We start from the raw sequence: 72,089 nt of genomic DNA, 5'->3' as shown, positions 1-72,089 counted from the left end.
CCCTGAGACACTCCCTGGGTGTGGCACGCCCAGTTAATTGTTAGTTTGGAGGTCAAGAGGAAAATTAAGCCTTTATGGAGGTGTCAGAGGAGAAGCAATGAAGAGCTGAGCACGGGAAAAGGCAGAGGCCGTTATTTTCCATGGCTGACTTGCCTGCCATGGGTGGGCATTAAAATCAGGAGGTGGTGCAGATAGAGGAGAGGCTAAAGAGCCAGCAAGGGCAGGATTAAATCAGGTTCCTAATGCCAATTGTGTGACCTCAGTTGACTCATTCCTAAGCCTCTCAGTGCTCATCATTGTTGATAAATCTTTATGTTAGAAAATATTTGTAAAATGCTTAGCAATAATAGTGCCTAGGCAGTTAGCAAGCATTTAATCATACCAGCCTAGGAAGTAATTTCTACCTATCAGGTTGTGAAGTATAAAAGTAAATACGTTTTCTCAGCATTTATCTTTCTAATGCAAATATTTATTGTGAACTTTCTATGCACCAAACACAGCACTAGTCATCAAAACCTCAGCAGGGAATAAACCAAAGTTCCTATCTCCTAGGAGAAGCCAATAGTCAATGTAGAAACTAGAACTAAAGAAAAAAAGAATGATCTATTTCATTATGTAATGATAGGGTCTAGCTATGAAAAATAAATTAGCCTAAAGGCATAGACTGAGGAGGGGGCTCATTTTATTTATTCATTTGTTGTGGTTTTAAAGAATTTTAAGTAGTGTGGAAAGTGAAATTCACTTAAAAGTATAAAATTCCATATAGCATAGAACCACAGGAACAAAATATTAAAACCGAGGGGGAATAAAATGATGCAGAGTAATAAGAAAAGCTTCAAAATACTGTCACTAAAGGATTTGGTCAAACCTTGAGAAGATTTGCAGTTTTCACAGTTTCTGTAATAATCTTGCATGCCTTTGAATATGCCTCCACATAGCTTTTTAATAAATACAGTTTTAAATTCACAACATAGAAAGCCTCAACATTCTGTAAGGTAGGCTGTGGAACATGCGTCTCCTGCCTGTCGGACATCAGTCCTCTTTTCACAGACATTTGCGATTCCAGTGTGCCCTCCCAGATGTGTCCTACATATGTATCACCAATTGTTTTATTTTAAACTGCACAAAGTTACAGAAAAGATGTAAGTATAGAACATTTTATTGGGCCTCCCCTGGTGGCGCAGTGGTTGAGCACTGGGCTGCAAAGCTACCTGCAGCCTCTGCAGCGCCGGTTCGATCCCTGGCTGCCGGAGAGGGTCCCACATGGCAGGCAGGCCTCTCCTGCTGCCCACTGCTCCCCTCAGCAGTGTATTTCATCGGTCTGCCTGTCCTATTCCCCTCTCTGGCTCTGGTAAATTCTTGCACCTTCCTGTGCTTCTGACTGTACCCAGTGCTTGTATAAATAAATAAATAAAATCTTAAAAAAAAATTAAAATAATAAAAAAAAGAACATTTTCTTTTCCTAAACCATTTGGGAATTGCCAAAAGGATGGCCATCACCCTTGGATTTTGTAATGCACATTTCCTATGCACAGGATGTGCCTCTGCCAAGTCAACCATCAAAATCAAGAGTTAATAGTGGTACATTGCTCCCAGCTAATTCTGAGCACTCATGTAAATAACTCCCAATGATGTCTTCATAGTCAAAGGATCCATTGACTTTCCAGAATCGTGTGTTACATTTCATTGTGACACCTGCTTAGTTTCCTTGGGTCTGAAGAGTTCTTCAGCCTTTCCTTGGCTTCCATTGTGCTAACAATATTGGTCATTACAGCCAGTGTCTTTGTAGAGTGTCCTCACTTTTGGTTTATCTGATCTTTCCTCACGTTTAGATACAGGTTATGTGTCTTTGGCAGGAATAATGCAGAGATGATGCAGTGTTTTTTCTCATTGCATCATATCAAGACACATGAGGTATTGATTTGTTCCGTCACTAGGTATGCTAACTTTGATCACTGGATTAATCTGGGATTTGCCAAGCTGCTCACTGTAAAGTAACTATTCTTCTTTGTGGTTAATAATTTGTGAGGAGGTGCTTGAAACTAGATACATCCCACTGCTCATCAAACTTTCTTTAATTTATATATGTATTTATTTATGCTATATATTTTTTATAGATGCTTATAACTATGGATTGCTATTTCATTCAGTGGGCAATAATCAATTTTCTGAAGAAATCAGTTATATTTCCTTCCTTCCCCCCCAGTTCTTCCCTTCTATCTTTCCCTCCTGCTTATTGAAGTAACACTGCATTAACATTATAATTTTTATAAAAATACACAGTTGACATCTGTATATACTACATTAAGTTCACCACTAAAAGTCCAACTTTATACTTTATTTTTTTAATTTATTTTTTCATGCATACAAGAACCAGGGTATAGGCCAGATGTGCGGGAGGGTGAGAGGATTTACCAGAGACAGAGCGGGGAGCAGGACAGGCAGACTGATGAAATACACTGCTGAGGGGAGCAGCAGCCAAGACAGGAGAGGTCTGCCGCGCCATGTGGGTAGCTCCCTGGCCGGCCTGGATCGAATTGGCTCCGTAGAGGCTGTGGACAGCTTCACAGCGCTGCACTCAACCAACTGAGCCACCAGGGGAGGCCCTATCCTTTATTTTGATGTACAAATTACATCTCATTTTGCCAGTGGAAACTCCTGTCAAACCAGCTTCCTCTTGGCATGCTCATCATTCTCTGACTACATCCATACTTTCCAATACAAGATATATCAGACTTCTACTTTACCTAGCCTCTTCCCACCATCCTGAAACATCCATTTTGCTAAGAAACCTAGTCCATTTTAGGGGAGAATGATATTTAACAAGACAATCCTGGGTGTGATCAATTACTATTGGGGTATTGCTGCTCTCAGATCCACTCAGTGGACAGATATTTTAAATCCTTATTCCTAAAATCAGTGATAGATTCTGTTTCTGCTGAAATTGACAGCAGGCCAGTCCTTCCTCTGAGGACACTAGGGTACAACTGTCAGGTGAAGGGGACTGTATGCTGGACAGCATTAATAGCAAATGTTTGTGAGAGCTGGAGAGCTGGTATTAGAAACTGGATACAAAGAACAATGGCCTCTCCATTGTTCTGGGCTGGTAGTAACCAGCCAGACTGGCTGGTAGTAACCAACCCTTAAGACTGGCAATCCATTGTAGTGTTGAGCAGCCCTGTGGTTATTTCACCTTTTGTAGCATAGGAAACACACCAAGTCACCTAGACAAGGTGATAAAACTTCTCTGAGAAAACTCAGGTCAGCAACTCTGTGTGGTGGAGCACAGAGGCATGAGCTTATCAGCCTTGGTAGAGAATTAATTATTCATACTTCCTCTCAACAGTTAACAATTAACTTAGCAACATCCCAAATCACATGGTGTGTCCCTCTCTGTCCTTCAAGGTTCCATGCCTTAAAAGTATGCATAAGAGGAAAAGAAACTTATTATGCAAAGGTGTATACAAGTGTTGGGGAGAGTATGGAAAAAAGGGAACCCTTTTACACTATTGGCGGGAAAGTAGACTGTCCAGCCCCTATGGAAAACAGTATGAAAGTTTCTCAAAATATTAAAAATAGATCTGCCATATCATCCAATAATTATATTCCTAGGTATCTACCCAAAGACTCCAATAACACTAATTGAAAGGGATTATAAATTGTTATGTTCATTGCAATACTATTTACAATAGCCTGTGTTTGGTTGTTTTCGCTAACAAATGAACTTAATTTTCTTAAAATGCAAGGAGAATGTGACTTTAGAATCTAATAGGTCCAATTTCACATTCTTATTGGCATATTCCAGGCATATGACCTTGGGTAGGTGATCTCACCTGTTTATGTCTCAATTTGCTTGTCTATTTAACACCTACTCACTTATACTATCTTCATTCATTGATTCATTCGCTTGCTCTGTTGCAGGTACTGCATTAGATCATAAGAATATAAAAGTGAGTAAAACTGACATGATCATTTCAATCAGAGAGTTAACAGTCTTTGGAAATAGGTAAGCACCATTTCATAGCTATAAACTCAAATACAAACCCTGATAAGTATTGTGAATGAAAAGTACAGAGGTCTGTATAGAGTGCAGCAGGGATTTGGGAAGGAGTTTTGGATGTGAAGTTTTGGGAGGTGAAGGATGAGTTATGAATTAAGCACAGGGAGAGGGATGAATATAGAAAATGTTTTAGTAAAAGAAAAGGGTGTGAGTGTGTGTGTGTGTGTGTGTATTAATAATTAACTTTGTACGGAAGCAATAGCCCGATGTGAAAGGAGTTAAAATAACATGTGACTCAGTAAAAGAGGTTAGTTTCTTATTTGTTGTATACACATGGATAGTAAAGATTGATTAAGGCAAAAAAAAAGAAATTTTCTTGTGTCAGAGCACAGGATGAGGAAGAAGTGTTTGTTCCTATAGAGGAACAAACATATTTCTATATGATAGAAAGAATATTAGAGGGAGTAGTCTGTGATGGAAATGCCTCTGGAGAAGTAGACAAGGGCCAGTTCTGGTAAGAAAATTTAACATTTTCCCTAAAGCAATGGGAGACCGTCCAAGAGTTTTAAGCAGGTGTGTGACACACTGAGTTTGGTTTCAAAATAACAGTCTGGTTTGTAGTGTGGAGAGCAGATTGGAGCAGGGCAAAAGGGAACTTTAGGGGGTCCTTTAAGGAACTAACAGTAGTTTACGCCAAAAAAAGTGGCAGTAAGATGAAATAAAGTTGATAGATTGAAGAAAAATTAGGAAGCTAAATTAACTCGACTTGGTGATGAATGAATGATGAGAGATGAAGGAGACTCATCAACATGGGTTTTCAAGATTCTGACAAGCAGCTATTGTATAGGCTTAAAGCTATAGACCTTAATTGTTTCTGGCACCTCCTGATACTTTAACTCTGGGGTAATGTGGTACATAAACAGGATTTGGATGGAAACTAGAGATTCATGTTCTACTGGCCATTCTCCTACTTAGGTTGCTGTCCCACCCTAATGTACACAATTTCCCTCTCATATATAATTTCAATTCAACTCACATAAAATTAATTCCTAAAGGCAACTGCAGCCACTGCTGGGAAGAGCCAAGCCTCGGAGTCTGCCCATAGACAATAAAGCAGCATATCAGAGGGGGCTCACCCACAGTCAGGAGGCAGTAGATTCAAGATTTTTAAGGCAATACTTTCACATATCCAATTCAAAAGATAATTAGGAAAATGTGGCGGATGGAAAAATGATCTTATTTAGTCAAGTTCTTCAATCAGAACAAAGTCAGAGAAGATAATGAGACTCAAATTCAAATTGTGATACCAGTCAGTATCAGCAATAAGTTTGCTAACTCTCCAGCTAGATAAATGTCAGTGTGAATCTAGACCTTGGGCTCATTAACATCTCTATACCTCAGTTTCCTCGATTGTAAGGAAGGATGCAGAGAAATGCAAAACAAGACATGCATAAGAATTTGCAATCATCTGAGTAATGTAGGTAGCAAGTATGCCCACATCTGTGTAGCTAATGCTCTCTCTCTTTCCCTTTTTCTCTTTTTCTTTCTCTCTCTCTTTCTGTGTGTGTGTGTGTGTGTGTGTGTGTGTGTGTGTGATATGCAGCTGAAAGAATTGGGGAAACAAGGTTGTGGAGTGTAGGTAAGGATGTGATCTTGAAGATGTATTTAATGCTAAGGAGTTGTAAATCATCCACCAGGTCAAAGCACCTTACAGTACCATGACCAAGTTTTAGTTGCATCAGGAGAACCATCCTTTTAGACTTCAGCGTGACTGGGTAGGGACTAGAATAACCATAACTCACTGCAGATCACTTCCAGCTGCAAACATCTTTGTCTTTTGACCCCAGGGAACCATATGAATATCAATGCTTTCTGTTAGTGCTTCCATGGAAAGTCTGTGAAGCACTGCTCTAGGTAGTAAGGATCCATGGAAGACAGCTAAAGAGGGTCACGTTCAGGGAAGCTTATGTGGCATAGACACATCGAGCTCAGTGTCTGGCTTATTGTAAATGCTCGGTTGAGGTATGTATCTAGCTATCAATCTGCTAATTGAGAGCATATATATTGAAAACCATTTTCATGGATTCAGTAATAAAGTTAAAATGAAATTGCATTTTGGTAATCACAATAGATTAGCAAACACAGCAGATTACAATATTTTATAGCATTTTATGTATGAAGCAGATTAATGATTCACTTCTTTATACAATGTTTAGTGTTCATATAGATTTGAGGAACTCTCAACAAATCCTTGATTGTTCAGCAGTCTAGGTCTTTAGTTTGGGATCCATTGCTACTAAACCCAAGAGTCCGTCAATAAATTCTTCCAGCACTACACCAGTTCTTGATGCTTTTTAAGGATTATGGAAAATGTGAAATTTAGAAAGGAATCAGAAATCATTATTTTCATTAAGAAGGTTAACCTCCGGTAAGGGAGATTGGATATGTGCCTGTGATACATGAACGAAGTGGTGAGTTCCACAGAACAGGTACAGAAACACATGTGTTAAGAATATAGAGGATGGGGCCTCCCCTGGTGGCGCAGCGTTTGAGCGCTGGCCTGCGAGGCTTCCCGCAGCCTCTGCAGCACCGGTTCGTTTCCCGGCCACCAGTGAGGGTCCCACAAAAAAAAAAAAAAAGAATATAGAGGATGGGAGGCTAGAAAAGGAGAGAAAAATCAGCTTTTTGGGAGCATTAGGAAAGCTTCATGGGTCATGTGCCATGAGGGCTCTGCTAGCAGTTAGCAACAGAGAACACAAATGAAGAAGCACTTACTTGAGAAAGGGAAGCTACAGATGATGTGAATTTCTGTAGCTCATAGTTCAGAACCACAGAGTTTCAAGAAAACCTTGACCCAGGTTTCACCCACTGGTGGTGTTTCTCTGCTTTTTCAGTTTGCTTCCTCTGACATGACCATATTCTCAGTCAAGTTGTCCCTCACTCCAGTACCTTCCAGGTACAAGTCCAGCAGAACAGAATTTTTTTTTTTCTGTGTTCCACATATGTCTTAGGAAATGCTTAAATTTGAACTCTTTGATTAAATATCTACCCCTTGGGCAGTCACTGTGGTTGGAGGGTTGATTGCCCCTCCTTGCCTTAGACCTAGCCATGGACTTTGCTCTGTGAGCTCAGGAAGGGTCATTTTCCAACAGAAAACTAAGACTCTGTTTACGGGGTGGGGGATTGGGGGTTGGGGGGTGGGGTGGGGAGGTGTTATGGGAGAGTATTTGTCTTGTCTTTCTCTCTTTCTCCTTCTGACTTATTTTTCTTAGCATAATCCTCTCTGATTCCACCAGATGTCTTCACTCAAATACAAAATATAAAGAAACAAAACAAAGTAACAGACAAAACTAACCAAACAAACTCTAGGAATCTGATTGCAGAATTGGGAGCACTGTCAGGTGGGAGGAGAGCAGTGGAGAGTCAAGCAGGGAGAGGTAGAAGATTATGGGTGCCTTCTGGCTAGTGTGGTGTGGTAACATACACCTCAAGAGGTGGGAACCTTGAGTTGAATCATATATCCTGTGGTAAACCAATGTTACCTCAATAAAAGGTAATACAACTGAAAAAAAATTTAGAAATATTTAAAAAATTATGATTTTTAAAATTTTTTAATTTTTTTAAACATTTATTTATTTATTTATACTAGCACTGGATACAGTCAGAAGTGCAGGAGGGTGAGAGAATTCACCAGAGCCAGAGCGGGGAGCAGAGCAGGCAGAAGGACCGAAGTACACTGCTGAGGGGAGCAGTGGGTGCAGCAGGAGAGGTCTGTGCGCCATGTGGGGCCCTCACTGGTGGTCGGGGATCACACTGGCGCTGCAGAGCCTGCGGGCAGCTTTGCAACCCAGCGCTCAACTGCTGTGCCACTGGGGAAGCCCTGCAAATTATGATAATTTTTTAAAAGGAATATAATTTACATGATGGCACCACCAAAGAGTTTGATATTTGACCAACCTGGAGGATAAGGTTGGTCAGTGGTTGACCAACTTGACTGAGAATATGGTCTCCTTTGGCCTTGGAGAATAAGTTAGATTAGAAATGCTGAGAGTACAGTGGGAGAAATTGAGTAAATAAATGATAGGTACACGAATCCTGTTACATAATTTCTTCACTTCACGTTTTGCTGATCTGCCCCTGGGCACTGCAATCATCACTACATTCTCCAGGTCACACTTAACCTCTTCCAACTACTCTTCCCTTTATTTCATAATGGTAACAGCAAACTCAGACACTGACGCTTCCCCACCCCCAAATACCTAGGAATTCAGTGAAATTTTGAAGTCATTTCTTCAGGCTGCCTCTGGCTATTCTGCCCTACTGAGGCCAATGTGTAGGACAAGAAGATTTCCAGAAGTTCTGTATTTCAGGATGAGAAAGGTGGATCATGTTGCATACTCCCCCTTTATGTCTAATCTAGTCTCAATCATGATAGAAGTAATAATGACAGCAATTAAGAGCATTTGAGCACTTAGGGACTGTACTAATTTTTTCGTGTGGATCATGTCATGAAGTCTTTGCAACACTACAAGGTAAGGGCCTTTACTGTCACTACAGCTTGGATGATAAAATTTAGAGACAGAGAGGTTAGGTATATTACATAAGGAGACACAGCTGAAGGGTGGATCTAAGATCCCAAACTAAACTCCCATCTGTGTACCTCTTCTGCCTCAAGGTTCTTGATTCTTCCCTAGTCTTGATCTCATAGGCATCCAAAAGCCCACAGCAGAAACCCACAAGTCACCCTTAGGTCACCCTTAGGTCAAAGCAGAAACCCACAAGTCATCCACAGCTCACCCTTGACACCGCCTTCTCTTTTATCCTGTGTAAAGATGGTTATGTTTTCACAAAGTTCCTCTTTCTTTTCCTCCTGGGTCTATAACTGAACTAATTTTCCCAAATCTCTGGCAGTTGAAGACCACACTGCTGAACTTTGGCCAATGGACTGTGATGTGTCCCTTCCTGTGGTCTTCCACACTCCTGCTCTGTCCCCATTTGAGTGGGGTGGGCTCCAAGGAGGCAGGATAGAACAGGGTGGGGTTGGGCTGCTGGATGATAGGGACCTTTGAATGATAGCTGAAGCAAAACCAGTTTGCAAAGGGAAATGATGTAAAAAAGAAAAATACTTCAATTATTATGAGAAGCTACTAGATTGGGAGGTTCACATATAGCTCAGTTAACCTACTGTAATTTATATTCCCTTATCAAACCCAACCCCAAAATATATATATTTTTTTTTTTTTTTTTTTTAAATATTAAATTTTATTTTTATATTCCCCCATACAATTGCAAACGCCCCATTCTGACCCCAATCCTTCCCCTCCCGCCCCCCCCCCCCCCCAACAAGTGTCTCTGGTTCATAGTTATTTTGTTGATTTTGATTTTCACTTTCTTATATTCATTTTCCTGGTCTCTTATTTAAGTTTTCTAGATTCCTGCTATGAGTGAGACCATCCGGTATTTTTCTTTTTCTTTTTGGCTTATTTCGCTGAGCATGATCCCTTCCAGTGCCATCCATGTTGCTGCAAATTGCATGTGTTTATCTTTTTGAATGCTGAGTAATATTCCATGGTATATATGTACCACATCTTCTTGATCCAGTCATCTATTTTTGGGCATTTGGGTTGTTTCCAAAGCTTAGCTATTGTAAACAGTGCTGCTATAAACATAGGGGTGCAGGTGCTCTTTGGAATTGATGTTTCTGTGTCCTTTGGGTAAATACCTAGGAGTGGAATTGCTGGATCATATGGAAGCTCTATGTTTAGTAGGTCCAGAAATCTCCACACAGCTCTCCATAGTGGTTGGACCAGTTTGCACTCCCACCAACAGTGCACAAGAGTTCCTTTTTCTCCACATCCTCGCCAACATTTGTTGTTGCTAGTTTTTTTAATATGTGCCATTCTCACTGGTGTGAGATGGTATCTCATGGTAGTTTTGATTTGCATTTCCCTGATTACAAGTGATGTTGAACATTTTTTCATATGTCTGTTGGCCATTTGCATTTCCTCTTCAGAGAAGTTTCTTTTTAGCTCTTCTGCCCATTTTTTGACTGGATTATTTTCTTTGTTGTTGCTGAGTCTCATCAGCTCTTTGCAGATTTTTGTGATCAGTCCTTTATCATTAGTGTTGGGTGCAAAAATGTTCTCCCAGTTGGTGGGTTTCTCTTTGTTTTTGTTATTGTCTCTTTTGCTGTGCAGAAGCTCTTTAATTTGATGTAGTCCCAGCTGTTTATCTTTCTCTTCACTATCACTGCTTTGGGTGATGTGTCTGTAAAGATGTCTTTGATGTGCAAATCCCGTAGTGTTTCGCCTATATTTCCTTCTATGTATTTTATGGTTTCAGGTCTTATGTCTAGTTCTTTAATCCATTTTGAGTTGATTTTTGTGTATGGTGTGAGGTAGTGGTCAAGCTTCATTCTTTTGCATGTAGCGACCCAGTTTTCCCAGCACCATTTATTGAACAAACTTTCTTTGCTCCAATGCATAGTCTTTGCTCCTTTGTCAAAGATTAGTTGACCATAAATCTGTGGGTTTATTTCTGGATTTTCTATTCGATTCCATTGGTCTGTATGTCTGTTCTTGTTCCAATACCATGCAGTTTTGATGATTATGGCTTTGTAGTATAGTTTGAAGTCTGGGAGTGTGATGCCTCCATTTCCTTCTTTTTTTTTTCAGTAGAGCTTTGGCTATTCGGGGTTTTTGGTGATTCCATATGAATTTCATCAATAATTGTTCTATTTCTTTGAAGAATGCCATTGAGATTTTGATTGGAATAGCATTGAATCTGTATATTGCTCCCAAAATATATTTTAAAGGTGTGCTTTCCCCTGGATTCCCTGCCTCCCTCCTAGCCCGCCTCACCGATATCTCTTGGTGAGATGGTAGAACAGCCACTTCACCAGTCCTTATCACGATTCTTGCTGCAGTCATATTTTCCAAATACTTTCCAGAGTTAGTTGTTTTTTTTTTTTAAATAAAAATGTTATAAGGTAGTGAAACTAAATTTGTATGATTCTATATGGCAATGTCGTTCACCATCAGTCAAAATTCATAGAATTCTATAGCACAGAGTGATCCCTGATGCAAACTAGGCACCTTCATACTAATAATATTTCAATCACAGCTTATCAACTGTAAAAATATGCCCACTAATGACAGATGTTAGTAATATGAAAACTAGGGGAGGAGGGAATATGGGGTCTGTGAGTATTCTCTGTACTTTCTGTAATTTTTTTTTTCTGCAAACCTAAAATCTGATCTAAAATGTAAAGTAAATTCAATGTAAAAACTCTGACTATATTCCTTCTCTGCACATCACTCTATAGTAGCATCCCGTTGTATTAGAATAAAGCATGATCTATGAGAGAATACCATGCCTGACCCTCCCCACGCCTTCAGCCTCAGCTCCTACTGCTTCACCTCTTGACAGTAACAAAGACTATTCAAGCAGTGCTTTGCACCAGCCATTTCCACTGACTAGATATTTGTCTCCCTTAAGTCACCTGACTAATTCTCATCCCCTCAAACGTTCACTGGATCTAAAGAAATCCTTTTCAGAGAGGTGTTTTCTCACCATAGTAATCAAGTTATCCCACAGGCTCACTCTTTTCTCTCTCGCTCTCTGCTCCATTGGATCTTAATATGTTTAGTGGTTTAAGGAGTGAGAGACAGCGCCTCTTTTATTCCCTCTCAAATACTCAGCATCTGTCTGGGGAGTTGGGGAGTGAGAGCACAGTTTGCATATTGCTTGGGATGTGCCCAGAATCTTCTTAACCATATTACCCAGCAGCTCTATGAAATAGGTGTTATTATCACAACCATTTTATAACCAATAAACTGGAGCCAGAGGGATTCAGGCCCCTGCCACAGCTTCACGGCTTCTCACAGAACATGAATTTGGTCCCCGCTACTCCAGCTATAGTTTCTAGACTTTTAACCCCAGCCATGTTGTCATTGTCAAGCCGATGAACCAGGGAACTGAGGTGTGTCTGAATCAGGTCTGTATTCTTTTTTTTTTTAAAAAGATTTATTTTTATGCATGCAAGAACTGGGGTATAGGCCAGAGGTGCGGGGGCGGGGGTGGTGGTGAGGATTCATCAGAGACAGAGTGGGGAGCAGAACAGGCAGATTGACCGAAATACACTGCTGAGGGGAGCAGCAGGCAAGGCAGGAGAGGTCTGCTGTGCCATGTGGGTAGCTCCCTGGCCGGAGATTGAACTCCTGCTGCAGTTGCTGCGGTTAGCTTCATATGTTGCGTCTTAACCCCGTACACCACCAGGGAGACCCTCAGGTCTGAATTCTTAATCTCCCATTAGATTGTCTCCCTGTTCCCAATGTTCACTAGAATGTTCTTGACTGGTTCTTGCTCTTTCTTGTTCATTGGCTTCCTTCTAAGTCCAAAAATTGAGGTATCTTCATATCATTACTTCAAATTTTCCTCTTATTTTCCTTTTTTATTTAATTGTTTCAAAGGGCAGGTCTTTTGGGTACATGCCAATGAAGATATTGCTATTTTCTCAGCAAAGGGCCCTTGGTGAGTAGGGTTCTGATTTTAGAGGTGCTCAAATAACTTTAGAGAGTAGAGAGAGATTGTGGCCCATATTCAATTTCCCTTTTCAGTGGATTCTAATTGGAAGAGCAAACTAGATTAACAAGGGGGAACCTTTAGGAAACACTGGAGCATGATCCCATTTTGAGTCAATAGAATGCCTTTTTCATTTACTAGCTTTGAAACTTTCTGCTTATAATCTGTACCTGACAATGTAGGAATGGAAAGAGAAAGACAAAAATAGCTGAAATAATCAAGAAGAAATGAAGGAGTTTGTATAGTACTACTGCAAAGGCTCATCTTTAAATTTAGCTGTGGAGCACAGGCAATAGCATTCAAAGAGGTACCAACTGACTCAGAATAATATGATCCATGGGCTTAACTAAGAACTTTGCCACAGGGAAGTCATCCACATAAACATTTGCTGTAGAGCCATGATTTGAATTGTTGTTCCCCTCTGGGGGGTCAAATGATTTTAAAGGGAATCTGCAGTTGCTTTCCATCAGCTCACAGCACAGAGGCGATTACTTCTTTAAAAGATATATCTAAATAAAATGTCAAGATGATACATGTTTTTAAAGGAATGTTTGTAGAATGTTCAACACAGCTACGACTCTTTCTGGCACAATTCAATAGCAACTCTCAATTTTCTTTGAAGGGAAATAAACAGCATGCAAAGAAACCCACAGTCTATAGATATGACAAGTACAGTTGCCTGATGAAAATGTTTTTAGTGATGGGTTTAGTAGACTTATTTGGATTTTTAGTGATGGATTACTTTTCTGTAATAGATCATTGAGTTCATATTAATGTTAGGGTACAGACACATTGTCTGTATTTCTCTTTGGGTGTCTTTATGAATTACCAGAATGGAGGTGGTGAGGGCAAGACAAAAAGCATACAAATAGGGTAAATATTCTAAAAAGGAACTGATAGGGAGAAGATGTGAGTTGCAATTGGTACTAATCAATGAGCTGTTTGATCCTGGATAAGTAACAATTTTTTTTAGCTTTCATTGTCACAATTTACAAGTAATAAAAATCAACTTTATTATTGCATGCATATGGGTTCATTGGTTGTATAATCTTAAGGAAATCATCTTTTACCTTTTTTTATGAATATTTATTGAATGCTTACCAAGTGCCAGGACTCTATGTGACATCAGGAATACAGCATTGAGCAAAAATATACATGACGGGTTCTCCTTAAGAAACCTTGGAATAACTGAACCCACTAATAGAGGTGTTGTTACATTCCATGTTCAGGGATCAGCAGGAAAGGAATGTGATCCTCCAAAGCATTACTTAGGGTGTGGACTGGCACTAGGAAGTCAGGGAAAGCTTCCTTGAGAAGCTATCGTTGAGCTAATATCTAGAGCAAGCAACAAGGTAAAAGAGGAACTTGGGATCCAGACTACAGAAGCAGCATGTGCAAATATCCTGGGGTCTGGGAAAATGGTGACTTTGGTAAACAGAAAGAAGTTTAGGGTGGATAGAGCAAGAACAGGAGTTGGAGCAAGTTTCTGGAGGAAAATGGAGAGGAAGGCAAAGCCAGAATGAATGGTCTTGCAGGCAACCTTCAGTGTTTTGGTTTTCTTCCCAGCCACTAGGGAAACTCAATTTCCTCACTTAAAAATGGAGGAAATGGAAGAGATGAATATTCAACGAGCTTGATTACACCTGTAAATCACAAGACCCTGGCCAGATTTACAATAAGCAATTCTCTCAGCACAGGTTCTGTACCATAAATGTCTGTCACTATCTGTGCCACTTTCAGCAACAGGTCTTTATTTAATGCACATTTACAAAACTGGATCCATTTTCTCAAGAAATGTTTTCCTTCTTTATACCTGTAGTGAATGACAACTGGCAGATTAATAGTTGGGTCATAGTAACTAATATTAGTATTCTATGGACAAATTGCTGAAAGAAAACTTGTCTGTCCTAGAGTGTTTTATTGAAATATTAGGCACATATGTAGAAACCTGTAAGTAATAAGTGTGTCGCTTCATTAACTTTCACAAACTGTGTGCGTAATTGCAACCACCCCCCCAATCAAGAAATAATATACAACCAGCACCCAAAGACCCTCTCCCTGCTCCCTTCCCATCACAATTTCTTGTTCTCCCCAGTGATAAGCCCTATACTCGCTTTGGCTATCGCTGATTCACTTTTACCTTTTTTTTTTTTATAAAAGAGAACTCATATATATATATTTTTTAACCTAATTTTTTTGTCCACTTAATTATATTTATAAGATTTTTCTATATTGTTGCATGTGGCAGCCATTTCTTCATTTTCATTTTTGCATAATATTCCACCATACATTCATGAAATTTATTTGTTCTTGTTTTGCTATATGTTTGGGTGTAGTCAGTAAATATTTTTGAATGAGAAAATGATGGAACTGAAAATTTGACTCTCCACCCTAGCCTATACAGTCTCCATCTTGCAGTGAAAGAGGTCTGTCTCAATTTTATACTTGCTCGTGTCATTTCTCTGGAGAAAATCCTTTCATAGTTCTGTCTCACCATTTGGATGAATTCACGCTAACAATTTGGCATGTCTAAGTTCTTCATGATTTTATTCTTGGGTATCCAGTAGAGTTGCAAACCTCTTCTCTCCAGTCATTCTGAAATATAGGTTGAAGAACATGTCATTTTCATTCTCAACTCTGGAGCTTTGCCGACTGTGACCCATTGCATGAAATATTCTCCTCCCATTCCACATTTTGCAGCCTAGTTTTAATTGCAGTCAAGTTTCTTCTTCTATATAGCTTCCCCAGTACCCACAGACAGGACATGGAGCTCCCATTGGTCTGAGTCCTGTGCTCAAGGAAGACAGGGATTATAAAGGCATAGATTCCATGTCAGATAGATCTGGTTTTATTTATTTATTTATTTATTTATTTACTTTTTGTGGGACCCTCTCCATCAGCTGGGAAACGAACCGGCTCTGCAGAGGCTTCGGGCAGCCTCGCAGCCCAGTGCTCAACTGCTGCGCCACCAGGGAGGCCTAGGTCTGGTTTTAAATATCTAAATAAGGGCCTCCCTGGGAGTGCAAGGGGTTAAGACACAACCTATGAAGCTGTCCACAGCCTCTGCAGCATGAGTTGGATCCCCAGCTGGCTAGGAAGCTACCCACATGGCACAGCAGACCTCTCCTGTCTCTCCTGCTATTCCCCTCAGCAGTATATTTGGATCAATCTGCCTGTTCTGTTCCCCACTCTGTCTCTGGTGAATCCTCTCACCCTCCCACACCTCTGGCCTGTACCCCAGCTCTTGTATGCATAAATAAATAAATCTTTAAAATAAATAAATATCTAAATAAATGTACATTTAAGAACCATTTTAAAAACTGAAGATAATAAATAAATAAGGAGAATAAAATTTGACTATTAATAGTTGGTATTCACTGTTATTAGTTGTAAGAACTATATTGTTTTTTATGTATCTCCTATTTTAGTTCTCAAAACAACCATACCACCACATTGTTCCAATGTTATACAAAGAAAATAAATATGTAAGAGGAGAGGCATGTTTCTCAAGCCATCCAGTTACCTGGAAGTAGGCACTTAAACTAAAGTCTAGAGATTTTAGAGCTAGAACTTCTGTCATATAGAGAAGATTTAAGGGAAATGATGGAATAAGTTAACTTTTTATTACGATTGTCTTTGCCATTTCTCCTGGATAGGAGGAATCAACACTATTTCTTCTCTCTCTAACCATTCTCTTCTGTTCCTCAAAATAAGGCTCAGATATAATTTTTCTTAACCCATGATGTCACCTGGCCATCATCTTACTTTTACCACCATTCATTTTGGCTCTTTTCCACTTTCTATACAGGGCCACACACTCCTCCTAAATGGCACTTGTTGCCTTTTCGTGTTTTTTTCTGGTGTCCATCTCAACAGATTGCAGTGTGCAATCTAATTGTAAGCCACTCAATAAATGTTGGTAGAGTGAATGTATTAAACCTCATAAGGATCAATCCTTTGACCTTGAACTCATTAGTACTATGCTCTAAAGAGCTGAAAGAACTCAAATTAGACTAAGCACAATTGAAATAGATTTTTCTTTTTTTAATACAGGAGATCTATGTGAACCCAATCATTGGTAAGCCCTACAGTTCTTAACTGGGGGAGATGTTTTTGCCCTAGGAGACATTTGACAATGTCTGGGGTTATTTTGGGTTGTCACAACCGTAGATGCTATTGGCATCTACTGTGCTAAACATTCTATAATGCACGGGGCAGCCTCCTGCAACAAAGCAGAATCCAATGCTAAATGTCAATGGTGGTAAGAAAGAGAAGTTCTGGGTCAAACAAGGCTGTCAGATGAGTGTATAAAGTCTACAGAGAATTTATAAAAAGTTTAAATATGGACTATATCTCTGGGCTGTATACTAATTCAGGTTGTGTATAAATGCGTGAGGAGTGGGACAAAATACTACGAAACACAATTTTAATCAAAATTTCAAAGATACTTAAAAAGTCATTTATACTTAAACTTAACTAATTCAGAACTTGAGGGAAAACATCCCTTACCATAAGATTTATGTAAGAGCAACCAGGTTTATGATTTTACAAAACATACAGTAATTCAATGTGACAAATAAAACAATGCTCACAAAGATTAAAAAGACTTTTGTGAATTGATAAGAATCATTTGGAATTGGCATGTGTTTATAGTTAAAGGAATGATGATGAAGAAATTTAAAAAATATTTTTTAAAAAAGTGTTTACAACCTGAATATGTTCCTGTCTCTTATCTTTACAATCTCAACTAAGAATTGCAATATGGTGTACCAAATAGCACAGATTCCAGTTAGTAGCATGCAAATTAACAAATTATTTGATGATAAGATAATAATTGCATATTTCTTATACTGGAACTATGTTTTTTTTTTTTTCCTTTTCTTTTTTTTAGATTTACTTATTTATTTATACAAGCACAGTCAGAAGCGCGGGAGGATGAGAGAATTCATCAGAGCCAGAGCGGGGAACAGAACAGGCAGACTGATGAAATACACTGCTGAGGGGAGCAGCGGGCGGCAGGAGAGGTCTGCGAGCCATGTAGGACTCTCACACAGCGGCCGGGGATCGAACTGGCGCTGCAGAGGCTTTGGGCATCTTCGCAGCCCAGCGCTCAACCACTGCGCCTCCAGGGGAGGCCTGTGGAACTATGTTTCAAACACATACACACACATTCAAAACAGCTAAATGTTTACCCATACATATGAGACTGCAAAACAGATTTTTATTTGGGGAATAATTTATGGACCTGCAAGGAAGGAGTTTTTATTTCAACTATTCTAATATATTTTAACAGACTTTATTTTAGAGCAGTTTCAACCTCACAGAAAAATTGAGCAGAAGGTAAAAAGTTTCCCCATGAAGCCCCTGCCTCCACAGATGCACAGTCTCCCCAGTTATCAACATCCCCAAACAGAGTGGTACATTTTATGATCGATGATTCTGCATTCACACATCATTATCGTCCAATTCTGTAGTTTACATTAATGATTATTCTTGGTGTTGTACAGCCTATGGATTTTGACAAATGTAGAATGAGATGTATCTACAATTATAGTATAATACAGAGTAGTTTCATAGTTCTAAAAAATTATCTTCAATAAAAATAAAAAGACAGAGCAGATAGAGGCATAGAAAACTTCTCAATACCAAGAAGATAGCTTTCACCTTAAGGGAAAGCATGTCTTTCTAGGTCATTTACACTAAGATATTTCATTTCCACAGGGGACTGGACACTCGAAGTTAGACATCAGATATAGAAATGCTTAGACTTCAGCCTTTAGTTTCCTCTTAACTATGTTAGCCCTTAAAGTATATAACAAATCACTCAATAAAAATTTCCATCCTCAAGGATAGAGAAGGTTGTGAAACCTTTGACAAAAACAAGACTGGTTATAAAAGAAACATCTGTAAAAGAGTGAGTTATAACCAAGAATGCCTCTAGTTCTGAATCCTTCAAGACCAGAAGAAAACTTGATGAAATAAAAATGTTACAACTTTCAGACAATCAAGAATAAAGATATTTTAAAAATATGTTTGCATCCATCTTAGAAAACTTTCTATAAATGAAAACAAAAAAAAGCTATAATGGGCCAGTTTGGATTGAAAATCTTACTAAATCCATCCATGAGTATTACTAGTGGAGCTAACTAAAATGAAACAGACACCTATGAGCTTAACTAAGTGATTTCTGTGATCAGGAATAGAAGACTTTCTCTTGTGATTGAAAAATAACAACCGATGTGTCAGGCTTGCTCACTGGTGATTGTATTGTTCAAAGAATGCAACCAATTCAACAGTGAATGGAATTTCTCAATAGCATTGCCTGAAATATGTGAGCCTTTGGAAAATGAGACTAATTCCAAAAGAATTAATAGCACATTTGCAATGCCAAAATAATTTTTCAACAGAGTATTACAAGAGGCACCATGATAGAGTGTAGAGTATTAGATTAAGGCTGGGGATCAGGCAAAATATTCAGCCCTGCCACTAAGAAACTTGTCACGTGACTTCTATAAATGTCAGTTTTCACATTGTTAAAATGGGAATGAGAATGTTCATTCAACTGAATTTTGTTAACTGAATGTCTGTTTAAATTCCAGGAACAGGTAAATGGAGAAGAGTTGGTGATGAGGAATTGATAGGAAGACAAAGCTAAAATGAGCTTGCTGTTGGAGGTGAGATGACTTTGGTTTGGGAGAAGATGAATCCATGTACTGGGAAGAGAAGATGTACTATACTGTAGTAGAGAGTCTGATGAAAGAATTAACTATGAAAAAGGCGTGTGGGGTTTTCACCCAGACTCTCCTTCCATAGGGCCTGTCTTTGGGTAGAAAGGGGTTGTGTGTACATGGCTGTATGGGAGAAGAGAGATGAATGGGCCCTGTAATTTGCAAGATCTTACAATCATTTGATAACTTATTTGATAACCATCTTCCATTCTAAAACTGTCTAGACTCCCTCTTATAATTATATCAATAATTGTTCTTATTTGTTGGTCATGATGCACATATAAATACCCTTTAACACAATTTCATAAGGTATATGTCCTTACTTATATTTTGCAAATGTGCAAATCTACATTTAGACAGGCAGCATGCATTCACAACCTGCCTACAACTGCTAAGTCAAAGAAGCAGGCATCTTCCCCAGGTTTGTCTGCATGGAAATCTGAATTTGCCTCATTTCATGGAGACATATGGCTTTATTGGATAAAACTGGAAAAGAGCTCCATGCTTGGGGTGGAAACAAGGTCAACCATTGTTTCTAATGATGAATTACAGTCATGATTGCCTTGTAACTCCAGCTTCTCAGAGCACTAGCTTGCAACCACCTAGCTGGAGTGATTTATGAAATGTAGCTGTTCTTGTTTTGATACACATAAGTGCATCATGAGTGCTCCTTGGGGCAATTATATTGTGGATGAAGCACTGTCATGGTGACCACCCATGGAGTTGTTTATGTCCTGGAGCCGCAGTGCATGGCCCTCCAGAGGGCTCTTCCTCCTGCTAAAGCTTGCTTTGGGTGGTGGAGGTCGGGGTAGGGGCCTGGATGAGCACTAACCTATTGCCATGGAGACAGAAAGGCTGATAAAGAGCAGGCATCCTAAGGAAGAAGCATCTATAGTAGCAGTATTACATTCCTCAGTGGGTCCTGATGGAATTGAGTAAAAATGCTGATCTTTTTCAAAAGGTGCATAAATTATTTATAATCCATCTCCTAAATTTGTTCTCCCTGCCCTTTTTGCTTCAAACATTCAGCTCTTTACTCAATAATCAAGTTCCAGTTCAAAACATATTCTGATTCTTAAAAATTTTCACCTTAATAGGCTCTTTGGTTGAAATTAGGTGATGATGTAGGTCATCTACCTTCAATAGCGGGAGTGGACACTGGTGGATTTATTTTTGCATTTGAATTCCCTTTGAATAGCACTTTATGGTTCTTTGAATGAAAGATTCACTAAAGAACCTCTATTTTCAGCTGTATTTAATTAAAATTTTAAGAACAGGTCTTCCCCTCTTATTGGAACCCAACCAAATTTTGCAGATAAAGTGAAGGAGAAAATTAACTAGCTTGTGCTGAACAACCTTTTACAAGTGATTCAATTTGACCTATATGTTCTCATGAAAGCGTGATATTCTTCAGAGCTTTTTCAAGAATTCAATGTGATGCAGGTAGTGAATTCAAACACCTGTAGGAGCCAAGAAGCTCATGTACATGGGGAAGATGGGTTGAGTCCCCAGCAAGAGAGCAGGGTGGGGAATGAAGCCAAGAAGGCATATCTACTCTGAAGTAGGCATTTGCTATTCAGCTTTGCCATTTTTTAAAGAAGCAGCCAGAAATGGGAAAAAAAAATAAAATTTTTCCTTTTTTTAAAAAAAAATATTTAATTATTTTTTTTGTGTGTGGGACCCTCGCCAGTGGCCAGGGATCGAACTGGCGCTGCAGAAGCTACGGGCAGCCTCGTAACCCAGCACTCAAGCGCTACACCACCAGGGGAGGCCCAAATTTTCCCATTTTTAAATGATGACAACTAATTTTAAAATATTAAAATATCCTGAAGGAAATGTATACACGTGTGTGTGCGCGCACACACACACACACACACACACACACACTACACACAAAAACTATGGTGTTTATTGCTATTTGAGGTCTCAAATGATGTATGTTTAAAACTCAGTGTAATGTCCAGCACTGAGCAAACTCTCAATAAATAACTGCGTTTGACTTGGGGAGCAGCTGTGAGGTTTGTAGCTTTTTTCCCCTCATAGTTGGGAAATTGAAGACTTAAGATCTGAACTCAGACATGGCAGTCTGACCTCGGTCTTTCCGATCCCCAGCCTCTGCTACCTATACAGTAGTGGGTGGTTAAAAATGTCCATTATCAGGGCCTCCCTGGTGGCACAAGGGGTTAAGCACCGCTCTATGAAGCAATCTGAAGCCTCTGCAGCATGAGTTCAATTCCCGGCCGGCCAGGGAGCAACCCACATGGCACCGCAGACCTCTCCTGCCTCACCCGCTGCTCCCCTCAGCAGTGTATTTCCGTCCGTCTGCCGGTTCTGTTCCCCACTCTGTCTCTGGTGAATCCTCTCACCCCCTGCACCTCTGGCCTGTACCCCAGCTCTTGTATGCGTAAATAAATAAATCTTTAAAAAAAAAAAGTCCATTATCAGCTTAGGCTTTTTTATACTGGCCTGATTCCCATGGCATTTTAATAAAACATTGTTTGCGCTGCTTGAGTCACTCATGTATTGCATGTTTGTCTTAAATTCAGAGAATGAATAGAGGTGCCTTTTTTGCTTTGTCTTCTTCCCTCTCTCCTTTTCTCCCTCCCCCCTCCCCTCCCCTCTCATCTCCTTTCCTTCCTTTCTTCCTTCTGTTCTTCCTTTTTTAAAAGGAAGAGAATTCCTGTAGAAGTATCTATTTACAAAAAAAAAAAAAAAGGAAAGAAAGAAAGAAAGAAAAAAGCCCTGAGGGGCATCTGGATTTGCTGCTTCTAGGCTGAATTACTTGAGTTGTCACAGCCGCAGGGGCTGAATTCATCGCTGTAATACCCCTTTCTCATCTTCAGGAGAATGAGTCTCTGTGGCCTCCCCCTAAAAGTCAGATTCTCTAGTAGTTTGTCACTTTTAGGATAAAGAGATTTCAGCAGACAGAGGTCTCTTTCATCCTGGGCAGAGCTTACAAAGCCAGAACTAGGAAGGTAATAGTTCATGTTTTTACTTCCTTGTTTTCTAGTGCAAATGTGTCTGCATTCTAGGGAGAAGAACCAGGAAGAAAACAGATAAAAGATGTGAGCTAACAACCCAGGAAGCAGAATTAGATCAAAAAAACAAAAGTGGACTCCTGTCCCAGCAAACAGAGGGTGGTCAGTGGGTGGGAAGTTGGACTTGTGGCTGAGGAAGTAGAATAAGGTAGGAAAATAAAGGAAAGGTAAATTGGAGAGAAAGTAGCTCTTGGAAGCCAGGGATGATGTATTTATTTTTCTTGATTGATGCCAGCAGCATCAGGGAATATTTTGAGAAGACTTATTGATTCTTTCCACATTAGACCTGGTAGGTTTTTTTCCCTGTGCAGCTGTGAGGCTCTAGGAATTTACTTAACCTTTCTCTGCCTCAGTTTCCTCATTTGTAAAATTGATAATCTTACCACTTGCCTCCCAAGTTATTGTAAAATTAAATGACATGTGTAAATGTGCTGAATAGCACCTGATCTAGAACAGCTACCCAAGTATCTATTATTGCTATTATCATTCTCATTTTAAATGTTTCAGTTTTTTGTTTTCCTTTTTTTTTTTAATTTTATTTTTTATTTATACAAGAATTGAGGTACAGGCCAGAGGCACGGGAGGGTGAGAGGATTCCCCAGAAACAGAGTGGGGAGCAAAACAGGCAGATCAGAGCAAAAACAGGCAAAACAGAGCAAAACAGGTCAGAAAGCACTGCTGAGGGGAGCAGAAGGCGACACAGGAGAGGTCTGCCGCGCCATGTGGGAATCTCCCTGGCTGGCCGAGATCTAACCCACGCTGCAGAGGCTGCGGACAGCTTTCAGCGCTGTGCTTAACCCGCTGCGCCACCCGGGAGGCCCTCGTTTTCCTTCTTAATGATCATATGTTCTTACCTACTGGGGTGTCTCTCACTTGCCTGCCGACTTTTTTTATTGCACAGATGCACCTACTAGTTATTAAGTCATAGTTAACAAGGGGTCCTTTGTCAGACAGGCTTTCTTGCATTATTAGATGTTATTGAAACAGCATCTGCTAATTCAGTAGCACAGAGTCCCATACGCCCAGGACACACTCTTAGAGTGAATCTGTGGTAAATGAATTGATAACAAATGAGTTATTTGTTTCCTGGTAAAAGGATTGGGGGGAAGGGGTAAGAGAGATTGATTTTGCTTTGTAAAACACATTTTCATACAAAGGAGAGCTTTAAATCAGAAGGCTTGAATTTGGTACAAAGAGTACCTAGGGATAAAAGTCTTGCTTTCTTTTCTTAGCATCACTTGTCCATTGAGTAGAAATTTCCTGTCTATTGCATGGACATAAGTATGATGGAAGCCAAGTCTACCTGACTTGAGGTTCTTGCAAAATGAGTTTGGGTAAGTGCTACATTCGTATTTATAAAAAGCACACTGAATTTCTTCCATCTATCCACATGGAGGTTTGCTTTCCTATTCTTTATGTTTTTTTATTATTTCTGTCTTGATTTTCATTGTACATTGGTGTGCATTTTATTAAGATGCTGCAAAATACATATCATTTATTATTAAGTGTATTTATAGATTGCCAGCAAAGAAAAAATACTCCATCAATATCTGGTTTTTGCCCAGTGCTAATAGCCTGATTTGCATTGGTTTGCAGGTTACACAAACCACTGAGCTGTCATCAAAGTAGGACCACTGTACACAGAATAGGCTGCCCCCAAGTTTCCACACTGCACACAGAATGGCTTGGGAATTCCATTTCTTCGAAATAATAACCCCTCTTCCTGTGTGCATGGTGCCACAATTTCTATAGCTTCAAAAGCTCTTTCCTGCACATTTTGTCATTTGATTTTCTTAACAAGCCTGTGCATCCAGCAAGGTATTACTAATTCTATTTTATACATAAGGAAAATAAGCCTAAAAGAGCATAATCAGTTGCTTTTAGGACAGAATGGGGATTTGAACTCAAGAATATATGACTCCAGGGTCCATGATTTATCCTGTATTCACAGCAGGGGAGGCAGTTTCTCATAAATCTCCCTATCAGTTAGAGTGACTTTTCCTAAAAGGATCTGTATCCAAAGAATGCTTCAAGGCACAATCAGAGAACTAAGTATAATAGTTTTTATTGAGAGTGCATCTGTTTCTTGACCTCTTTAAAACGGATGATAAATTCACAAAAGACTGTGGGTTATTTCTAGTTGCAGGTTTGTCAGGCCAGAACATGACCCATTGATCCCTGATGTCACTGGTGAGGATCCCCAGAGCCACGAGAACTCAGACCCGGATGTGGAAATGGGCTCATTATTTCCTGGTTGAGTCACCCTGGAGAGTGTCTCTGAGCCTTGATATCTTCATTTGGTGATTGAGACAGCACCAGCAGCTGCCTTTCATGGATGACATGAAGTTGAAGAATGCACTTTCTACATACTATTTAGCAAAGAAATTGGTTTCATCCCCACTTAAATAATAAGTAAGGTTGCTATTATTTACATTAATTTTCAGTTTGCTATTTGATTATTTATAATATAGGAAAATCAACCTATTGGAAGTGTCTCCAGCATATTTTGCCTTAGAGGTCTTGTAGGTTTTTGGCTCTTGAGATCCAAAAAATGATGAGTAAAGAGTAAATGAGGGCCTCCCCGGTGGCGCAGCGGTTGAGTGCTGGGTTGAGAAGCTGCCCGCAGCCTCTGAGGCGCCGGTTCGATCCCCGGCTGCTCCCCGGCCACCAGAGGAGGGTCCAACATGGTGCGCAGACCTCTCCTGCCGCCTGCTGCTCCCCTCAGCAGTGTACTTCGGTCCCTGGCTCTGGTGAATTCTCTCACCCTCCTGCGCTTCTGACTGTACCCAGTGCTTATATAAATAAATAAAAATAAATCTTTAAAAAAAAAAAAGAGTAAATGAGGGGTAAGCCAATGAGAGCCCAAATAGGGCCAATTACCTATATTTACAAAAAATATTTTCTTGTACCATGATCATGTTCATTCATTAATATGTAGTACTGCCTCCCTTCATGTTATGACAGTTGAGTTCTTGCAGTGAAGACCTTCTGTTCTGCAATTCCCAAAGTCTTTAATATCTTTTCTTTACAGAAAAAGTTTGCCCAGTTCTGATCTAGATGAATGAAAACAACTTATAATTTTATTGGTTAACATGTATGACTCTTATAAATAAAATCTTAAGAGATAAAGTTCCAGCCAAAAAAAAAAATAATAATATGCTCTAAGCCCTATTTCTGATGTCTTTTTACTACTTTTGGAATTTTCTCACTTTAAAAGTTAACTTGTCTTTCCATTGTTCAATACAAAAATCCATGTTCTCTTGTTCAATTGCTCAAAAAGTCTTTGGCTTTATCTTTGACCTTGGAGATACAGTGAAAATGCAGTCATATGTCACCACCTTCTCTCCTATCATTCTGGTTCAAGTCATCGTCACCATTCTTCAGGATGATGGCAATGGTCTTCCCACATATGTCTCTTCTTTTGCTCTTGACCCTATTCACAGCAGGAGGAATAATTCTTTCAAAGAACAAATGAGTTCATGCTACTCCTTTGCTCAAAACTCTTCACTGGCTTCCATCTTATTTAGCACAGAGCTTTCCTATTACCACATGGACTTCCATTATCCAGCCCCATCTACTCCTCTTCCCCGCATTGACACTAGACCAGGCACCCTCCTTGGACACACAAGGAGTTGGTGTCACTGTCCTTGACCCAGGTGCTGCCTGCTATGCTCTGCCTTTAGATATTTGGCTCGCCCCTTAGCTCCTTCAGGTCTCCACTCAAATGTTTCCTTCTGAGCCAGAACTTGCTTTGTCATCCTCACTAAAAGAGCACCTTCCCCCCACCTCTGGTGCTCTCTTGCCTGCTTTATTCATCTCCCTGTGATTTATCACTGTCTAAAATACTTTGTAAACTCTACACAGCAAGGACTTTTGTTTCTCATGCTACTCTTCCATCCCCAATGCTTAGAACAATGAGTGGCACAGAGCAGTTTATGTTTATCTCATAACATTAGATGAGTGTTCATCTAATAAAGAAATGAATGTTTATAGAGTAAAGTAAATGTTTATCAAATAAAGAAATAAACTGATTTTTTTTCAGAATTCTAAGAAAAAAATGAACTGTGAGAAAATAACAGAAACAATGACTATGGATGACAGAGGGAGAGAAAGCAGTTCTGACCTAAATATAACCTGTTCTCATGGAAAAAATCAGAGTGGCTGTAACATAAGCATCAAAGAGATAATTTGTTTAAACATCTGATAAGCAATTAGATTAGAAAGTAAAGGCAAAGAGTTATGGTTTCTCTAATGAAATCAGTGAAAAAGGACAAAAATGTCCCAGCAAAATATATGATGTACCAGGATGAAGGAAACTTTGACAAGGTTACCAACAAAGGAACACAAATCAATCTGGCCCAGATTTGACTACATCAAAAGTCAGAAAGTAAGGAGTGACAGCTGACGAGTCTCAAGGGAAGGAGGTTGTGACCCCACATCTTTACACCCATCCTACTTATCTTTCAAGTGTGTGACAATGGAAAAATATGTTCAGGTATGCAACAGCACAGCATGTTCTTCTTGAAAAGAAAAAAATACCTAAAGAGATGCTCTAGCTGGCTATGCATGATCCAGCCTCACATAAAACCAAATTAAAAAAATAAAACAAGAATGAACAAGTAATAAATGAACTGCACGGATGATATCCTTTGTCTTTATCACTAGAGAAGGAATATGGTAAAGCAGGGAGAACAGAAGAGGTAACATCTGGGTATAAATCCCAGTTTGCTTACTAATTAACTGTGATTTTGGGCAAATCACTCAATCCCTGAATATTAATTTCTTTATTTTTAATAGTAAGGTAATGATACTTAATCTTACAGATGAGTTGAGCAGATGAAATGGGAATGCTTCTAAGTGGGATTTGTAAATTACTCTAGAAATGTTAGCACTTATATTAAACTCACTTAAGGGTTTATGCCGCTTCCAGGTGAACTATCAGGTAACTGTTTTGGACTGAATGCTTGTGTCTCCCCAAAATTCATCTGTTAAGATCCTAACCCTTCATGGGATGGGACCCTATGGGAAGTAATTGGGCCCTCAGGGTAAAGCCCTCGTGAGTGAGATTAGTTCCCTAGTGAGAAGAAATAGAACTTTCCCTTTGTTCTGGTATCCCTCCAGAGCGGGCACAGTGACCCGGGTCATCACCAAACACCTGATCTGCAGGCATCTTGACCTTGAACTTCTCAGCTTCCAGAACTGTGAGGAAAAAAACTACTGTCCATAGTTTTCCAGCTGTAACAGCCCAGACTGAACAAGATAAGCTTTTAGTTTTCTCTTCAGTGGATATCCACTTCTATGAACACAGGATTTGCGGTGGAACAGTGAATCTTTTTATTATAGGTCTCAGTTGCCACAATTCTAAATCTAGCTACCTAATAATGACTTTGCTTCCTTCTACAGAATTCTACAGAACTAAATCTGATCCTTAAGTCTTCCTGTTCTCCTGTATCAACCAGTCAAGTTTCTGTCTTTATGTAAGTTGTACTCCTATTGCCAGCACACTCATTTCTTATTCAGAGTACATGTGAATGCTCTAGCTTGGTCAGGGCTACCTCCACCCTGTGTCTTCAAATTCCTTTTCTACACGAAGTCTTTCCTGTGATCTCAAGATAGCTAGCATCTCTGGTCAATGCCTTCAAAATGTCTGGTGTGGACTACACCATTATATAAGCACATTATTCATGGATTAATCATATCCTTTACTCTCCTCCATGACCAGTTTCAGATTGTGCTGATTACATTTTTCATAAACATTGATGTTGGAATTCCAACTAAAATGTACTTATCTGATATCCATAATAATCTGTCCCATGATAAAACAATGTTCATGACAGTATTACAAAAAAGGAAGTAGAAAGCATATGGATAGGAACAGGAGAAAGCACTGTTGCATTAGCTTTCTTTTGTTACCTTAACAAATGACCGCATATTTTTGTAACTACAAACCACACAAATGCATCACCTTCCACTTCAGCAGGTTGTGAATCCAACATGGGTCTCAGTGGGGTCAGATCAAAATATGGCAGGATGGCCTCCCTTCCTAGAGGTGTCTGCTTCTTGCCTCCTGGGAGCTCCCATTCCAATCTACCAGCCTAAGTTTTATTCTAGTTTTTTCTTTTATTGTATTTCTAAGTCTCATCTCCCATAATAATTCTGACTCCATTACCCTTCATTAATTTCTTATTTGATCAATCCTTCAGGATGTAGTCCATGTCCCATCCTCACTTCTCGCTACCTGAAAGCATAGACCAGCCCTCACCCGGCCTAGGTATGACTCTCCATGGCAAGTGCTCCCCAAGTGTAGCCTCGTATAAGGGCAGCCTCACCTTGCTCAGCCTCCGACGACACCAAAGGCTGGGGCGCCCCTCAACATGTACATCTTCCTCTCCCTGCCCGGCTCTCACTATCAATATTGCATCTTCCTCCTCCCTGTAAGAGCACCCTCCAGGCTCCCTGGGATGTTCTGTGCAACTGTCCTCCTCAACGCATTCTCCAACGCTCTGTCCCAGCTGATGATTTTAAAACACCGTTATTCAGAGAAAGGGGAAAGGAAAGCATGAGAGAGGGGGCAGATCTTTTCTGCATTTTCTGGAGAGCGGATGTTTTACGTATTTTCTATTGCCTTTAGTCTGGGCTGCTTCTGAATAATTTTCTTAGCTTCATGTTCCAGTTCTTTGATACTTTTTTCAGCTGTGTCTCCTTTGTTTGTTTGTTTTTTAATTTGTTGTTTGTTTCATTTTGTTTTACTTTCAATTTCCTGCGCATCCATTGGAGTTGAGTGGAGTTTATTATTTCTTTAATACATACTGCTATGTGCTCTTCTGTGAATTGCTTAGACATCCTTGTCCTTCAGATTTCTGTTGGTTTTGACAACATCCTCACAGATTACTTCTGGGTGGTTTTATTTATAAATTTAGAAGTACCTCTATTTCTAAATATGATTTAATGCATTTGCAGTCATCATCAGAACACCAATTCCAAAATAACACATTTAAATAATAGTTCTGTGATTTATTATAAATTTTTTGGTGCAAAAAGAGAATGGCAAATGGAAAGAAATGAGGATGAGAGGATTGGGTTTATCTCATAACTAATTGGATTATCCCATTCAGGTACTTATCTCTATAAACTTTCATTTTCTTTCTTCAAACCCAGTACTTTATTTTTTTTTAATTTCTGATGCTTGAATAATAATTAAAACTGTAATATTCTGCATCTAGAGGTGAAGGATGGTTGATTCTCATGAGATCTTAGAAGAAGGTTGCTGTCAGATTTCAGTGACATGAGTCTTGCTCATAAAGCTATTAAATTATTTCATAAATTCAATCTCTTGTCCTGACACTCAATAGATTAATTTTGCTTGTATCGGTTTCTCACCAACACCATCCTCAATGGTGTATTTGTATTTTTATGCTGCTTTTAGAGAATTCTTAAAGAGTATCACTCAGCTTAAAAAGCAGGGTAGGTGGGGAAATGAGAGGGAAGCCTCTTCTAGGTCCTGCTGTGATGATCAATATTAATCTCTTTCTTTCACTGCTTTTTTCTTCTTGCTCACTCCCCTCTCCTGTCATCCCTGCAGATATCTTTGTAGATTATAACATTTTGCTTCATAGGCAACTGAAATATTGAAGGTGATTTTAGCTAAAAAATAAATGGAGGCCATGTGCAGTTGTGAAATCAAGGATAGATTCTAGAAACCAAGAGTTGGAAAAGAGAAAGGCCAGAGCTGGGAATTGACATTAAACATGAGAATCCCAGCCCCACTCCATGTTGACACACTTCTTTCATCTTTAAAATGCTAACCATAGTCAACTGATTAGCTTGTACATTAACCGGAGAAGCATTTATTGAGCACCCCCTATGTGTCAGTAATGTGAGCCATTGATTGTATTAAATCAGGGGGCAAATGACACATTTTAGAAAGTCAATATATTCCGAGGTCCTTCCCATGTGTATGAAAATTGGTACAGAACACATTAAATTACAATTTTCCATTTCCCTGATGATCACTTTAAGCTGAAGTTACCCATTATTGCTTCATTAACTTGGAACTTTTTGGTAAAAGACAGTATCTTATAACTTGGGAATTGACTTGTGAATTTAATAAGTAATAACACTCACTACCCAAAAGGTCCCAGGAGAGAAATGTTGCAGAATTTAATAAAAACAATTTTTGTCAATTTATACTTAGTGACCATTGCAGAATAAGCTCAGAGTTCTCAATAAAATCCTGTGCAAAATACATTGCACATTCAAAATAACACAATATGTGAAGTTCTTCTCATCATCTTTGCCATTTTAGTGGGATCCTTTACTCTGAGATCTGACAATAATAAAAGAATCACATAATCAGTGTTTCTTCAACAATTAGTCTCTATTGTGATAAAAAACAAAAATCACCTGTGTGCGTGCACACACACACACACACACACACACACACACACACACACACCCACCCCTCAAAATGCGGGTCTATTGCCTTTGGCTCTGACAGGAAATATTGCCTAAGAACAACCTTCATCTATAATCTCTCTCTTTGCATAATTGGTTTCTTGTTTCTAAACAATGAGTCTTTTTATTGTTTGTTTATTCAAGTATAAAATTGTATCTGAATGTTAATCCAATATTTTCTCCAAATCTGTGCTCTGGAGAGTCGCTAATTTCTGGATTTTGGAAATCCAGAAGTTGAGGCCCAGGGAAGACACGTTTTCTACGCAAGTACACACAGCCTGTTGTTGACAGAGCTCCCTCGCATTCCAGCCAAGTGCTGCTCATTTTATTTTCTTTCATCCCGCCTTCTTTAGAATCAAGGAAAATGATAATGAGGTCTAAAATAAAAACCCCTCTCAACTTCAGAAATTTTCTTCGAATAATTGAATCAGTGGGCTTGGGGCTTCTTGGGAATCATTATGTGAGACCTGGGATAGAAATAGCCTGCTCGGTGGTTGGAGTGTGCTGCATTTAAATTGATACTGCTTTTCCCAGATGTGCAATTAGCAAAGACAAAGACCTACTTTTGTAAATGCTTTTAAGGGGAAATGGAGCAGGTGTTGCCTCTCCTCTCTCTAGGTCAGTCTATTCCTCAAGTGTCTCCTAGTCACCATGCCTATTGTTGTTCTTAATCGCTGGGAATGATTCTCCTGGCGGCATCCAAAGATTGCTTTCGGTGAAAATTCACAGGGCCAGGGAAAGAAGGCCCCCAGGGTGTGCCAGGGTCCTCATATGGGGGCGCATTCAGGCTTCGCTCCCACAGCCTGCAGATGGGGCATTCCTGCGGCTTTGCCTGCTCATCCCTCTGCTCACTTGCTGGTAACCTTGTGCCCACGAGAAGCCTGCATGGTGGGCAATGGCAGTAGTGACACATGAAAACGGACTCGCTCCTGCCCTGAGGACCTCACTGCCCAGCAGGAGTCAGGAATGCAGCTGGCCCTGTCACCCCCACTTTAAAGATGAGGAACTTGAGGCTTCTGTGAAGTACTTTGTGCAAAGCCCTTCGCCGAGTAACACAGGGAGTTCAAGGTCTGCAGCTTGTCGGTGGTGATCACACTTGGCCCCAGCCTTGTCTTTCCAGAGAGACACTTGGCCCCAGCCTTGTCTTTCCAGAGAGCGTGTGTGGCCAAGGAGCCCAAGGGGCAGCGCCCTGGAGTAAAAGAGCTGAGGTTCCTCTGCTTTTAGGTTCCTCAGCAAAGGCAGAGGGCCCACAGCCCGAGGAAGCCCCCTCCCCACACACCAAAGGGTAACTGCATGTTTGCTTTGTAACAGAGCTCCTTAAGCAGCCTTTTAACTTAACTTTATTCTTAACACTCTGCTTTTAAGTTTTACGTTCACAGTAAAACTGAGCGAAAGTATAAAGAATTGATCCCCATAAGTGCCGCCCCCACCCGGGCACAGCCTCCAGAGTTATCAGCGGTGCATTTACTACAACTGATGAGCCTGCTCTGACACGTTATTATAGTTACTCAAAGTCCATCACTCACACTGGGGGTCACTCTTGGTGGCGTCTGTTCAATGAGTTTGGACAAATGTGTAATGTACCCACCATTGCAGTGTCACACAGTCCTGCAATCCCCTGTGCTCTGCTGATTCATCTCTCCCTCCCGGCCCCTGGTAACTACTGATCTTTTTATTGTTCCCATAGTTGTACCCTTCCTAGAATGTCCCATGGTTGGAATGATCCAGCAGGTAGCTCTTCCAGACGGACTTCTTTCGCTTAGCAATAGACATTGACGTTTCCTCCATGATTTTGTGGCTGCATGCTCAGTTCTTTTTTGGTGCTGAATAGTAGTCCACTGTCGATGTCTGATGAGCAATTTTTATTCTCTTTGCCTGACAGTTATGTTTGAGATTTGAAACACGGGCTCAACTAAAATGGGTAAATAATACTAACGTAATGGAGAAGACTCTGGAAGGGGCATGTGCTACGAGCCCAAAAAATACTCTTCCAGGTGATGCAGTTTCTCTGCCTCAAGTTCTCAGCTGTAAATGCCTAAGGTGATAGTTTCCTCACCTGATTCTCTGAAGAATTACTAAGTTGCCGTATGATGGCATCTGAGAAAATGTCAGACGCAGATAGGTACCCATAGGTGTTCCACATTCCCTCCTGAGCTGGCAAACGCAATCAGCAGTCACAGCTCTGCAGGCTGGGGTTGAAGTATGTTCTTTGGACTGAATCTGCATGGTGTTTCTGTGGGGTAAAGAAAGACCTGTCTGTCCCCTCGCAGTATTTTCCAGATTAATGCCCCAAGGTCCATGTTTTTGGGAACTAGCATTTCTGAAATTTAGATAAAATTACTTTTTCTTCAGTAAACTTACTGAAAGTTTTTATCCAGAGACGTTCACACATCCCTTTCCTTCATAGGCTGAGCTTCTAGAAAGTTCATGCTATATTGCTTTCCTCTTCACCTTGCTGGCAACTGGCTGCTGCATATTAGATTCCAGTAAAAACTTGCTGAACAGAGAGTAGAATCAGATGTTTAAAGTCTAATGTAGCCTTAAGATAATGACCCTAAAAACACCCTTTTCACCCCCTTCTCTGACATAGGGTTTCTTCACTTCCATTCGGACACTTTAGGGGGACAGTTCTTTGTTGGGGGAGTTGTGCTGTGTAAGGTTGGTGTCCAGCAGCAGCCCAGGCCTCTATCCACTGGCTGCTGATGAACCCCCCCTGCCTAGACTGTTCCCAGACATGGTCCAATGAGCCCAGAGGACAAAATCACCCCTGGTCGAGAATCACTATTCTAAGAAAACTTGATGATTCTCTCTCCCTCTGTAAGATTCCAATTTAATTTTTGCCCCCTCCCCAAAATGCCTATTTCCTTTCCTCTTGTAACAATACCCCAAATTTCCCAGAGATTTGAAACATCCATAACTCCATTTTGTCCCCAGAATGCATTTTTGGAATAAGGCTGGATAAGTCTTGTTTCACTTATATGTGTTTGTGTCTGTGCACATGTTATGCTACGAAACATATTTCTTATCATAACTTGTGGTCAACAGCATTGAAAGCCATGAGTTTGCCAAGTCCTTATCTTATTGCTTTTAGGCTTTTACAGGCTGGATAAAAAATCCAACCTCCTACCCCCCACTAACCCATTCTCTCCTTTACTTGGCTAGCTACTGGGGTTTTTATCAGCTTCTGTTTAGATAACACTTCCTGGAGGGAGTCTTTCCTAACTCTCGTGACAAGACACGTTACTTTTGCTGCAGGTTCCCATAGCCCTCTGGACTGCCTCTCTTATAGAACTTACTAGAATGATTTATCTGGTTCTTCCTTCCTTTACTGTATGGCTTGCAAGGGTATGGATCATGTAAATCTTATTCACTACCTGATCTATGGCAGCCAAGAGATTATTGACAAGTGGTCAAAATTGAAGAAATAACTACTGAGCATATGATAGAAACACAGGCCAGTGAGAAATGATACTTCCTAGATAACCAAAAACTGGTCAATAAATATGTTTATGAGAATTTACTGTTTGTTGGGTGCTGTATCATTTCATTAAAACATCGTAACAGCCCTCTTTGTGATGTACTATGGTGGATTCCATTATTTAGAGAACAAATTGAGTCTCAAAGTAATTTTCCAATGTTACATTCTACTATCTAAAAGAAGTCTTATAGGAAGTGAAAGACGAGCTAGCAATAGCCTGGAAAAGTTATTAAAGGCTGACTACAGAAGTTACGCTGAGCCTTGAAGAAAGCTGGACCAGCGGCATAGAGATGGATAAGATGAGCCTTCTGTGTTCACAGGTAGGGTCAGAATCAGTGAGCATCTCAGTTTGCATTTGAAAATACTCAAACTCTCACTAAAACACATCGACATAAAAAAAAAAAATAAAAAAAGCTCCCTTTCAAGTCAAGCAAATGCAAAAGTATGTTGACTCTGGTTCCTTCTCAGAAGATCATCAGCAAGGGAGGCAGACAGTTGAAATGACAAATTGAGGTAGCTGTCTTATATGTGTCCCTTTTAAAGCACAAAATTCCCTGCTGGGTTTTAGTATTAACGAAATGTGAAGATATCGTGCCATCTAGTGGCTGTATGGACACACGTACATATTCATCTTTGCTTTCATTTTTTGGTGGTCACTGTTGCCTGACACCCTGGAGACTAGCTTGCTGAAGGATTAGGATAAATTTTTGTCCTTCAAGGTTCTCAGGGTCGGTGGTGTGTTGATAAGACACAGAAATAAGTAAAGGTACGATGGTGGATGGAGATAATCTGAAAGATCTCTTTTACTGCTCCAAATGCGTAGAAAATTCTAGGTAGATATAAGAAAATTACTGGAAATGTTATTGAACTTGAATTTAAGAGACAATATTTTGTTAGAAAAAAAAAACATTTAAAAGTCAGAATTGTGAAACTCAGGCTAGACTCCCAGATAATGGAACAAGTTATATCACATGTCATTTCTAGGTCCATTTGATTAATTGATATATATCCTCACTGGTTTTTATTAGGCTGCTGTTGATGTCTGGGCATTTTTTAATTAAATGTCTAACACTGTGATTTTACCTTGTAAGTTCCTGATAATTTTGTATTCCTGTAAGTATTCATGAGCTTTATCCTAGCACCCGTTACTTGTAAATAGCTCGAGAACTTTTGAGTTTTGCTTTGCAAATTAAAGCTGATACCAAGTAGTATTTAATTTGGGGCGGGGGCTTTTTATTTTGCTATCTCCAGTCCAGAATAGTTTCCTACAATTTTTAATTGTTATAAAAGACAGAAAACATGCAATAATGTCTGAATCTAGATTTCAATGCCTGAAATATTTACTACCTGGCCATTTATAAAAGAAGTTTGCTGGGGCTAATTCCCCCCCGGGTATTGAGGCAAGACCCTTCTTAGTACTCCAGTGTGGCAGGTTTGCACCCTGGTTCTTGATGACTCTCAGAGCTTCTGCCTGGTTACATTATCTGTCACATCCACTGACCTGCCATCAGTCACAGGAAACCACATGGCCACAATCAACAATGGGACCATGTTGCCAGCTCCCCAATAAAGAGACATCTTAACAGGAAGGGACCTGTCATCATTTTATAAAAAATGAGGAGCTCATAATTGTAAATCAAGTCTAACATACCTACCTAGATTAAATAAGGTCTTTTTAAAATGCTCCGAACCTTTAATATGTGATTGTAGAGTCTCACAGTACCGATAATTTCTCAAGTTTTGTTTTGATGTTGCATTTATAGTGCAGACTATTATAATAATTTTACAGATGCTTTTATGAAGATTCATAAAAATCTTGAATTTAACCATGACGAGGAGGTTTCAGAGCCCACATTTACATTCACAGCTCATAATTTCAGTGAGAAGGAATGAAGACATGAAACAACATACAAATATTGGGGTGTTCATGACTTTCCAAGCCCGGTACAGAAGCTTTATACTTATTCGTTCTTTTTGTCCTTCCAGAAACTGTCTGAAGTAGTTATTACTAACTGTTTGAGGGCCAGAACTTTGAGGTTTACACTAACTAACTTCACAATAACTAATGGTGAGGAGCTGGGAGGTAGAGACTAGGGCTGCAGGCTCTACCGCAAGTTGCCGGCTTATCTTATCTGCCAGGACATACGGTCCCTGCAGCAGAGACTGATATACACCCAGCAACCCAGTTCCTCCTGCTGATTGGAGCATTCTGGTCTTTAAGAGATGGAGATCACTTTTGGTGAGAAAAATGACTGACGCTCCTGACTCACGCCGACTTGTGATTCTCATGAAGAAGACTCCAAGTTTGATACTGGTATTTCCCAGCTTACCAGGGCTAAAAGCAATGATCTGATGGGAGCAGTGTTCTGGGATGGTCCGTTGAATCACACTAACAACCTAACAACATTGGGAAAGACTAAATGCTCTGTGTGGTTAAATATTTAAAGATTCACAAAAGATAGAATTCTCATGATTATTTCAAATTAATCAGGTTAAATTGGTCCTGTTAAATTTATAAGCATAAAGCATAATAATTCCCCTTGTAGTGCACCCATATTTTATTCAATAAGTCCCCTTTTGGTGGTTGTTTGGTTTCTAATTATTTATTATTACAAGTAATGCTTCCTTTGTATCAGCTTTTGCTACAAAATGCAATGTAGCCAACAATCACAAAACCTCAGTTAAATAGACGAATAATCATTAATTGTTTACATGTCTCCAAGCTCAGCTTTGGAACTGGCACACCTTGACTTCCATTCATGTGCCATTATTGAAGCAGGCTCATGGTCAAGCCCAAGGGCAGTGATGGAAAACTTCTCTATCAATGAAGAGGTCATGACAATGTCATGATACAGGACGGCTGAAGAATTGGAGTAACACAATCTACTTGCAACCTCCCTTCTGTGAAATTTTGCCAATGTATTTTTGAATATGTTCCAAGAAATAGGAAAACTGGAACAAGATTAGATGCACAAGTAATTTTTTTAGATGCTACCAAATTCTTTGTAGTATTTGATTTTTTTCAATTTCTATAAGTGGTATATGAGACTGTTTCCTAAAGTCAGCATTCTCAATCAGTTTAAACTTTTATTTCTCTTATTATGAGCAATGTTAAGGATTTTTTATGCATTTAAAAATCATTTATGTTTCCTTTTTTCTTTTTAAGATTTATTTATACAAGAACTGGGGTAGAGGTCAGAGGCACAGGAGGGTGAGAGAATTCACCAGAGAGAGTGTGGAGTGAAACAGGCAGACAGACCAAAGACACTGCTGAGGGGAGCAGCGGGAGAGGCAGGAGAGGTCTGCTGCGCCATTTGGTAGCTCCCTGGCTGGCCAGGAATTGAACCCGCGCTGCAGAGGCTGCGGACAGCTTCACAGCACAATGCTCAACCTGCTGCGTCAACGGGGAGGCCTTTTTTTCATTTCTGTCAATAGATTGTATTTGCAACCCTCCACCCCTTTTTTTTTCTGTAAGGTTTTGGTCTTGTCTATCTTTAAAATCTCTTTATACAATTGGGGAATTACCAAGTTGTAAATATTTTTCAAAGTTTACTTGACTTATTGTGCTTTGACATACAAATGTTTTACATTTTTATTTAAACAAAATTTACCAATTATTTTCCTTACTGCTGGATTTTGGAGGCAGAGTTAGGAAAAAAATGACCCATTGGTGATGAAATCCACCTCACATTTTCTTCTTATATTCATATCCTTTTCATTTTTATGCTTAAGTCTTTTACATACTTATAATTTATCCTGTTGTAAGCAATGAATCATATTTTACCTTTAAAATATGGCTGTCCAGTTACTGCATTACTACTAGTTTGATAAACAATTTTTTTATATTAAAAGTGATAGGCAATTTAGTTTATGTCTGGATTTTCTATTTTGTTCAAATCATATGTATTAACATATCAGACAAATGTCTAATTCTCAAGTCTTTATATTATATTTAAATATCTGGCAGGCTAGCCTATTCAATGCTTATTTATTTTGTTCAGAGTTTATGGAATATTTGCATATCATTGTGTAAAAATTACCACAAACTTGGTCACTGAAAACAACACACATTTACTCACAGTTCCTGTGCATAGAGAATTTGGGCACAGCGTAGCTGGGTCCTTTGCTTATGGTCTGACAAAACTAGACTCAAGTGTCTGCTAGACTGCATTCTTTCTTTTTTTATATAGATTTATTTTATTTATTATGCATACAAGAACTGGGGGCCAGGCCAGAGGTGGGGGGGTGAGAGGATTCACCAGAGACAGAGTGGGGAGCAGAACAGTAGACTGACTGAAATACACTGCTGAGGGGAGCAGCTATGAGACAGGAGAGGTCTGCTGTACCATGTGTGTAGCTCCCTGGCTGGGGATTGAACCCTTGCTGCAGCGGCTGGTGATAGCTTGATAGCGCTGAGACTTAACTCCTGCACCACCAGGGAGGCCCTGGGCTGCATTCTTATCTGGAGTCTGCCTGGGGAAGAAGGTGCCTTCAAGGTGGCTATAGTTGTTGAGAGAATCCATTTCTTCATGGCTGTAGGACTTGAGGGCCCTGACTCCTTGCAAACAGGTTCCTGGAGACATGTCTCAGCAACTAGTGGTCACCCCAGTTCCTAGGGGTGTCTGGGAACTGCTGGCCATGTGGGCCTTCCCAACGTAGCCACTTACCTCATCCACTCCACCCTAGCAAAACATAATCACAGAGTGATACTGTCACCTTCGTGGTTAGAAGCAAATCTCAATTCTCACGCACACAAGATGGGGAACAATGACACAAAGGCATGAATGTGAGTTGGTGGAAATAGCAGGGCCCTTACTATCAGAAACAAAGATAATATTTTTATCAGACTCATTAAATTTATAACTCAACTTTTTAAAATATCACATTTTTCTATTAAAAAGGCATGGTGCATTTTCCCACTGATTATGTCACTGTATGCCTTTCAAGAGCATTCAGTTATTTCATATAACTTTGAACTTGTTGAGTTTATCCCTACATACTTCATTTTTCTTTTTTGTTATTTGCAGTGGATATTTCCTTCCATTATAACTTCTAATTGTTCTTTTAATGTACATACATGAAAGATAATGATTTTGTAAGTTAATATGCTTTTCTATTGAAAATTGGTCATGGGTTTTGGTAAATTTTTTGCTGTTTCTTTTAGATTTTCCAGACACATAGGTCATGTCTTCTATGAAAAGTGATTTTATCTCTTCAATCTAATTGTATAACTTCATTGCATTCTCGTGTCTAATTTCATTGGCTGTTATCTCCAATGTAGTGTTAAAAGTAATAGAGATTATTGATGTCTTTCTCTTATTCATGACTTTTTTTTAAAGATTTATTTATTTATTTATACAAGAACCGGATTACAGGCCAGATGCGCCGGAGGGTGAGAGGATTCACCAGAGACTGAGGGGGAGCAGAACAGGCAGATTGACCGAAATACACTGCTGAGGGGAGCAGCAGGCGAGGCAGGAGGGGTCTGCCATGACATGTGGGATTCTCACCGGCTGGCCGGGACCAAACCGGTGCTGCAGAAGCTGCGGACAGCTTCACAGCCCCGCGCTCAACCACCTGTGCCACCAGGGGAGGCCCTATTTAACATTTTTACATCAACATTGAAAGTGGGGATTTGTCTCTAGATTCTTTTTAAAAAAAAAGGTTTCAAATTTATGAATCAATATTATGTTGCCTTATTAAACTAACAGGGGTCAGTTTCGGTCATGGTTTTTTATTGATAGCTCACAATTTCTTTTTTCTTTTTCTTTTTTTTTTTAAAGATTTATTTATTTATTTATATAAGCTCTGGGTACAGTCAGAAGCACGGGAGGGTGAGAGAATTCACCAGAGCCAGAGCGGGGAGCAGAGCAGGCAGATTGACGAAGTACACTGCTGAGGGGAGCAGCAGGCGGTAGGAGAGGTCTGTGCGCCATGTGGGACCCTCGCCTGGTGGCCAGGGATCGAAACAGCTCTGTAGAAGCTGCGGGCAGCTTCGCAGCCCAGTGCTCAACCGCTGCGCCACCGGAGAGGCCCGATAGCTCACAATTTTAGTGAGAAGGGATGCAGACAGGAAACAAACTGGGCTTTACTGGAGACTGAGTTTTGGACATCCAAAAAAGGTTGGGAGGATATCAGTGTAGAGATTTATGGTGACACAATGGTATATGTGGAACTTATATAAAGGTTTATGCTCCGAAGAAGTGGACAAAATGCAAGTATAAGAGTATGAGGGAGCTTAAGTATAAAATGTTAATGTTTCAAGTACTTGTGTTGCTGGTGCTATGTATTGTTATTCTGAGAATGTTTTTTTTGCGTGATATGGAATAAAGCAAATGTGTTAAAAAAGGAAAAGTTGTCTAATAGCATTTTAAAGATCCAAGTAAATGAATCATTTTTGGTTATTGTTGCTAATTTTTACTTTTAGAGCATGATTGTCACATAATGCTCTTATTGCCATTTCAATTCTTTAACATTTCTAGAGGTTTTCTTTGGAACTTAAGATCCATTTAATTTGTATGAATATTCTATGCATATCCATAAAAGATATTTGCTCTATGACAGTTCAGAGTTCAGAATTAGAGGGTAAATTGTGTGTTTATCTCTATATCTATCTATCTATCTATCTATCTATCTATCTATCTATCTATCTATCTATCTATCTATCTATCTATCTATTGATCGATGAATCAATTGTGTAAATGTATATAGTTACATATGGGTATATTATATATGCATATATGTGTCTGTGGTCTACTTTATAATATTGCTGACCCTTGAATAGCATGCAGGTTAGAGACTCTCACTCACCCCTGTGAAAATCCACATATAACTTACAGGCCCTCCATTGAAGAAGGTTCCATTGAATTCAACCAACTGACATCTGGGGTTGGTTGAATTCATGAATGTTGGAACCTGTGGACAGAAGAAATCATACAGAAAAGTGGCCCTGTATGGTTCAAATTCACACTGTTTAAGGGTCAAATGGAGAGAGAGAGAGAGAGAGAGAGAGAGAGAGAGAGAGAGAGAGAGAGAGAGAAAGACAGAGAGAGGGGGGTATCTCAATATAAAGAGCTCTATTTCTCCCTTATTGGTTATGTAATTATCTCTTTTGGATCCTCCCAGATCAGTTTCTCAGAAAAGAGTTTGCATTGTATAGTCAATTTACAAGGGCATCCCTTGGGGCAGGAATAAAGCACCAGAAAGAGTGAGCCAAGCTGGAACAGTCAATGTAATGGTGTGTTATCGGGGTGCCACTTGGTGAGACGGGCTGGTTGCTCCCTAGGCTTCTCAGAGGATTTGTAATGTCTCTCGCCCTTATCCATTGTGGTCAAGTCATGAAATAGTTATCTCCAAAACTGAGGGTTTTCATTTCCCTGTGCGCCTGTGCTTGCCTGGTAGACTCTTGTCAGTGCTTAGATGTCATTTCTGCAAGAGAAAGTGAAAGACCTGGAGACATTCATGTCTGAGGAGAGACTCTGATAGAGGAATCCAGTCAATCCCAGTCAAAAGCGTCTACCACATGGCAGAGAGCCAAGTGGGGTCCAGAACTTCATCGTGGGCCACTAGTGGCATCAGATACAGGTAGTTAAGTCCTAAACAAGAGCGTTAAAGTCTCCAGTTATCAGTTTGTGTGTTGTCTTTTATCTCATTTGGATAATGGTTTGTAAAAAGTATTGCTATGATTTTAGGTTAATAAATATTAATATCTATAATTACTTTATTATAAATTGTGACCTTAAACATATAAAGTGACTTTTAATATTTAGGGATTTAAGTGTGATCATTATAATTATAAAGGTAGTGACCCCTGCTTTCTTTCCTTTTTTAAAATGTGATTTGTATTACCTTTCACTATCCATTTATGTATGTGGTTTCTTTTTAGTAGGCTATTTATAGAGCATTTTAGATCCACAGCAACACTGAGAGAGATTATAGAGGTTTAATAGATTGTATACCCCCTGCCTTTTCATGCCCTCAGCCTGCCCCACTTTCAACATTCCTGCCACAGTGGCACATCAGTTGCAATCATTGAACTTACATGAAGATATTATAATCATGCAAAGTCCACAGTTGACCTGAGGGTTCACTCTGGTGTTCTGTATCCTATGGATTTGGACAAACATGCAATATAACGACATGTATCCATCTTTATTCTATCTTACAAAATAGTATCACTGCCCTAAAACCTCCTGTGGTTGGTCCCTTCCTACCCCACTAGCAACCACTGACCCTTTTCTGTCTCCACAGTTTTCCCTTTTCCAGAATGTCACGCAGTTGGACCCTGACAGTACACACCCTTTCCAGACTGACTGCTTTCATTTAACATCCTGGTAAGTCTCCACCTCTTTCCAAGACCTAATGGCACTCATTTTCATTCTTTCTGAATCTCTGTATATGAACATGCCTCCTGTGTACCGCTTGAGGTTGGATTTTGATTTCATACCCATTCTGAAAACCTAGGGATGTAAGTTCATTTATAATTACTGATACAATGATATGGTGAATGGTTGGCCCAGTTGTGAGATATCTATATATTTGTACCTGTATCTTTATCTATATCACACACATATCACATTTCTGATATATAGGATGTGTTACACATGATTTATGTGTGTGTGTGTATATATATATATATATATATAGCTATGTGTGTTGTTGCATATGTAATGAATGTTATATATCTGGATATGTTACATATAAAATATACTTATAACTTTATGCATGCAATAGCTATTTGAATATGTGTATATAATCATGCATAATTATATATAACAGATTCTTTCAAAATCTTATCTATTTAATTTGCTCTCTTCCCACAAAACTTTTGTTAATTAGGAAGATTTACTTATTCATGTCAGTGATTATTTTTATACTCATATTTTTATATAATATCATTAGTGTCTTCTTTTCTTAGCTATTATCTACTGGTTTTCTCCTATAACATTAGTTAAATTAGTACTCTTATTTTTCTCAGCATCTGGATGGATATAATACTTTTTTAACCCAATTACATTTAGACCATAAGTAATCTTGATATACATTTCAGATAATTTTCCCTCTCCCTGCCATTTTCTGATATTATATTATCGGAACATGTTGCCACCACATGTGTTTACTTATTAAGCATTACATCTAGAAGAATGTGAGTTCTTGTAGACACAAACACACACTCAGACACCCATCTCCCAGCCTCCAGCATGTGGACATCCATCTCTCTACCCCTCATCCTTATCTTTGACTCCATGGCACTGTACTGATATTTACCTTGGTGAGCGAATCTATGAAATTTGTCCTGTTTTCATAAATTCCTTCTCTGTATCACATTGTCCAGAAGACACATTCTATTCTTGTCAACTGTGTTTAAAGGAATTCCTTCTAACCAACTGGGGTGTGAACTTATATCTGATCTCTCTCCCCAATTTATAAGCTGAAGTTCCCCCCATTATATTTTTTTTACAAAACCAAAGAAATTATTTTGTTTCTTCCACTTGTTATTAAAGAATCCTGTTTCTTGGTCTCACTCATAGCAGGAATCTAGAAAACTTAAATAAGGGACCAGGAAAAAGAATAACTATTAGAAAGGAAAAATCAAAATCAACAAACAACTATGAACCAGAGACACTCTATGGGGGGTGGGGGGTGGGGAGGGGAGGGATTGGGGTCAAAATAAGGGGGTCACAATTGTATGGGGAATATAAAAATAAAAATATATATATATATGTATAAAGAATCCTGTTTCTTACCTTTTTTTTCTGTGTAAATTGATGTTTTGGCACATCAAACTTTTGCACAATTAATGGGTAAATTTTGTCATGGTGATTATAATTGTTGATCGTTAAAGAAATCATGATTGTGGCATTTGGAAGCAATAATGGTTGTGAGGGAGGGAAGAAAATCGAGTAATCTAGAATGCAGATTATTTTAGAGGGAATGAGAATAAATTTATATATAAATGGAAATGAACAATGTATATTTGTCCTTTCCATAAGAGAGGCACTATTGTTTGGAGACTTTGGCATCTGTTCTTTTGAAGAACGTAATTCCTTGCATTCAAATGTAGAAAGAATCTTCAACATGCCATCCTGAAAGAGACTTGAATGCCAAGTCTTATCACTGTGAACTATATGATTTCTATATCCCATCTTTGTAGCATTGGATTTACAAATTCACTATTAATAAAAAATCTCTTTGAAGTACCATTGTATAATATTTTAATTCTAAGTTTCAGGTATACCACATTACAGTTTGACCCCTGTATATATTACATTACCAACACCACCATACATTGACCTCCTTTGCCCTTTCACCAGCCCACTCAGCTTCCAACCCCTTGGGAAACCACCAACCTGTTTTCTGAGTTTGTTTTTATTTTGTTTGTTTGTTTTCTTTGTTTCTTTATAGCCCACATCCAAATGAAATCATCCAGTATTTTGTCTTCCTGCATCTGACTTATTTCACTTAGCATAATTCCCTCAAGATCCATCCATGTTGCTATCAATGGCAAGATTTCATATAGCTGAATAGTATTCCATTCTGTCTATATGTCACATCTTCTTCAACTACTCATGCACAGGTAGATGCATGGATACACAGGTTGACAACTTAGGTTCACAGATTTTTTTTTTTTTAATAAAAGATAACATAAGAAGCCTTCTTTGAATGTGTATGTGCATGACACTGAGTTGATGCAGACATATAAGAAAGCATTAGTATATCCAAACCATTATCTGTAAAATTAAGCTCCATTTGTCAACATGTGGAGCATAGAGAAGATCCAGAAATAAAGGCAATTACTTAGTTTTATTACTCACTTGATTGACTAAAATCTGTTATTTTCTTTACTACTGTTGAGAAATGAATATATATTTTAATCAGTAATGTCCTTTACTTAAGAGTCTCATTTCTAGTGGTGGTAAAAAAAGGAAAAAAACATTTTAATTTGCAATGAGGAGAATTTTCCTTTGACCTACAGGACAGAACTTTTGGATCACATGAGGGTGATTGTGCTCAAGCATGAAAGCACCTAGGAGAATGGGATTACTCCACTTCTCATCCCATAGCAGCAACAGGGCCAGGGAACAATTTGTCCCCCAGCTGATTAGAAATTAAAATAGTCCCTTTTGCTGTCGTTGGGAACCTGAGTTCCAGTTAACCTGTGCTCTGGGACACCTTTCCATTCACCAGACAGCGGACAGATATTTTAAGGACTATATGCAAGGTTTTCTTCTCAATTTAGAAACGTCTCCTCCCATCCACATTTCGTGCTGCAGTGTGCTTTCATCTTGCTCTCTTCTGTGTATGTCTTGTTTGTATGAAAGCTTGTCGGAGGTAAAAGGTGTGTGGATTATGTGTGTTTCAAAACATGAGTTAGGTTTTGTGGGATTTTATCCCAGAATTGCCACTTGATGGCTGTGTGTAGTTGGTCAACCCACATGCATCTTTTTAGCTTCAATTTCATATGTTTCAATGGGAACATCTGTCTTCATATTCTAGGTGTTTTGCTGAACACTAACCCTATCATTACCCATCTCTCTCCCTCCCTCTCTCAACCTACCCTATCATCACACTTATCTATGATGAAGATAATATTATTCATATTTCAATGATTGAGCCAGTGCCTACAGAGATAGTAAGTGGGCTGAAACTTGAGCCTAGAAGTTCTACCTTCTGTGCTCTTAAACAGTGTTGATTTATGCTGAGCAACCATAAGAAAGGATAGGCATATAGAAGATACCCAGTAAACATGTTTATCTCCTAAACAATGTGTTTTTTTTAAGTATTGCTGAAATGACAGTAAACAAATCTGCCCGTGGAAGCACAATACTTCAGAAGTTGGCATCTGTGGGTCGTGCACATCAGAATTGTGCCCTTGACTCCACACCCATCAAATCAGAAACCATAGACAGGAATGTGCATTTTCTGGACTATTTCCTCTGGCAGATGTTCTGAACATGAAAGGTTGAAGGCTACCAATGTGGTTAAAAGATTGTGAACCAGAAGTGAAAATCTCTGGACAGCAATCTCGTATCTGGGACACTATCTGGGTCAGCTCTCTGTAGTTTGCAATTTCTTTTGTGTGTATATTCAAAATCTGTAAAAAAATATGTGCACATTTTCAAAATAGTTTAATAGCAAATCTCAGGCGAAAAGCTTCCAGACAGTTTTTAAGCACGGTCTTCGAAATCAGTGGAATGGCTTATGGTGGCAAAGAGAAAATAATCAAATGATACTTACCAATAGCCATCCCTCCTCCTGGGACAGGCTCTGTGGTCATAACCAGCCTCTCTTGTTCCCTCTGTATTGTATATTCTGTTAAGAGGAGTATATTATTCTCACATAGAGCAGAGATTTAATAAATATCTGTGTAATTGAGAGGAAAACTGTACGACAGGGAATGTATTTTCCAACCCATACCCAACCTACCCCTTATACTTTTCCTGCCTGAAGCCAGTAAGATCTATAAAATGCTTCTCCCCAGGCCAACATTTTTACAATGCTTTCGCAGCCAGGAGGAATTTATCAGAGCAAGTTCATACTGGAAGACTGCCATGCCTTTTCAAGTTTCTTAATTCAGACAGATTTGGCATTGCCAGATTAATACAAATTAAAGACAAAAAATGTACAATTACCTAAAGAGTTTCTGGGAACTTCCTGTAATTAGCATGTTAGCTCCGAGATAAGAAAGTGACAGAGGTGATGTGAACTTAGATGTGATAGTGCTAAATTACATGAGAGAGAGGAGTGAGGAGTGGAGAAGAGGGGCGGGGAGTGGGGAGAGAGAGAGAGAGACAGACAGACAGACAGACCTTTTTCCCAAAGGAAAAAAGTAATGTCCCATTACTAAATTGGTAAGGAGCGTAGGTAATTAACACTGTACCTATACTACAGCTAGTCCTAAAGTTAGGTGAATTGTAATTTATTATAATGTGGAACCAAAGTGGGTGTGTGCAGGAGCCTGTTATTGACATAACCTTATCCAACCAGCTGTTATCTGCCACCCACCTCCTCATTAACCAAGCTCACAGATCAGTCAGTAAGAAGGGGAACCCATCAGTCTGGATAATATGATTATCTAAGCAGCTTTGGTTATCAATAAGGTGACATGATGCCAAACCTAGAAACTTCCAGGTAAATCATATCTTTTGAAGAATCCTTTCAAGGTCAACTTATCTTTATTAATATCTTGCTTTGCAGAGTGTCAATAACTTGCTCAAGGAGTAGCTAGTAAGGAAACACAGGACATTCAGATAAGGGGTTTCGAGACATGGTGCAGTGTTCCTCAGTACAAATCCTAATAGCAAGTGAAATTATTGAGTGATAGCTTCAACCCCTGCTTCCTCATCTTTAAGATGAGAGAAGTGGAGTCATCCAACCCTTGAACATTCAGGGACCATAAATCCTTTACTAGATGGGCCAGCAGAGGGCGCCAGAGCCCTTTGAAAGTTGCTTTGTGGCATCTAACAATCCTGGTATTCAAAGTCCTCAGCCTGCAGGAATCAAATTAGTGCTAGGGGGCTGGGGGAGGGGATGACTTGAAGTTATCAGGCTCCCTCCTTCACTCTCTTAAGGAGCAGAAACAAAACAAAAAAGGCTTTCCATTAAATTGTAAAAGATATGTCTTTACAGCCTCACTTATTAATCAAAACAGGCTTCCCAAATCCAAATGCAATTAAAACTGAGTTTTAAGGCCTTTATCGCCTTCCTCCTGGGTGTGCAGCCCCCTCTGGGAACTCCTGCTGGGAATTTTGCTTTGAAAGCACTAATATGTGTAGCAGGCTCTGGGTAGAGCATCGGGAAGGGGGCGGAGGGAGCTGGCCTGTCAGAATGAAAGGGGCCTGAATGATGAGGGCAGATGCAGGGGCTTTCTGTGGTGACAGAAATCTCTGTAGCCGGCACGCCCCAGAGATAGCACAATCATTCTCTCGTTGGACCGAAGAAGCATTCATTCCTTAACCAACATCCACACGCCAAATTCCAGGAGAGGTTTTATGTTTTGTTTTTTTTGTTTTGGGGGGAGGGGTGGCACCACAAGGCCTCACTCAGAGTCCACCTGGGTGGGGTGGGCTCAGTGGTGTCTGAGTCCTCAGAAACGTTCTCAGCAGCACGATGTCCGAATCTTCTCCACATGTGGTATTTCCTGGGAGGTGAATTATCTGTTAAACAACTATATTTACAGTCTTTGACCCTACTGTTAGGTATTGGTGAGTCAGCTGAGCACTTCTGAGGATTGTTCGCAGAAATTAAAATGTCAGACTCTCCAGTCTTTGCTAGTTTGAGCACTTTTTTCATGTAATTTAGCACTATCACATCTAAGTTCACATCAGCTCTGCCACTTTCTTATCTCGGAGCTAACATGCTAATTAGATGTCGTGAGGGGGGAGCATCAAAATAAATCTAGGACCAAGCCAGGGGTCACCTGAATGCCCTTACTCTCCTCCCCTAAGCTCACATCCGCCTCAGGGAAGGGCAATACTCAAGAGATGGGGCTAGTGTAGGCAGGTGAGGGGTGTTTGGGACACTTGGTTTGGAAAAGAGTCGAAGAAGACTCAGAAGGGAGAATTGGTCTGGGGGCACATTCCCCCTTATCCAGAAAGACAATGCCATGGTCACTTAAAGAGTTAAATCAATTAATTAACATTTTCAACTATGAACAACAGCAGAATTTTGTCAAACTTCCGGATTTACTCTTTAAAGCAAGAATTAAATGTTGGGTCAAGTCTAGAAAAAATTTTCTATTGCACTGAAATCTTGTGGGGACAGAGGACCTGATTTAATCTGCAAAGTCCAAAGGGTAACATGTATTTTCCCCCACATGTCTGTGAAAGGTGATGCAGAGTGAGTGATGGAAGAACACAGAACTCAACCCAATAGCTCTCATGGGAGCTGATTTGGTGTGATGACACACAGCATCAGCCCATTTCCAGCTGAATGTGTTTAACTTGAGATGTTCTAGATCTCTGGCTTTCTGTGCCAGACTCTCTGATGACTCTCTGATCCTCTTCCCCAAGCCTGGGGACATGGGCCATGGCAATATTGAAACATGCCTTTGCTTGTCACTTCAAATTCCCAGCTACATTTGGAATAAACTAAAATCCAAATTTGAAATTCCTGTTTTTGTTTCCATTTTAATTATTTGGCTAAGAAGTAGCTGAGAGACGGCTATCACTGGTCAGTATCATGGGGCCACGCCTTCCTGTAGCTCCTGCTTTTGTGTTTGTCGTCTGTGACCCTGGTACTGGGAAGAGGTGGCAGGTAAGGACCATCTTCTTGGGGAATCTGGAGGAAGAAGTTTTGGGCAATGCCAATTCTCTGGCTCTAGTGTAGGATATTTGAGCTTTAAAGGAACTCTCGGTTTTCTACCTGTGATAAAAGGGCATTTAAAAGCCCAGAAAGCTTAATCAAGAAAGTACAAGATCTCCAGTGTCTTTGTTTTATTATTACCAATATCACCATGATTATCAAAATGAGTCCCAAATGTATTATTCCCTGAGTTCCCACTATGTTCACAGTCTGGAGACACAAAGATATTCAAGACATTGTCTTCAAGGAGACAGAAAATTAATGGATGTAGAAATTATTGGATGGCAGGAATTTTGTCTTATTGCTCTGTCCTGGATTTGGCATTACAAAAATGCTTCTTGAGTGGATGTAGTGGGTAGTAGGGAAGGACCTACAAAGGGCTATCCGGGTGGGGAATTTCGAGATGGTTCCAGAAATTGTTTCACAAAAGCTGTTTTAGCAGAGCTGTAAAGGATGAGGGTAAGTTTCAGACACACCCAGCAGGGACAGAGGATGACTGTGTGCAATGTCTGGAGACTCCCAAGGAAGCAGGGAAGGCATAGGTGTTCCAGAAGATCCTCATAGACCAGATAAGGGAGGATTTGGGGTGAAATCCTCTTTCTGTGGCACTGTGCTTCTCAAACTATCTGTGGTGAAGAACCAGTATTTTTCAATTCCCTAATCATTCACAGATCAAGATGACATTGGTTTGGCAGATAATTCACCATGTGAGTTCAAAAGCACCCTGTTTAGACCCTGTCCAATGGCACAAGTCTACTCGCCACATACTTGGACAATGTGACAATGTCAAATGTCTAAGAATGCCCAGACACTTGCTCTTGACTTCTGTGCTAGCCTGGCTGGCCCAGGCTGGCTTCTATCTATGGACCATGCTTTGAGTGGTATGACCTAGGGGGTGGAACCACTAAGGGTGGTCTAAGTAGAGGAATGACTTGATCAAGTGTGTGTTCTGTGATGGTCACACTGGCAGCAAGATGCAGGAAGGTTTAGAGGTAGAGACCTAGTTGGGGAATATTCAAGGAAACTGCAGCCATGCTCACAGGCGCCCTGAGTGGGAATCCATCATGCATTAAAGAGCCATCCTAGAAACTGGAATATGTGGAGAGAGAGGGAGGGTTAGAGATTTCTGAAGAACTGGGGGTGCTGGAGTCCAGTTAATGGAGGTTTGGGCCTGAAACCCTGTACGGAGACCCTGAAGATACTTCAGGAAAGGGGACAGCCTCCCCGTAGGAAAGAAGGGGTATTTCTCAGCACAGAATAAAGATAACCCTCAAACTTTGAGAAGCAAAACTAGCTCGAAGCACCTAAATTGGTTTAAACATGTCCATAATGTCTTTTTTTCAACTTGGTTGTAACAAGAGTTCCAATTTGCAGTGGAACATTCTTCTGCTGTGGAGTCATGGGCAAAATTACAGATTTGTCAGTGTAACGCTACCCCAACTTCCTCTTTGTGAGCTTCCTATCTTTCCACAGACTCAAAAAACAAGCCCCAGCTGGCCTGATAAAATTGCTCTTTAAGGTGCAAAGCACCTCCCATTGTCCTGAGCCACACAGAATGTAGTTTTGCTGCTGTGATTGAAATGGTGGCTTGGTGAGATGATTGTGGGTGAGGGAACTTGTAACTTGGGGCACAGACTTTCTCTCCCTTCTATTACTTACCTCACAGAGGGGAGAAATAATTCCAAGAGTTGTTTCCAGTCTGCTGAGGGTACTTGCTCAAACCTCCTACCCTTCTGCACCTTTACAACTCACATGACCCAGATGCTCTGCCATGTCTCGTTTTCCAAATGTCCGGGTGTCTCTTTCTTGTGACAACTGCTGCCCAGCACGGTGTCTTTTGTAGACCGTCAAGATGAATGAGACTTGACTTGAACTTCCCACGCTTTGCTTGTGATTATTTTTTGCCTTGTTCCTGATCTTAGGAGAAAAATATTCAGTCTTTCACCTTATGACAGTAGCTGTAGATTTACTCTTATCAAACTGAGGTAATCCCATCTATTTCAAAATTGTTGAGTTTTTATCATAAATCAGTCTTGAGTTTTGTCAAATGCCCTTTATACATCAGTTGATAAGCACGTGATTTTTTTCTTCTTTAGCCTGTTGATATGATGAATGACATGGATTAATTTTTGAGTATTAAACCAGGTCTTACATATCTGGAATACATCCTCTCTTGGTCATGACATTTAATTCTTTTTGTACATTGCTGGATTCAATTTGCTTATATTTATTGAGGAATTTTGCATCTAAGTCCATGAGAAATGGTATATAGGTACAATATTGTAATTTTAATTTCTAGGAATTGGTCATTCAGATGACCAAAATACATTTCTTTTAAATAGTTCATCTTCATCCACAGTCCCTGCCTCAGTTCCGCCCAAAGCATTTGGATTTCCTAAGTTTTGAAGAGTGTTAAAGGTTTCTTTTGCTCTGGTAATGAAGTTGATAATTGGGAAAAACCTGAGGATGGAGTTGGTTGCCAAGGAAACCAACGTGATTAGAGCTTGGGAATTTCAATCCCAACCCCTGGTTTCTGCGGGAGGAGAGAGGTTAGCAGTTGAGTGCAGTTGCCAATGGCCAGTGAGTTAATCAGTCATGCCTATAAAGTCTCCATAAAAAACCCAAAGGTTGGGGTTTTGTAGAGCTTCTGGATTGGTTAACACATGGCTACTTGGAGAAATGGCGCACCTGGAAGGCTCAGCACCTTTTCCTCATACCTTGCCCTCCACCTCTATTTAATCTTGCTGTTTCTGTGGTATAGTCTTTGTAATAAATTAATGATCTCCTGAGCAAGTGGACTTCCTGAGTTCTGTTTGTGATTATAGCAAATTAATCAAACCTGAGGAAGGTTTCCTGGGAACGCTCTGATTTAGAGCATTACATCAGAAACACAGATAATGATCTGGACTTACAATAAGGACTGAAGTATGAGCCTGAGGGTGGTCTTGGGAGACTGCGCCTTTCACCTGTGGAATCTAACACTATCTCCAGGTAAATAGTCAGAATTGATTTGAATTCTCAGTTGCCCTACTTGTGTCCAAGAATTGCTGATTGGTGTCGGGAGACCAATCCACACATCCATTGAAATTGGGTCTAGGAACCCAAAAACCATAGTTTTATTTATTTATTTTTTTGTAGATTTCTTTTTTGGGTTTAGTACCAGGCTAGTACCTAACAAAATTATTTGAGAAGTGTTTTGCCTCTTTTATTTTCTGGAAGGAATTGTGTCAAATTGGTGCTAAATTTCCCATAAATGTTTTGTAAATTTCTTTAGTGAAACCATCTGGATCTAAAGTTATTTTTGAGGAGCTTTAAATTATGACTTAAATTTCTTTTGTGGTAATATGATTATTCCAGAGCCTGTTTGAGAAATGATATTGTCTGGTTTTTGAGGAATGGTTCAATTTCTTCAATGTTTAGAGATTTATATGTATGCAGTCATTTGTATTACTCTCGTATTACCCTTTCAATGGATGTAGTATCTATAGTGACATCACCTGTTTCATGCCTCATATTGGTAATTGTGTCTTTTTATCTTCACATCTTTGTTAGTTCTTCTAAAGGTCTATTAGTTGTACTGAATCCACAAGTTTTTTGTTTGATACTTTCTACTGCCTTTCTGAGTTCAGTTTCTTTTGTCTCTGCTCTTACCTTTATTTTTTTCTTCCTTTTGCTTAGTTGGTCTTTATTTTTCTGTTTTTCTAGTTTCTTGAGGTAAGAATTGAGATTACAGATTTGAGATCTTTTCTCTTTTCTAATGTGAGTCTTGCTGGTATACCTCCCCTTTCCACACTGCTTAGGATTTGCACATATATTTTGATATGTGGGTTTTCATTAAGTTCCATGTATTTTTTTTAAATTTCCTTTGAGACTTTAATTCATGGATTAGTCAAAGTTATGTTGTCAAATTTCTAAATATTTTGTGATTTCCTGTTTTTCTGTTATTGAGTTTTAGTTTAATTCTATTATTGTCAGTGACCATTTTCTTTTTTTTTTTTTTTTTTTTTTTTTTATAGAGGCATGCTTTATTTATTTGTTTTGCTGGTTTGTTTGTTTGTTTTGTTTATACATGCACTGGGTACAGTCAGAAGTGTGGGAGGGTGAGAGGATTCACCAGAGCCAGAGTGGGGAGCAGAGCAGGCAGAAGGACCGAAGTACACTGCTGAGGGGAGCAGCGGGCGGCAGGAGAGGTCTGCGCACCATGTGGGACCCTCGCCGGCGGCCGGGGAGCAGCCAGGGATCGAACCGGCGCCACAGAGGCCGCGGGCAGCTTCGCAACCCAGCGCTCAACCGCTGCGCCACCGGGGAGGCCCTGTCAGTGACCATTTTCTATATGACTTCAGTAATTTTATTCATTGAAGATTATTTTGTTGTAAAGGATATGTCTGTCTTGGTGAATGTCCCTTGGGTGCTGATATTTTTGTGTGGATTGTTCTGTATATGTCATTAAACCCTGCAGGTTGATTGTGTTGTTCAATTGTATATGCTTACTGATTTTTGTGAAGTTATTCTATTATTTGCTCTGAGAGGTATATTAAAGTCCTCAATTATAATGTGGGTTTGACTGTTTTTACTATCAATTCTATTGGTCTTTATTTTATATCCTTTGGAGATCTGTTGTTGTTTGGTGTACATGTATGCAGTATTGTTTTATTTTTAAACTTGGTGTCTAAACTTTACCATCATGTAATACCGTAATGAAATTTACTATTTTCTTTTTTTCTATATGATCCACTCTGTTTCATTGGAGTCAACGAAATCTCTGTTTTCAAGTAAGAGATTATTATCACCAACGTTGTTATATGTCTATCCAGCTGGTTTTGAAAAATGCTTCTGGTTGCAAGAGTCACAAATTCAACTGACTTGAGCAACACAAAATCAGAGTTAATTGATTTACACAATGGGGAAGTTCAAGAATGGTGTCCCATTGTTGAACATAGTTGAAATCAAAGAGGAAAAAAATAATTCTCCCTCTTCTCCTCCCTGCCACATCTACTTCTTCTAGTGTTCTTCTCACATATGCCTTTTCCACACTAAGGTTACCACCCATAATTCTCCACATGCTATTAGCTTCAAGATAATCTAGATTATCTTCTTAGCTCAATGGCTTTAGGAAAATATCCCAGGATGGATTGTCTGGGGCCTGTGTCCTGTCTCATGCCTAAACCAAACACTATGTCAAGGGAAATGCAATGTTGTAATTGAGCAGTTTGGACCATGGTCCCAACTCTGAGCCACACAACTGACCAACTCAAAAAACATAGAATGGTGGGGTTTGGATAAATTTCTGAATGAAAGATTTTGGGAGATAAAAAGTAAACAAACTCTCCTACAATACCCTGAAGTCAAAAGATACTATTGCCAAAATAAAACTTGTCTTTTGTATACTTCAAGTAAAAAAAAATGATTTGAGTATCTGATGAGATACCACAAATGAAAAGTCAAATTGTTTCAAAGCCCTGGATGTGCCATATTCCTGAAAATGCTTCCAAAAATGAATATGGACATTCTTTCATATTAGTACTTCAACAACCAAATTTCTTCTCTTGCCCATTGTTACGCAAAAAAATAGTGGAAACAAAAATCTTTGCCCTATGCGTTCAGAAGGGAATAAAGATAGAAAGTCAGAGGAAGAGACAGGGCTTGAATGATGGGTAGCTTCATACCCTAAAAACATTGGGGAGGATAGTCCACATGTCAAGAATAAGATAGGTACAAATAGAAATAGGCAGGAAGCATAAAGAAAGAAATAGTGAAATAGGAATGGAAGGCTGTTAAGAAGAAAAATGATAGAAGTTTGGAAAAATTCAGATAGGAAGCTGAGTGTAGAGTAAGGTAAAAGGTATCAGCTTTTCTGCCCTCCCGCCATTAGGATGGATGACCCTGCAGTCCTGAATGCATGCCTGATGGCGGCCACCTGGAGTAGGGTGTGGGCATAGGTAGATGGGATTCGACTGGGCTTTTAAGGGCGGTGTCATGGGGATGCCAGCAGAAGCCGAGAGAGAAGCAAGAGAAGCAGAAGCCGAGAGGAGAGCCCAGAGTGAAGACCTGCTGGGGGCTGGGAGGCCTCCCAGCCCCCCAGCACTCCTGCCTGCTGTGTACCTACCGGGTAATCCCAATAAAAACCTGCAAAACCACTGAGGACCCTGATTCCTCCTTTACCCGGTCTGCTGGATCCTAGAAAGCCTGCCTTGTGTCCATTCCTGCCCTTACACAGAGTCTTAATTAATTTGTGCGTAAGAACCTCTGAAGGACCACACAAGAGGAAGCACAAAAACTTATTCATGGCAAGGAGACCACTGGTACTTGCAGCCTTTACCTGCCCTCCCTTTTCATTGCCCTCACCCCGCTTCTTCTTTACAACCTATGCAGCCCCAGCTTCATGCATCCCTTCAGTATCAGTGCTCACGAAAGGCACACCCTCCATTTTACCACAAACTGCTATATTACATCGCAACCACCTGTTTCTGTAGCTCTGTCCACCTGGTTACTATTACATTTTTTTTAAAGATTTATTTATTTATACAAGCACTGCGTACAGTCAGAAGTACAGGAGGGTGAGAGAATTCACCAGAACTAGAGCGGGGAACAGAACAGACAGACCAACGGAATACACTGCTGAGGGGAGCAGCAGGCGCGGCAGGAGAGATCTGCGCACCATGTGGGACCCTCGCTGGTGGCCAGGGATTGAAACGGCGCTGCAGAGGCTGCGGGCAGCTTCGCAGCCCAGCGCTCAACCGCTGCACCACCAGGGGAGGCCCACTATTATATTGGTTAAAGCCAGAGACTATATCTTATTTATCTTTGTGAATGTGGTATGTGTCAGTTATGGTAGATTTCCAAATCTCATGAATTGTCAGCTGAGGTAGCCATTTTTCCTTTTGATGAACAGATGCCCCAGTTTCAAGGGAAACCAAGCTTCCCTCTGATGTGTGGTTTCTTTTAATGGACTGATCACAAAATCAATGATATCAAATTTTAACTCAACATGTAGACCTGGAAATCAGGCAGAAAATGTGTAAGCTTCAGTGATCTCCACGATCCCGCTGTCTCTCCTTCCTTGCTCAGGGGTGAGATTCTCTTGTGTGATGTGTCTGCAGCTAGGATTCAGGGAGAACACTGCCCTCCTTGGAATGGCTTCTCCCCCAGAATCTCTAATTGACATGCTCAACAGCTGGGCCATCCTGCTGCCTGCATCTTCCAAGACTAATGCCTGTTTTCAGGGTCTACTGACATTGCTTCCACTCAGGCATGTGAGATCAGCAAGGTCCCATCTCTCCCAATTCCAGGCTCCCTGGGCCTAGCTCTTGGGAGCTGGGAATCTTCTGGTGTCTTGTTCCACAGAGGAAGTGATCTACTCCCAGGAGCGTGAGCCCGGCCACCCTGGCTGCTGACAACAAGCCTCACTGTCACCCACAGGCCCGAGGGACCTCTTGACTTCCTTCTTAGACTTTAGGAACAGCAGCAGCTGCCTGAAGCCATACAATTTCTCCTTGTTCTTGTTCTCTTTCTTCAAAAAAAAAAGAACGAAATTTAACAGTCTTAACCTTCCTCCAAACTGCTTTCCCAGTGTGAGGCTGAGATTAAACGGCCTCAGGGTAACTGGGACCCACAGCTGTTGCTGCTGGCTTTCCGTGATTGTCAGTGACTTCATTGAAAACGTATGTGTGATCTTTCAACATGTCCACAAGTGGAGAGAAAAAAAACCCTCGCTGCTAGAGAAACTTTCCTGATGTGTCACTCAGTGCATGGACACGATGAAACGGGATCTCGGGACAGTCATTTCAGATGGGAGGCAGGCACATTCCCTGGCCCTCTGCTCCCCTTTCTCTGGACTTTAGTAGTCAGATTCCAAAGCTTTGCCACACAGGGAGCAGGCAGGGGTTTTGGGCTATGCCAGCCTGGGATTCTGGAGGAGGGCAGAAAGAGTGGGCAAGCCTCACGTCAGTGTTTCCATCCATGCTTTGCTGAATTCCTAGCAACTCTATTTCAGAGAGTGATCTCAGTCCCTGCTGCATCCAGGGACAGACTCTGGGCATGCCCTGCAGATGGCTTTTCTCTGAGACTGCATGTTCTGGTGGGGAAGGAAGATAATGCTGAGGCTTCGGATGCTGTGGCGAACCAAACAGGATGACCTACCTGGTCTGGGGTGAAGGAGAATCAGGCATGCCTGTTTGAGAAGCTGATGCTGACATTGCAGTTAAATTTGGTACATTTTTTTATTCACTCAATGTTATCGAACTTCTGCAAAGCCAGTCCCTGTGCTATGAATGCAAATATAAATAAGACAAGTGCTCAAGCTGTCAGTCTCTCTGTGGCAGAGAGACATGTAAATACAGCAATTCCTCACTTCATATCAATAGGTTCTCGGAAACTGCAACTTTAAGCAAAACAATATATAATGAAACCAATTTGACCCTAGACAAATGGAGATAAACAAGAATTAAGTTCCTACAGCATATCTCTGGCCACAGAAACATCACCAAATATTTAAATAAAGACACTCAATACTTTTAATATTAAATAATTTGTATTCACTCAATCATTCATTCATTCATTTCCAACCTGTTTATTCCAGTTCAGGGTCATGGGTGGCTGGAGCCTCTTCTAGCAGCTCAGGACACAAGCAAGCCACCCCAGAGAGGATGCCCTTCCTTTGCAGGACACATCACACACACACACACACACACACACACACACACAATCACACATGCACCAACTGAGATAATCGAGACATGCCAACAAATCCAGATGCACATCTTTGAGATGTGGGAGGAAACCCACAAAGACGTGGCAAGAATGTGCCAACTCCACAGAGACACTGGGCCCAGCTGAGGATTGATTGTTTCTCGTCAATGTTATCATGAAGCCATATTGAAAGAGACCACATTGTTTGAGGACCTGCTGTCTTCAATGAAAATATATTGTCACCGAGATGGGATGGAGCTAAACCATAGGCTATAAACATACATAAGAAGAGTCGTTAATGTCACCTTCAGAGGCCTGGGAAGGTTGGAAGAATTGTCCACATGGATGGTCTTGAATGATAAACAGCAAAATAGTAATTGCCAGTGGCTATAGAAGCCTTGCCTGGGCCTGGCAAGTAACTCATTTAACCATGCACCACCTTCATGATGTAGTTGCTACTGTCAGCCGCATGGTATGCATGACGAAATCATGACTTTGAGAGATTAAATCTTCTGCCCAGGTCACACTGGAGGTGAAGGGTGGATCCAGGCACTACTTTTCATTCATCCATATTCCCAGAGTTAGCCAGGAAAAGGAGGCAGAAAAGTGCTCCGGGTGCTGGGATGCATCCAGCAGCAAAGGGCAGAGCAGTGAGAACCCCGTGGTCTCCTGGGGAAGAAGGAGGCACGAGACTGAGAGCGAGTATGGGGTAGATGCCGATAAAACTTTTTGTCTAAGGTTTTTTCACAATCTTGGCTACTATCCTAAAAGGAAATATTTGTCAGGAGAAAAGATGAAGGAAAATAAATTTGGTGCATTAACAAAAAATCAAGAAAAGAGTGGAAACAAAATTGATGGACGGCAAGAGGATATCTTAGGGTGCTTTTGTGTGCTGGGCAGCTGAAGGGCAGTGGAAGTGAACTTTAAAGGCTTTTTATCTCTATAGATACTGACCGAGCAAAGGAAACATTGGAATTTCCCCTCTCGATTGTCAAAAAACCCAGGCACATGGAGTTCTTGTGGGCCCCTTTAAAGCACAGGTGTGCACAGGTGTGCGCACACACACATTAATTTAAGTTCCAGAAGCTGAACAGCATCTGTGTTTGGGAAAAGATGCCCAAGATGCCAAGAAGTTCTTTCCCTTCCCCTCTTGGGTCTCAGTGAGTTTCCTGGGGCCTATCAGTGATACTTCAGTAGCAAAAAAAAAAAAAGACACTCATCTTCATGGTTGAATGAGTTTTGGGCAAAATAATGACTCATGCAAACCTAACTGCTAAGTAAACTGCTTAATTGGGAGTTGACCATTTATTGACAATTAACTTGAAGTTTAATGGACCTTGTTCTTCTTTGTCATTAGCTCAACCACACACTGATATATTTGTGTTCTAACTGAATGTAGCCTGACCTATCAGATGTGTTGTACCAAAAGACACCCAGGTGTTGCAGAGAGCTATTAAGACCTCAGCGTCTAGGGACTGAGAAGATCCTCCACATAATATACCTGAGTCAAATAGGTTTAAAAAAAAATGAGAACAGAGACACCTGAGGGGGTCACAGATTCTCATTGTACAATGGAAGAAACTGAGACTGAGAGACAGAAATTTCCTTCCTAAGGACCTTGAGCTAGTTAATGCTATAGCTGGCTTATGAAATTTTTTTAAACCTATTTCACTGATGGCCAACCATGCTGAGGTCATCAATAACTGAGCTGAAATTGATTTTCACTTGGCGTTTCGTAAAACCTACCTCAGTAGATGTTGCTTCACCAAATTTCCCACCTTCTATCCAACAAATTCCTGTCATGTTACTATATTCTGGGCAATGTTATAGAAACAATATTGTCACTGGAATCTTCTAAGAAATTTCTTTAAAAACAACATTTGTCTTTAACTCTTCATTCACTGTTTTCGAGTTTTGTTTCGTTGTTGTTTTGCTTTGGATACGAGAATAAAAACCTATTCCAGAAACAAAAGTGGATTGTAAGGATATTTTGGAAATGGAAGCCATAGAAGATTCACATTGAGGGCCTCCCCTGGTGGCGCAGTGGTTGAGCACTGGGCTGCGAAGCTGCCCGCAGCCTCTGCAGTGCCGGTTGGATCCCCGGCCCCTGGGCAAGGGTACCACATGGTGCGCAGACCTCTCCTGCCACGCCTGCTGCTCTCCTCAGCAGTGTATTTCGTCAGTCTGCCTGTTCTGTTCCCTGCTCTGGCTCTGGTGACTTCTCTCACCCTCCCGTGTTTCTGACTGTACCCACTACTTGTATAAATAAATAAATAAATCTTTAAAAAAAAAAAAAAGAAGACTCACATTGAGGGGCCAATGTCTCAGCTCTGGAATGCCCACCTCAAAACTTCTTAAATGCAGAGAGAATACAACAGATGAAGATGTTAGGGGGAAAAGGATGTCCTAAAGCTAATTCCATACAGGCTTTGTGGACTTCACCCCCACCCCAGGCCAAAGCCAAAGACACTGGGAACTCCAAATCCCATCACCACCAAAGGGAAGGTGGCTGGGACCTGAGGGTGGGGTTCAGCAGCCAGGTTTGGTAAAACCGGACACGTGGGCTTTGGAGGGGTTCCCCCATTTTGGCTCCCCGCCAGCTCGCAGCATCCGGCCAGCTCTGAGAGTGCCTTTGGGTTTCTAGGTCACCGGATCGGGTAGGACGCATGAAAGACTTTATTTCCCTATTTTCTCCCTGAGTTGTACATTTTCCTTATTTCCTTTTCCCTTGTAAATAAACCTTTTATGAACCTTTTGTGTGTGCCTGTAGTGGAGTATTCATAAGTCCCTTGTAAGCGTGCGGGTGAGGACCCACAGCCAGGCAACCCGTTCAATATCGGGGCTGCCCTATAACAAAGAGAGTATCTAAATCATAAATAAATCTGTGTATTCAGGTCAATTGTAGGTAAAAAAAAAAAGTAAACTAGACTCCCTTTTACATTTCTCTCAATTATGAGTGAGTTTTGCTAATGAGGATGTGCTCTTAAATATCTTAATTGGTTTTCCATCAATTAATCTCCCAACTCACAGTTAATGCTGCTGCTAATTTGAAAAAGTCCCAGATGTTGACCAAAGTCATTCCTCCCAGTTTTTGGCTTTAACCTTTCCAGCCTTTGCTTTCCCATTTGCTTCCCCCATATGTTGGAGATTTCTGTAGCTTCCTTGAACTCTGCTGTAGGGAATCTTCTTGAGGAAATGGTTTTCCTGAGGAGCCTAGGGAGAATCATCTGTTTCTATGACTACTAGGCAGCCTGCAAGGCAGCTGGTCCTGTGATATGGAGATTGCTCTTTTAAGATTCCTGTTGCAAAGACCTTTGGTGAACAAAGACAGGAAGATTCAACCAAGGCCCCTGAGTTTTGAGCTCATGGAACCCAAAAAGGTGGCAGGAGGTCACCTACTGTCACATAATCAGGAAGGATCAAGGTTAATGGTAGGTTTATGTCGTTCAAATTTTGTTGCAACCTATAGGCATAAAAGTACTTTTCCAAGCTCTGCAGCAGCTAATCCAGGGGTAGCAGCATGCACAAGATGAACTGAATGAGGTTGTTTTCTCAACATCACATTATTGAGATATAATTCATTATTGAGATTTAATTCACATATCATGCCATGTACCCATTTAAAAGTGCATGATTCATTTCTGGAGTCAGTCATGTTAGCAGGAGTGCGGAGACTTGCGACAACTGAGCAGGCGCCATGTTCCTCATCGCCCTCCTGCTCCCAGTCGCATTCAAAGCAGGCAGTGGATGGGAAGCACCCCAGCTGCAGACCATGTCTTTCATTCTGAAGCAGATCATGACTGGGGACTGCAGAGCACCACAGAGCTGAGACTTTCGAGGCCATGAAAGGGGCCAGCACATCCAAGTGTCCTCCATATAAATTTGTTGGAGGCCAACTCAGCCATATCAATGTCACTAAGAAGTGGAACTAACTCTGAGCCACCTCCCTTCAATTTTATAGATCACAGGGCTGCCCTTTTCATGATCCTGAAACTGAAACACTGACCTCTAGAAAAACATGAGCCTTTGGACCAGTCTTATTAAGAAGCTAACACGAACACAGTGGTCTGCATGCAGAGAATCTGGGGCGCCAAACTGTAACACTGTTAAGTCTAAACTCTTCTTATTCCTCCCACCCCAACCACCATTTTATCCTGATAGAACGATAAGAGGGATTTCCTGAGTCACAGATGAGATATATTTTGGGTGAAAGCTGCAATAAAGCTACACACTGGAAATGAATAAAAGTACAAAATTTCATGTGTTTTTATATATCAGTATCAATTCATTGGAAGACCTGCTGACTACCATTCAGGTATCACCCAAAAGAGAGTGAATCCTTCTTCAGATAACATATTCAAAACACATGCACACGTCTGGACATTTCTGAGAAGTCCCTTCAGCACTTACAAGACATTCTTTAAAGTCCCCCTGTGGTCCTGAATCTTGACAAGTGTCATTTAAGCCAAGTCTGTTGAACGATGATTGTGATCAAGCTGTGCAATAATGTTTGGGGTTGAAAACCAAGGGTTTAAGCTCATTTATTTTCTTTTGTGGCTTGGAAGCAGGTCCTAAGTGGAGTGAAGGAATCATGTGACTTTAATTTCTCTAGCTATCATTGTTGAAATAATTGGCAAATTTTCCTTTAAGTGGGATAAATGGATGTCCTTCCCTTACAGACACACTTGCAAGTGCAAACAGCCCCTTCACTGGAAAAAGGGAGAATGGACAGAACATTGGATCAGGACATAGAGGATCCAGAGGAAGGATCCTGGCTCCCACTTACTAGCTGTTTGACCACAAGTGTGATGCCACTTGATTGCATCGGCTTCCATTTCTGTCCCTGCATTGATTATGACACCAACTACCTTGTTCAGTAAGTGAAATCGTATATATGTGTCTGCTTTGTAAACACTAACTTAGAAAATGCTTTATACACGAACGGGAGAGTATCTAGCCTAAAATGCTTTGTGTTGGAAATTCTAGAGAAAAAAAAAAAAAATATCTTCCAGAGTTGAAAACCATAGAACTTTAAGGACTGAGTGGAGATTATCCAAGGAGGCACTAGTTTCTGATAGGGCTAGATCTGGGTGAGAATAGTTCTTTGAGTTTCTAATTTTGACTCAATTTGCTTGATCAACTTGTCATTAAGGAAACCTTAAGATTGACTTAAGGAACATGTTTCTGTGTTTTTTATTACTACTCTTCACCTAGTTAATTCCTATTCGGTCTTTGTGTTTCAGTCTAAATATCACTGACTTCAGCTTTGCTCCTCACCCCCTTAGCCCAGGGCCAGCTGCCCAGTACTGGCACATGGCTGGTCCCACAGAGCCAAATATGTTTTTATTTACAATTTTGTTTCAATGTTTGCCACTGTCTTTGTTTAGTTCACTTCTGTATTCCCAGAACTTAGCACAGCACATGGCCGAGTCAGCATACAAGCTGACTCTGTTTTCCACCAGATTCTGTTTTCCTTAATATCCTAAAGCTTGATAGGCTACTTCCTACAGGCACTTAGCTGTAATTTTCTAAAAATGATCGTGGGGTGGTAAATTTGGAGAGGAGATCTCAACTTAAGGTCTACATTCTAAGGAAGGAAAATCCTTATCTGAGAACAAAAGAAGTGGGTCACTGACAATGGTGGAAGCTGGACCAGGCCTCACCTCAGCTGTTGCCAGCAGCACTTTATCCAATAACTGCATTGGGCTGTGCTCATTTTCCTGGCAGCACGTTGTATGAATTGCATTTCCAAAAGCTTCTGAAAGTCAACTCTGCAGAGTCAAGATTCCCTTCAACTCGCTTTTGTTCATGTCTTTTTTAGGTAAGGCTTGAAGGGGCCCATATTAGGAACTGAAACCTCCCCGGCACTTACTCTTTCACACATGTCTTCCATTACCAAGTTCATCTCAGTTTTCTAGTTAGTTTTCTAACCAGCACTTATGGAGAAAGGGAGAGATGATCCAGGGGGGGCGACAAGCCCAGGCAGCTCTGGTTAGGGAGCATGCCAGGAAGTGCACACGCTCTACTTCCGCTCTCATCCCGTTGATCCATTGATGTCATTTATCACATGGCCGCACCTTGTGTCTGTGGACGCAGCAGTATGTAGTGCTTGTCTCAGCAGCTATGTGCTCGACTGAGAAAGCAGACTTGTGTTACTGAGCAGGAAGGGGTGAATGGATATTGGGGAACAGTGCCTATAGGTATTAGATTTCAAAGGACAGTTTATCAGTATCCTCCCCCAACCCCATAGCAAATACTATCCAGCTATTCTATCTCAGGGTAGTATTTGCAAGAAATTCTAACTTGGAAGGGAAAAAAAAAAAGGAGTTTTAAAAATCCTTTGAGTGCTCTTCTGTGGTTATGCGTGTAGCAATGTCAGGAGGGAAATACTCCGGAGTTTTGCCTTTCAAATCGACCAACCTAGGGAATGGGTAGGTATGTGTGAAATTGAAAATTCACAGCGCTAGTCTTATTAAATATTTCATTCCATTTTTTAAATGTATACATCAATTCACTAATTCATCCATTAATTCACTGAACACTTACTGAGAGTCTGCTGGGTGCCAGGCACAAATCCAATTTCTAAAAGTTGTCAAGGTGAGGATGAGCATGTCCCGATTCCTTAGCTCTGCAGACCCAGTGCTGATGAGACCATGCACTTACTTTCTGAACTGCTCCAGCATCTCAATGATCTTTTCTCAGACTTCAAGAACTAAGACAACATTTCCTAAGAGAGGATTGTTTTGTTTCCATAGATGCTATCCCTGCAAAATGCTGTCTTCCTCCCTTGGACCTTATTGCAAGCCAGAGGACTTTAGGGTTATGTGTAGTTAACAAAGAGCCTGGCAGGAAGCATATGTATGTTTGACCCTAGCACTTCAGTTTATTCTTTGAGCACACTCCAGGCACATTGGCCTTTAGAATCCCCTGGAATTGTCACAGCAGTTCTGTTACTAATGACTGTGCCATCGAGGCAACTTGAGAGGGCTTGAATACCACTGACTTGAATCCTTTTCCTCCATGTTCTCACTGCATGCACCCCCCTAAACAAACAATCACTCAATGTACCATGCTGCTGTTTGCTAACTCCACAACCACAGGTTCAAGGCAATCCCTCCTGCCATTTTCTAATCAGATCTATAAATTACTTGTAGACCTTCTAGATCACCACTGCCTTTAAAAGTGTACCATTTGCTGAATTTACAAAGGAAGACAGGCTCAAAGAGGTGATATAACCTCCTCCAGGTCACAGTTTTATGTGGCAAAGCCAGGCTGCAAGTTATGGCTGCCACAAGTCCAATTTTCTGTTTTCCCATGAAGACTGAGTGAGCAAAGTTGCTCTCAGGCAAGAATGTGAATGTCCAGGTCACACTGTGGGAGTTCCTGGGAAGAGCTGTGTCATCATTTTTGCAAAGCCAACTGTACTTGGAGCAGGAAGCTGATTGCTAACATCTGTACACTGCCAAGTGCCTCTGCAAACAGGGACTTGACCACTGGGAACTATCGAGTAGGATGTCCTTTCAAGATTTTTCAGGTCCAGCTCCTTAGTTCACAGTGGAAGCAACAGAGGTCCTGAGTGGTGCAGTGACTTCCCAAGGTCACCCTTGAGCTGGTGACAGGAGTGAGACAATTGTTCATGTCTACTGTCCACTGCCACTGAAGACCTCTTAACACTTGATTTCATGGAGAACAAGCACAAAGGGTGTGGAATCATATGGCAATGGATGTGTAATGTTGGCGTACATGGGTTTTCTGGTCTCCGTAATTAGAGCTTAGTATTTCAGAGCTGTGGAAAGATTAAATTAAGACTGGCTGGTGAGTGATGGGAGGAATAATGCCTTAAATCTTTTCCTACCCCCTCTTGGTGTATGTAGATATGAATAAAGCCACTCAGTCCATTCCCACTTGAAGTGGGTAACACCTTTTTTTGTTATCAGTTATTCCTTAACGACCCTATCCAGTAACCAGTTAATAAGGATTAGTTGATAATCAGTTTGAATAGAGGCAGATGATGTCAGAGGAGGCTCATGGGGCTTCCTCACAGTATACCTCATACTGTTTCCTTGGTGCTGGTCATATTTCTCAAAAAGGGCATCGGGAATGGATTCCTGATTCTATCGTGTGCTGTACTCACCTGAAGACCTGGGGCTTCAGTTGTAGGAGATGGATGCTCACTCTAAGAGGTGTTACCACAGGGCCCTCTCTATCCGTTCATGAAGTAGCCTCAACACTGAAGGAGTACTGGACATTATAAGTCTTCAATAAATACTTGCTGAATAGAATGAGACTCATGAAAGATACTCAGAATTAATGGTCCCTGGGAGATGACAAATGAGATGATCTGGACCCTACTTTCACAATAAGGAGAATAAGGAAGAAGAAACCCAATGTTCAGGGCAGAAGTTTCTATCAACAGATAACTGTGGGGAAACAGAGCCATATGGGTCGAGGGAGAGTAGATGAGGAAATACTATAGAAACAGAGGTCAAGATGCAGAAAAGAAATAGGCAGATTCTCACAGAGCAGGGCTGGATAATCACTAAAGGACATATAGGCACCTCACAAGGTGCTTCAGGTACGCGGTTGAAATACTGGCTCGTCACAAGTCTGGAAGATGTATATTGTTAAGTCATTTTAGAGATAAATAAACTCTAGTGCAAAGAAAATCAATCATTTACCAATGTCACTACCTTGAATAAATCTTTAATAGAGACAAAATTTGAATTTACATCTAATTCTCATGCTTTTCCTACCAAAATACAAATGCAACTCTAAGTTAGGATTTCTATATAAATTTTATATCTATCCCCAAGAATTCACAATTGAGAGATATATTTTTCTCAGTACTTAAGGAAACAGTGATCGCCAGGATCTGTCATAGATTATCTAAGAACAGGATAGTAGTAAATTCCAATAGCTACACATTGGTTGAAGAACAGGGTAATCTTTAGCTACATACAATAAGGAACAAGGAATTTTCCTTATTCTCCTTAGGTACTTTCCTTATAAACATTTAATTTAATCTTCTCCCCTATTCTCCTTATTGTGAAAGTAGGGTCCAGATAATCTCATTTGTCATCACCCAGGGACCATTTATTCTGACCTTCCTTGTAAACATTTAATTGATTGAAGATTGAATTTGCCACAGGGTGGACTGGAGAAAGATTTAGGATTAAAACTTCAGTCCAAAAGGAGCAAGTGTGATGAGAATGGTTCTCCACATTAAGAAGACTGGTTTTAAGATGTACACACATTCAGAAAATGGCAACACCTGGTAGTGAACTGAGCTAAAAGTTGAGGTGTTGAGCACAGGGACATGAAAGAGTGCAATCGCAATAATACTGACACAAATACAAATTTAACTTCAAAGGAAGTTCTCCTAGCACATCACCCTTTCCTTAAGGACAGTCATAGGGTCCTATAGGAGAGCTGGATTTGCCATTTGGCAGTATTTGAGCACACGTGTGTGTGGGTGTATACACATGTGCACACATGTGTGTCTGGGGACTCTGGATATGAGGATTGGTGTTTGGTAGAAGTGGTATTTAAGCTGGATGGAGAAGAGAAGATTAGAGGGATTTATTAGTCATCTTCGAATCATCAGTAGGCTTTTCATGTGGAAAATTCATTTGTTTCTCTATTTTACTAATGTTCATCTAATTTTCATGTCTTTCTTCCAAAAAGGTTTTGAAGTCACTAAAAAGTATTCAAAATAGACTCTGAGTAGCTTCAAAAGTCAGAACTAGGACAAATGATGAATATTAAAAGGAGTCCATCCTAACCATTTGAGTTACAAAATTATGGAGTAACCTGCTGGGGCAAATCGTGACCTCTCAATCTGGCACCAACAAACCCAAGGTGAGCAGAAGTGATGTGAGCAAAAGTGCACATGCATACACACACACACACACACTCTCTCTCTCTCTCTCTCACATGGACCTGAACTTGGTAAGGTGTCTTCCAGTGCAGCTTCTGTGCCTACTTATTGAATTAATATGATCATTCTCATATGTATATTATTTTATTTTCAAGACTATTCTATATAAACACTATGATACATATATCCAACAAACTTGAGGCTCTGGCTTCAGCCACTAATGTCCCACACAGCAAAACCCAAGCCTGTGAGAGTAAGACTGTCTTTGGGGATTATATCTACTCAGAGCTATCATCCTGGAACACATGACAGATTCATTATTAAATAATTTCCTTATTTTGGAAAGACTAAAAACTGTGAGAGAGCTGGGAGCGATATGTAGAGTTCCTCTCCCCAATTCCCCAGCATTGTTCTCCAGCAGCATTGTCTGTCATCAGAGATCCCCCATCCCTATCCCTTTCATATTCAAACTAGTCTGCCCTTGACTCCACTTTAGCTCCTGGGGGAGGGTGTGCTAAAGAGGCATTTCACATTGCATCCTGGGAGTTTATGTTCAAAGACTGAGAAAAGGAAATAGACTACTCCCTGCCCCCCACACGAAAGGATCAATCACACAGGTATGAAACCACTGCCATCAGACTGTCTCTGTTGTCTTGAAAGTCATGGCCAGAAGACGAAGGCTCCGCTATTTCTTCTCCAAAACTCAGGTTTGCAATGCAAGAAAACATACGTTGTCTTAGGGAACCCTTCGCTGGTCTCCCCCAAAAGTCATCCTTGCTTCCCCGGTCTTCCTATACACATCTTCAATGTTGTAATTTATTTCCAGGCTTGTCTGTCTTTCAGAGGCAGAGCGACAGAATGCTTGGAGCAAGCACTCTGGAAAAAGACTGTCTGGGTTCAGATCCCAGCTCTGTTACTTACAGACCCTATGGCTGGGACAATACACTCATGAGCACAAGGAGAATGACAGTGTCAACCTTCTGTTACAGGGCAACCCCAAAGGGAATGGGGTAACCTGGGCATGAATCCTTAGGATGAGACTCAATGGCAAGCCCATGGGGAAAGATTAATAAAAAGGTTTACTTATAAGGGAAATGAGAAGAGAGAAAAATTGGTCAATACATCCTCCAGGTTACCCTGTCTGAACTGGGACCCCAGGAGCATACAGGCAAAAACAAGCAAGTGTAAGGCCACAGTTGTTCAGTTTTATATAAGGCATGGCTGCTTAACACCACCTTAGTTCCCAGCAACCGCCAGATCAGGAAGTCAAGTCATGCCAGAGTCATGGCATCATGGGAGCTGTAATCCTCAGCGCCTGGGATCTCCTGGGCTTGGAGCTGGGGGTGGGGTCCATACAACATCAGTGAGTGGAGCTTATTCAGACATACTGTTCCCCCAGTGCTTATAGTGTTGTTTGAATGCATCTTGAGGTCCTGGTACACACAAAACCTTCAATAAAGGTTGTCTATTGTGATAATAGTGATCGTTACTGAGTTTTTCATGCTCGTTGTGGTGCTCCGTCTTTATCCTCTCAGTCTTCCTGGGCTGTATGATGGGAATAACCACCATTGGTACCTCGGGATGTCTGTGAGGGTTATGCCAATGGGAATAACCACCATTGGTACCTCAGGGGATGTCTGTGAGGGTGATGCAGGGAGAGTGCCTGGCTCATCACACTCGGGAACTGCTGGCTGCACACCAGACTAGAGAGTGATTGCTTTCAACTCATCTCTGTGCCCTTGGACTGGCATGAAGGAGGGACATGGAATCTGTGGACTCTGGCTCTGGTCTCATCGTCCTTCTTATCCTGCCCACCCCAAGTGCTTCACACGCACACACACACATACCACATACCACACACACCACACATACATCATATACACATAAACTTGACATATGTACCACACACACACCACACAAACCACACACACCATGCATACAACAGGACCACACATACATACAACAGGCCCACACCAGACACACGAACAATGCATTTAACATGTAACACATACCAAGTACATACCATACACCAAGTACACAGACATAAACACTACACACCCTCTCCCCAACACACAGCATACCATGTCTCACACATTGACACATCCTACACATACACAACACATCCACATACTGGACACATTACATATAACGTACACTTCACTCATACACCATATATCACAAACACACTGTACACACACACACACACACACACACACACACCCCTTTTCCTTCTCCTTCAACTACCCTTATCAAGCTGAAAGAGCAATGTCAGTTTTCAGGACCTGATTCAACTTCAGGGCCTGTTGCTACAAACAGAGCACCCCATCAGCTGTGGCCGCCTCCCTGGAAAGGCATGCAGGGTGAGTTCCAAATTTGCATTTTGATCTGAAGAAAAGGGAGTGGAGTTATTTTGTTTTCCCCTTCTGATTGTCAAATCACTTACCTGCCAGGAGACCATTTCTCCAAACAAAGGTATAGGTGAGGCCTGTTGTTCTTCCCCACATCCTGCTTGGCTCTCACAACCGCCCTGTGTGGCCCAGACACTGGTACCAGGCTGTCCTCTCTGCACTGTGGCATGGCAGATGACTCCTTTGATGCCACATTTCAGAGAGGCACAGGAGGCTGGGGCTGGTGATCTTGTTGGGGAACAGCTTTCATGCCCTGTATTCTCAAACTTGACTGAAACTTAGGAACCCTGGAGCTTTCACATACTTAACTGTGCTCCAATCCTCAGAGATTTTAATTTGGTTAGGTCTGCAGGGGAGCAGAACAGGTGGATCTACTGAAATGCACTGCTGAGGGAGATAGCGGGCGAGACAGGAGAGGTCTGATGTGCCATGTGGGCCAGGGATCGATCTCATGCTGTAGTAGCTGCGATAGCTTCAGAGTGCTGATGCTTAACCCCTTGCACCACCAGGGAGGCCCAATATCTGCTTTTTAAAATAAATAACTTAAGTGATTTTGGTGCAGATGGGTACACAAGTGATACTTTGAGAAAAACCGGACTATCTTATTTCATCGTTGTCCCCAGCCATCAAATACTGTCTTATCAAGTGAATTCGTGGGGAGACTGGGACTGGACATCAGGTCTCCTTGCTTTGGGTTCAGTGCTTTTTAAGTATATACTTTGACTCCATTGCCCTTTTCTGCCTTTATATGTCCAGGCACTTGGGAGTAAGTCTGTGGCAGAGAAAAGCACTGACTATTTCTCAGAGCAAAACTAGGCTCCCATCGTTTTCAGAGACTGTGGCTATAGTTTCATTTTCCCTGGGAGACTCATTTTCCCCAAAAGAGACCCTTTCTTACCTGTCAAATCCAATGATTATCCCATATTCTTCCCCAAGCCTGGCCAAATTATAATCGCAGAGTATCCCAAGGAAGAGGGAAGTTAAATTCTCAGTTAAATTGGCTTGTGCCTCATCCTGTTTAGAAGCCAAACATATTCTCTGAGGCAACACGGCACAAATCTTCAAAGACTTCCTGGCTGTTTAGATCATTTGTCAGAAAATTACAGCTTGCCAACCAAATCTAACCCACCGTCTGTTTGTAAATAAAGTTTTATGGGAAAACAGTCATGGACATTCATTTTCATATTGCTTATGTCAGTTTTTGCAAAATGGCAGAACTTCAATAAGGACCATATGATCAGACAAGCCTAAAATATTCATCATCTGTCCTTTTATGGAAAATCTTTCTTGAACCTTGGCTTAGAGTGTTAGTTGGGGTGTTTCCAGGGTCCACAGAGATGAAGATGCAAGGCAAAGGACCCCAATAAGCACAAAGGTGCTGTGATGTACTCTACACATCATCCCTCTATATCTCACATTATAGCTTTTACTAATGATGAACTCATAGCAACCTAAAGACTGAGCAGACTTGCTCATTCTAGAGACTTATTTAATAGGGTGACACGATTTTCCTTAGATGAAGTAACATTTTA

Source organism: Talpa occidentalis, unplaced genomic scaffold (genome assembly GCF_014898055.3).
Source record: "Talpa occidentalis isolate TD23 unplaced genomic scaffold, MPIMG_talOcc4v2.1, whole genome shotgun sequence".
Lineage (NCBI taxonomy): Eukaryota > Metazoa > Chordata > Mammalia > Eulipotyphla > Talpidae > Talpa > Talpa occidentalis.
Note: the sequence above shows the minus strand (reverse complement) of the source record.